General features: G+C 37.6%; 2 protein-coding genes across 2 annotated transcripts in view; one reads left to right on the top strand and one right to left on the bottom strand.

Annotated features, from left to right (window-relative positions):
- LOC121380349 (chitin synthase-like) overlaps positions 1-7,862 on the bottom strand; it is a 13,006-nt gene extending 5,144 nt beyond the window's left edge. Inside the window, exons 1-3 of the mRNA XM_041509133.1 lie at positions 7,739-7,862; positions 3,768-4,259; positions 279-490 (exon numbers count right to left, since the gene is read on the bottom strand). Coding sequence (XP_041365067.1) covers positions 279-490; positions 3,768-4,259; positions 7,739-7,850 — 816 coding nt within the window. The 5' untranslated portion in view covers positions 7,851-7,862. The remainder of the gene's footprint in view (positions 1-278; positions 491-3,767; positions 4,260-7,738) is intronic.
- Positions 7,863-36,196: 28,334 nt separating this feature from the next.
- Positions 36,197-62,690, top strand: LOC121381326 (dnaJ homolog subfamily C member 1-like). Its single transcript, XM_041510587.1, has 10 exons — positions 36,197-36,347; positions 41,784-41,885; positions 42,574-42,620; positions 43,818-43,989; positions 45,549-45,816; positions 46,586-46,725; positions 48,135-48,254; positions 53,651-53,714; positions 57,261-57,625; positions 60,200-62,690. The coding sequence occupies exons 1-10, from the start codon at positions 36,198-36,200 to the stop codon at positions 60,275-60,277; spliced, it is 1,506 nt and encodes a 501-aa protein (XP_041366521.1). The 5' UTR covers position 36,197; the 3' UTR covers positions 60,278-62,690.
- The last annotated feature ends 9,399 nt before the right edge of the window (positions 62,691-72,089 follow it).

The following is a 72,089-nucleotide window of genomic DNA, read 5'->3' as shown; positions in this document are numbered from 1 at the left end:
TAAAAGTTTTGTTTACAGCCGTTTCGCTTGTAGCCAACTTGCGCGTCACAGTCACATGTTATCAGGTTAACTATACGTTACAGTGTAATCGATTTCGATCGTGCTGGTGTTTTCATTGGATGTGTGACATTGGTGACCTGGTCATCACCTAGGAGCAGCCAGTCGTATGTCTTGAAATTGTTTTCAAACGTACATGTGTTAACAAGTGTGTGTTATCAAAAATAACGAATTATGTTCTCCCCAACGGGTGTGTAGGAATAGTATTTTAAATGACTGACCGAGTCACGTGTTCCCCAGCTCTGGTCGATGATGTTGGCGATGCTGTAGATGGGCAGCAGCACGTGCATGGCGGGGAAGATGAAGAGGTAGGCGAAGCCGTACACGATCTCGTGACACTCGCGAGGGTGGGCCAGCGCAGCGTACACCAGACTCAACGTCAACATCAGGATCACATAGTGCTGCTGGAACCGGAAGTGACCACCTACAGATTCTGTAAAAATAAATAATAACGTATTGAAGTGGCGGATCAAGTGGATGGGGGGGGGGGGGGAGAGGCTCATCCCCCCTCTTAAATTTGTGTTGAGTACGTCGTTAATAAAACATTTCCTTTCTTTCCCCTCTTAAAGTTTGCCACAGTTATTTTTTTCTCTTATTTTTTACGTTAGAGAATTCGACTAACAAATAATACAAAGTTTGTTTTGTTTAATGACACCACAAGAGCACATTGATTAATTAATCATCGGCTATTGGATGTCAAACATTTGGTAATTCTGACACGAAGTCATCAAAGGAAACCCACTACATTTTCCCTAATGCAGCAAGGGATCTTTTATATGCACTTTCAAATGGTTGACATCCAACAGCCGATGATTAATTAATCAATGTAATCTAGTGGTGTCATTACACAAAAGAAATTATTTTTTGCATAAGCCTACTGCACATGAAAGCTATCAGCTGAGCAAACCGTTACTTTAGACTTTTTCCTCAGCTGTTAGCTCTGTAGAACTTGCCTATTACATTGTTATCCCTCGTTGGATATCAAAATATAGTAGACAAGTGCTGTAGTATGCGCACACACATAGGCACACATTTGCAAATCCATTTATTTTTATTTTACATTTGTGGATTGTATTAAATGGTATAAATACTACACACAATGGGGAAAAAAACAATAATAGGATTTAGTTTTTAGGTGATCCGACATTTTGTAATTATAAAATCCTAGCTAGAACACTGGACACACAAACACACACACACACACACACACACACACACACACACACACACACACACACACACACACACACACACACATACACACACTCACATACACACACATACACACACACACTGTCACACACACACATATACACACACTCACAGACACACACACATATACACACACTCACACATACATACACACACCACACACACACACACATACACACACTGTCGCACACACATATACACACACTCACACATACACACACACACATACACACACACACACACATACACACACACACATACAATCTCACACAATTTTGGCAATTGTAAATTCTTATTAGAGTTCCCCTACTTTTATATATATATATATATATATATATATATATATATATATATATATATATATATATATATATATATATATATATATATATATATATATATATATATATATATATATATATATATATATTCTGTGCCACAGGTTCAGGTCTCAGCAACAGCAAGAGACAATTTGTGAGGGCAGAAAGGATTTAATTATCCCCTGCGCCAATGCGTTAATATCTATATTTGTAATGGGAAAACCCTACACACATATAATATATAGGAATATATATATATATAACGACATACTCAACATATTTTATTTACGGTTATATGGCGTCGGACATATGGTTAAGGACCACAGAGGAAACCCGCTGTCGCCACTTCATGGGCTATTTTTGATTAGCAGCAAGGGTTCTTTTATATGCACTATTCCACAGACAGGATAGCACATACCACGGCCTTTGATATACCAGCCATGATGCACTGGCTGGAACATACAATATATAGATATTCATACATTAATGCATTAATACATATATACATACATACATACATACATACATACATACATACATACACACGTAAGCGGGATCGACCGCGTAGATTGTAGGCCCCATGCATATGGTTGAGTTAAAGAAACTTCCTTTTTATGGAAGCTTCGATAGCTCAGAGCGTATCGTGGTTAGTCTTGCAATTTGCGGGCGAATCGGTGCCACAGGTTCGAGTCCCAGCAACGGCATGGGACAATTTTTGAGGCCAGAAAGGATTTAATTATCCCCTGCGCCAGTGCGTTAATATCTATGTATGTAATAGTCAACCTCGACATACATACAATATATAGATATTCATACATCAATACATACATACATACATACATACATACATACATACAGTTTCAAAATGTGGAACTGGCTTCTTGTAAAATCATCCAAGAAGACCAAACATTTACATTTAAAACGGGAAAACATTATTGTAAATTTTACAAAATAATATTTTACTCTTTCCACAGGAGAGTTGCTACACATTAATGTGCATAGGCAACAAAGTAAATAACGAATTACGCTTCTTGAATGTCAACAAACATTTCCCTTCTTGTTCACAAAATGATTCTTTTTATCCCACTTCCTCATTTACTTGCTCTCCTTTGAATTCCATCTAAACAATGTCCGATCTGGCAGTTCATCCCATATTTTAACTTCATTCGCTATCCACCTCCACATACCAGTCCTTGTCTCTCGAACCGCGACAGGCGCTTGTTTCTTGTGGCCACCTGTGTCACACACCTGTCATTTCCCATCAGGTTTAACTGTGGGCTTTGTCTGACACTTCGGAAAGTGTTTATTGGTTACTTCTGGTATTGTTAAGAGGCATTTTAAAGTGACAAACGCTAGTTTTTAAACACTACGACGTATGTTTCACTATTAAAGCCGGTTTTTTTGTCATTTAAATTAGAAGTACTTACATTTTATTATTTAAAATATTAATATATTCATTTTCTTACACTTGAAGTGGTTCCGGTCATCCAGGTTTTTGGTGCATTGCATCTGTCCCAAGCCAAGTCATTGGCCATGTCAGAGACCAGGCTTGGGATGGACGTGCCTGAACCTTAAATAGGACGTGCCTGAACCTTAAATAGGACGTGCCTGAACCTTAAATAGGACATGAGCACGTTAATGGGGTACAGGACTAGGTGCATTGCACGTCAGATCAACCACACAATTCTCTCCTGTTTTAGATAGTACTAAACCAAATAACTTCCGGATGGGTCAATGTTCGAGGTTCACCGAACTTTTGATAGAGAAGTGAACACCACAAGTCTTGTGATTGGTGATAAATGTGAGTGTGTTGGTTGTAAAAAAAAATTAAAAGTTTCATCTAGGCAACAAAATGTATGCAATTGTATTTCAACTAGTACCACTGTGTCAAGCAGCCTTGTGCTTGCATGGGGTACCTGTATAAAAGCACTCATAGACACTACCCGTTATCTCAGAAATGAGCAGCTTGACCCCCCCCCCCCCCCCCCCCCCCCCCCCATTATTTTCTGATTCACTTTAAGGATGAGGGGTGGCAGTATTTATATCCATGGCGTTTATGTCGATTGCTGCGCTGCAGGTAAAGGTTTTATCCACATATGTTACTATTGTCGTCCATGAGATTTGATTTGGTAGTATACACCCTATGGGTTGAGTACTAAGACACATCGATATTCTTACCATAAACCATAGCAGCGACAATCTTGTAGGATCCCCAGACGGCCACCGAGAAAAAGATACTTCCCATGAAAATGGTCATCACTGACGTCAGTATCGTCTGCGTCTGTGTGCTGGTGCGCGTGCACGCGATGGCGTAGGCGTACACAATGAGCGCCATGGGCAACGTCGTGTAGGCGTAGGGCACGTCAAATACCAGCTCCATCCCCGCCGTGATCATCACGATAGCGGTGCCGGGGGTGATGACGTTGTTCACGAACATGTTGAGCAGGTAGGCGACGTAGACGAAGGTGAAGCAGTCGTTGTTCTTAACGAGCGAGTAGAGGTTCTGGACGACGAGCAGGGCGTTGGCGATGTCAGACAGAATCCATCGCCGTCGTTGTTTGAAGAACTCCTCGAACGTGTCCGGGCAGTACGTGGTGTTGTCGGCGAACGCGGTGAAGCGGAGACGCCAGCCGTGTATCATCATCAACGTGGCCATCCAGCGGTCCTCTCCTGGGAAATCAAGTGTTGGTTTCATCACTATTCAGTCACACATTTGTAATCACTATTCAGATAAACATAATTGTAATCACTATTCACTATTCGGTCAAATAGTGTAATTACTATTCACTATAGATTGTATTCACTATTCAGTCAAACATTGTAATCAATATTCACTATTCAGTCAAAAATTGTAATCACTAATCACTATTCAGTCAAACATTGTAATCACTATTCACTATTCAGTCAAACAGTGTAATCACTAATCACTATTCAGTCAAACATTGTTATCACTATTCACTATTCAGTCAAACATTGTAATCACGATGCTGAACGTTCCCAATAAAAAAAGTATCCACGTTTCGGTGTTTTGAGATAACTATACTATAATCAAATGTTAGAGTGATGACTATTCACTATTCAATCAAAAATTGTAATCACAATTCATTATTCAGTCAAACATTGTAATCACTATTCACTATTCAGTCAAACATTGTAATCACTATTCACTATTCAGTCAAACATTGTAATCACTATTCACTATTCAATCAAACACTGTAATCAAACACTGCAATCACTATTCACTATTCAATCAAACATTGTAATCACTATTCACTATTCAGTCACACATTGTAATCACTATTCACTATTCAGTCACACATTGTAATCACTATTTACTATTCAGTCACACATTGTAAAATCACTATTCACTATTCAGTCACATATTGTAATCACGATGCCGAACGTTCCGAACAAAAAGACTCGAAGTATCGATATTTTGAGATAAACATACTAGTTTCAAGACTATAAAAATCGAGATATCAAATTTAGACTGTATATGATTTAATAAATAAGCTTCGAAAGTTTTAAAACACTTATCTTAGTTATAAGGCATTGCAAAATGTTTTGAACTATTAAAATGATGCATTCATTACAACTTATGAATTATAAAGTTTGAGAGTAATAAGTGTCTGGTCCATTTCATAGTAGGTAAATGAGTTCCCTTGGACGGTTTGGGGGAGGGCGGGGGCAGAAAACGTATGTACCTCGAGAACTAGGTGACTTAATTTTAAAGTATGCATTTAAACAATTACTTTATAGAAGTTTTTATAATTATTTCGTTGTCTGTGGTGGGAAGAAGCCTCATCGGTGAACCTATTGGGCTATTTGTCACTTCAGCCAGTGCACCACGATTGGTATATCAAGGTCGTGGTATGTGCTATCCTGTCTGTAGGATATAAAAGATCCCTTGCTACTAATTAAAAAATATAGCGGGTTTCCTCTCAAAGATTATATATCAGAAATACCAAATGTCTGATATCCAACAGCCGATTATTAATAAATCAATGTGCTCTAGTGTGGTCGTTAAACAAAACAAACATTAACTTTAACACTTTCGCTGTCTGTTTTTTTAGATTATTATATGACCGTGCCGTGTATTAAATTTATTTTTACAATTATTATTATTATTATTATGATTATTATTATTATTATTATTATTATTATTACTATTATTAATAAGTTATTATTAGCATCATCACAATTATTATTATTATTATTATTATTATTATTATTATTATTATTGCTGTGATTAAATTAACAGTTTAAGCACATTGTAATTATTTATACCATGTTATTTTTTCATTCGAAAAGAACACAGCACACCTTTTGAGATACTTCACATAAGATGTGTTATAAAAAGAATATGCTACGATGTACGTAGCTCTAACATAGAGCCAGCCTTCCAATAAGACAGCACATATCCTATTACTCACTACGACAGACCAGCGTTTTTACACGCCCACTAAGAACCAGAAGCTGCACCAAGGCATGCACGGCCACGACTTCGCCGACGGCTTCAAACAAACACCGCTCAACACGTTTATCTACGTGATGTCACGCTGCCATTTACACTCTTTAAAAGGTTGAAATAACTATTGGTTGTTTTTTGTCACCGCAAAAGTCGAACTTTTAATTTTTGCATTGTAAATGTATGAGCCCATTGCGCTATTTCTCTTTCCAGTTACCAGTGCACAAAGGCCATGGTATGTGCTATCCTGTCTGTGTGGATGATGTATATAAAAGATGCCTTGCTACAAATGGGAAAATGTAGCGTGTTTCCTCTCTGAGACTATATGTCAAAATTATCAAATGTTTGACATCCAATAGCCGATGATTAATAAATAAATGTGCTCTAGTGATGTCGTTAAACAACACAAAGTTTAACTTTGTAAACGTATGCATTGATTTGCTGATGTTATTATTTCCCATTATAACCACACGTGTTGACTCATTGGTTACATTAGAGGTCATGGTATGTGTTACGTTGTCCGTAGAAAGACCATATAAGATACCGTGTTGCTAATCAAAAGGAACGAAGGAAGGAAATGTCTTATTTAACGACGCACTCAACACATTTTATTTACGGTTATATGGCGTCGGACATATGGTTAAGGACCATACAGATATTGAGAGAGGAAACCCGCTGTCGCCACTTCATGGGCTATTCTTTTTTATTAGCAGCAAGGGATCTTTTATATGCACCATCCCACAGACAGGATAGTACATACCACGGCCTTTGTTACACCAGTTGTGGAGCACTGGCCGGAACGAGAAATAGCCCAATGGGTCCACCGACGGGAATCCATCCTAGACCGACCGCGCATCAAGCGAGCGCTATACCACTGGGCTACGTCCCGCCCCACCTAATCCAAAGGAGTTGCGCTGCAGATGTCTGGTTATGTAGTATATTAAATCAAGTTTCGTAACTGCCATATAAATTACAATATCAGTAGCCGATTATTAATTACAGTCGAAGCTGTGTTAAGCAGCCACCAATCGGAGTATCAAAAAGTGGCTCGTTAAGTCAGGTGGCTGATTAAAACAGCTCAGTGTATGCTACATTAGACGATTTGGAAAACAAATGGCCCCTTAACACAGGTGGCTACTTAATACAGGTGGCCGCTAGAGCAGGTCTGACTGTACTACAATACTACAAACATCAACAGGATTTACAGGGCTTTTAGGTTATGGAAACCCCACCCACATGGTTAGTGGTATTCGATGTTGGGCTAGTATATAACTATTATTGCCATGCCCGATGAATAGGGAATTATTTTTTGGTCAAATGTTGCAGTTAAGTGTATTTTGTAAATATGAATATCCTTCCCTCTACCCCCCCCCCCCCCCCCCGCCCCCTCCAATGTTAGTGTTTTTAAGCTATATCTCTCTCTTTAGGTGGCATATCCCATACTTGCTATCATTTACTACAATTGTATCAACTTAAAGTAAAGTAGGACTAGTGAATTTTTAATCGTGGCTAGTAATGTTTTTTTAATCATTGATCCCATGACTAATGGATTTTATAAAAATTCTAAAAGCCCTGGATTTAATAGTTGTTAAATTTTGCTAGTAAGTGATTTCACTAAGTAAATTTTAAAATTAAGGTTTGAGAAGCAATATTATTAGACATAAGAAATAGCTGTTCATACCCGTATCTTTGACGTATACTGTGAATGGCGTCCATGTTGGACTGGCATATTTATCCATGACCTGTTTTAGGGCGCTTGCGCGGTACAGGCTGAAACATCCGGGTGCACACATGACCGAACCAATCACATTCTGGGCATTCTTGATCATCCAAAAATCTGAAAATATGTAGTGTTGGATTTGTTTACATTAAGTTAAATATTAAATACGTTCCACGTTATATTTCCACTGATGAAGCAGGCCAGAATCCTCTTTCATGTTTTCTCAACAGTGTAGTTCATGTTATAGTAATGTGTGAATGAGTTTATTGTTTTAAAACTATTTAAAACATTGCCATATATATATATATGTGTGTGTGTGTGTATATGTGTATGTGTATGTGTATGTATATGTATATGTATGTATGTGTATGTGTATGTGTATGTATATGTATATATATGTATATATATATATATATATATTATATATATATATATATATTATATATATATATATATATATATATATATATATATATATATATATATATATATATATATATATATATATATATATATATATATATATATATATATATATATATATATATATATGTGATGTCGTTAATCAGCGAACGAAATGCCAATTATCTATTAAAGTAATCAGCGAACAAAAATAGTAATGCCAATTATTTATTAAAGTAACACTGAAAATAAACTCAGAACGAGTTTTAACGACTCAATGGTTGGGTGTAAGACCACTACACCAACGTTTCTCTCACTAACCACTGACCACTGACCCACTGTCCTGGACAGACAGCCCAGACAGCTGAGGTGTGTGTGTCCAGGACTGCGTGCTTAATAAGTGATTTAAGCTGAAATCATACTGTGAATGAATAATGCTGACTGTATGTTAGTTATTAAAAAATGTAAATACAACTTATATATTTTATGAACAAATAATTCCTATAGGTCGATATGAATCATGCTAGGGTATTTTACTCAAATTGTTAAAATACTATGCCTATATATTATATGCGTTTTATTTAAACAAACAAAAATAAATAACAAAACCAAAGTTATATTAAGCTGCAGAAAGAATTTTCTCGAGTACAATGATCCTTCCCGCGGTGCACTGATTGGTTAGACCAAAGGTCACGTGGACACACGTAACCTACTACTTGGCGATCTTCACAAGGAGAAAGGAAGATATGTTTGACATATGATCTGAATACATATTATTTATATATCTAGAGTCACGGGTAAAACAGTGATTTGACCACTCGCAAACCAAGTCACGTTTGTTACAGTTTCAGTTGCATACTGACAGTGCAGTGGAATCATTAGAAGGAAGGAAGGAAATGTTTTATTTAATGACGCACTCAACACATTTTATTTACGGTTATATGGCGTCAGACATATGGTTAAGGACCACACAGGTATTGAGAGAGTAAACCCGCTGTCGCCACTTCATGGGCTACTCTTTTTCGATTAGCAGCAAGGGATCTGTTATATGAACCATGCCACAGACAGGATAGTACATACCACGGCCTTTGTTATACCAGTTGTGGAGCACTGACTGGAACGAGAAATAGCCCAATGGGTCCACCGACGGGGATCGATCCATTAACCATATGGAAGTTAAACTCTTCTATAATGCAACAAAGACCAAATTAGTCATGTTGCTTAAAATGGCATCCAGCAGACGCACAAGTACATAAACCTTGGTACTAAGACGGAGTTTAAAGTACTTGAAGTAAAAAAAAAAAAAAAAGGATTTTAAAACATTCACTATTTACATCTTTATAATTTTGCACATATACATGAGTGGTCGTTAGATACCATTTATCTCACAACGAGTTGTTTTAAAATGTATCTAACAAGCGAAAAACACATGATTACCAGATTAACTATACGTCACTGTATAATCGATTTCCACCGTGCTGGGTTTTTTTTATTGGGAGTATGGCACTGGTGACCTGGTCATCACCTAGGAGCAGCCAGTCGTATGTCTTGAAATTGTTAACACACGTGCGAGTGTTAAACGGAGTATGCGTTATTATAAATAACACATGGTGTTCTCAGCAACGGGTATGTAATACTGCATATTAAAAATTCACAGCTTGATTACTCCATATATAGGTAACAAAAATCATGAAAATTCCAAAAATCGTTTGTGTACAAATATCATTCTCCATTTAAAAACAAAATCCATCGGGGAGTGGCTATGGCGTGCTAGGGGCTGGGTTTGGGCGTTGGGCCATTTTCCCTACATATCTGCATGGACTGATACTACTGATATTACTGATACTATAGTTTACAATTATTGGCGACCAAACTCACACAAATTAAGATATGTGATATTTAATTTAATACGATTTCAAAATGTTTAGGCCTGAACATCAAGTAGATTACAACCTCCTATAATCATATAATTTTTTATATAATTTTATTTAATTTCACAGAAAAAAACAAAACAGTTTTCTTCTTTTTTCTTACGTTGACACAATGATTATAATATATGAGAAACATGTTTAGAAACTAAAAACAGACCATGGCTATAAGTCTACGATATGTTGTTACGTCTCTGTATGTTTCAGTGGTTGAACTATCCTTAGTGACGTCACGCCATTGTCACTAGTTAACAATTCTACCGCTGAGCTCTATAGTGGCGCTGCATGCGTTAGAAAGATTTCCCTTTAACGTCAGACCGGAAGGCTACTTTCGAAAACAAAGTACCGTAAATCAGAAGATTAACTTTACATTATTGTTCATGTGAAAGGTGTGATATGCTATATGAAAAACAAAGTGTTGGATGTAACTACGATTTAATAGTGGTTTCTTTGGGATATAAGGGAATAAAAAAAAAATAATATACATTAAATATGAAAATACAATCTAACATTAGTGCAATATGTGAAAGAAAACAAAACGAGATCATGTCAGTGTTCAGCCAGCTCTATGTTCCTTCAGCTCTATGTTTCCTGAGCTACTCCTAACCCTAACCCTAACTCTAACCCTGATGGAACATAGAGCTGAAGGAATATAGTGCTCTATGTTCTCTAAGCTAATCCTAATTCTAAACCTAACCCTGAGAGAACACAGAACTGAGGAACCCTAATCTTAACCCCGAGGGAACATATAGCTGAGGGAACATAGAGCTAACCCCAACAAAACATACCTTTAGCATATTCAAAAATTTGATGCCACACTATGGAACTGCAGTGCTTTCCAATGGGATGGGTTCTGCCACACGCACCGCCTAATCGCTTGTCGCTGTTACAGAGATAGAGTAACTCGAGGACCGCGTCAGCCTTGAACTCCATATCAGCATCAGTCGCGAGGATGTAGGTGTGGTCATCATTGTACTCGGCCTCTAAGTCAACCACAGTCGTAGCTTCCAGATCACTTGAACTGCATCTCGACCAAGGATCGCTCTCTCCGTCCAAGCTTTTTTCCGTCTTTTCCTTCGTTTTTCCTTTCCCTTTCCCCTTGCCTTTTCTAGTCGGTGGTTTGTTCACCATTGTCAGCCCATGCACATCCTCGTCTGCCTGGAATCCTCGGTTTACTATCCCACTTGTTTTGCGACTGACGTTGACGTCGTCAGATGCGGAGTCGGTGCTCTCCTTGCAGGAGTCTGTGTCTAGTTTTGCCTGGGAGCTGCAGTGACTGATGGGCGGTGAGGACTCGTCGACAGAGGCAAACCCTTGGTCGTCGCTGTCGTGGGCCATGTGGTAGTTTTTCACAAACTCCGTGAAAGTGGGGAATGAAGACGTCTCCACCTTATCGTGCAAGCCCTTCAGCACGAACTCGCCACGTCTGGCGTGCTTCTCCTCTATATCATTCTTCAATGGTCCTGGCTCTACCGACATCGACACTTTACCGCACATTGTTTTGGCGTCGCTCAAACATTTCCGATACCTCATGACGTAATGAATATACATACACTGACTCCAACGCTTTTTAGGTTTAACTTTAACTGGATCTTTGAGATGAATGAACAAAGGCATACCACCGGGCAGCGTCCAGTGTATCTGAACACCGTAAGGTGTCTCCAGACACCTGGAACTTTCCAGGTTAAGTTTTACCTTCTCCACGAGCAGGCCAATCAACTGCTGAGCAAACGACTGCAGATCCCGACCCCTGACTCCATTATCCATGAATATATGGGCCTCCAGGTCACACATGGTAAACTTGGGAGATATTGATAATCCTTCCAAGCTGTACAGCAGTCTCTCCATTTCGTAGTCAGCTTCTCTGTACATGGTAGTGCAAACATATATACGACTCCTCTGGTTGACGGAATCCTCTCTGTGGGCAAACACACGACCAAATCCTTCATGGTTATACGATAGTAACAAATGCTGGTCAAAGAACACACTGTTCCAGCCATACGAGAGAAATAATGTTTCATATGGGATATACAGAGATCCTGGCTTTTTCACTAGTCTAGGTGTCTTTAATATGTAAAGTACTGTCCACGCTACGGCGACAATGCCAGCTGCCACTAACAGTGGAACAATGTCCCCAAAATCCCTTACTTCGTCAACGAAATATACCTGTTTCGAAAATATACAAACACAAAGCGTTATTGCAGCGAATGTTGAAAATAACGATGGTAACACAATTCCAGCTATCGGCTGACAGAAAGCAAGAGAAAGATAAGAAAATCCATGTGCAAATATGCCCATACATACATTTATAAGAAGAGGAATTATCAACTTCTTTTGCAGGAATCCATCGAAGTTTTCACCAAACTGTTTTAATGTCTGAGTCATGTTGGTATCTTCCTCGCAGCGTAGAAACACTTCCAGGCCAAGAAACAAAATGATGAATACAATCCTCAAAAATCCATAAAAGAACTGGACCCTTTTAGGGGAAGAATTGAATCCCCTGCTGGTTGTGACCATCTGAATCTGTACGGTTGGCATCCACACGATGCCTAGTCCGAGCACCGACACACTCATGCAAACCGCCTGCAGCCAGCTGAGGACGTTCATGTACCACAGAATACTAGAAGCTACTATTGGTGCTAGCGCTACAAGTGTTCCAGCAATGGCTTTCTTTTTCAAACAAAGCCAGGATTTTGATTTTGTTCTTTCTACAAGACGTGGTTTCTAAAAGAAAAGAACGTGTCCATGAAAATAACAAAGCAAGTGTTCGTATGTCACTGAAAAGCAAAACTATAAATACAGATATTATTTCATATACGACAATGATGTGGACATCTGCAGCCCAGTCAGTATGAAAAACTGTCGTTGTAAAAATTAACAAAATATCATTATCACATTCAAGATATTGTTTAGTAATAAAGACTTTTAAAACTATTTGCCCCTTCACCCCCCCCCCCCCCCAAAAAAAAAAAATGAAAAAAAAAATGAAACCAGATTTGAAGCACCAAACCCAGATTAACCGACTTGTTTGTTATTAGTGACGACTCTTTACCTTGAAGTCTTGAACCACAGTCGATACTGACAGCACGAAACTCATGACCGGAAGTATTACGAATACTGGTAGTACTGGCGCTACAACTGAGGTGAAGGTAACAATGCAGGCGCCTTCCACAATGCATGACGTGATGCCCTGCAACAACAATACGTGTAGAAGTTAGTGTTAAAACATTATAATGACGATAAATAAAGTCCTTATAAATTGATTTAGAAGGCTGGTAGGTACAGTGTTCGCAGCCCGGTACCGGCTCCCACCAGAGCAAGTTTTAACGACTCAATGGGTAGGTGTAAGACCACTATAACCTCTTCTCTCTTACTAACCACTAACCACTAACAACTAACCCACTGTCCTGGACAGACATCCCAGATAGTTGAAGTATGTGTCGAGGACAGCGTGCTTGAATCTTAATTGGATATAAGCACGAAAATAAGTTGAAATAAAAATAAAATGAAACTGATTTAGGTAAGAAATGCGATATGTGAAAATAGTTTTTATTGCCAGTTTACTTACGAACACTGCCAATAGTATATGCATTCGGTAGTCTAAAAAAAAATATTAATAGAAATGATTTAGAATCTATTGTCTTTATCGTTAGTTTGTCAAATGTGTTGTAACAGTTAACAGTTGAATTGATGGTTAAATGTTAACAGTAGGTGTTAGTGTGGGGTTTTTTCTAACTTTTCTTTTAATTCCATCATATCGTTATTGAATCGCTGATTTTTGTATTATTCTGATTTTATTTTCGAAGGTGTGGAAGAAGGATTACGGGAGCATTTTATATACAATGCCATGTATAATAATTTTGGAATTATCAATATGCTTGTAATTATGGTAGGAATATAATAACTGGAATTTGTACAGCAGTTTTTGAAAGCTAACAACCTGCTCATTAAATCATATGATAATAAATTAGTTAAACTGCATATATTGCATATACATGCATATCTATGTATTAACAACCAGGACAGGGGTTGGAAGCAGTTGCAAAAACGCTAACCTTAAAAGGTTTAGAAGTTGTAATTTGGCCAGCTAGAGAAGTCCGTATAGTATTGTTCACTCCACCCCACAAACCCACCCCCACCTCCAATATTGTTTTAGGCCAGGTACGGGCGTACGATGTCTGTAATCGTAATTTGCTTACCAACAGAAGATTATTCAAAGCTGGTAACTGCGGCTCCTTGGGGATTGTAAGAAACGATATGTTCCAGATCATTACAAGAAGAGACATGATGTACGGCATCAGGACAAGAAGACCGATTGCAAAATATCTGCAAACAAAATGAGCAAACTGAAAATCAGATCAATCAACAGCACAGAAAGAAAGAAATGTTTTATTTAACGACGCATTCAACACATTTTATTTACGGTTATATGGCGTCAGACATATGGTTAAGGACCACACAGATTTTTGAGAGGAAACCCGCTGTCGCCACTACATGGGCTACTCTTCCGATTAGGAGCAAGGGATCTTTTATTTGCGCTTCCCACAGGCAGGATAGCACAAACCATGGCCTTTGTTGAACCAGTTATGGATCACTGGTCGGTGCAAGTGGTTTACACCTACCCATTGAGCCTTGCGGAGCACTCACTCAGGGTTTGGAGTCGGTATCTGGATTAAAAATCCCATGCCTCGACTGGGATCCGAACCCAGTACCTACCAGCCTGTAGACCCAACAGCACAGATATACACCATGTAGCACAATAAAGAATTAAATCATGAACGATTTTAGCTTGTTCGTATATAGTCAATTTGCCAAAACGTATTTATCATGGAATCAGTATTAGCAACATATATTATCATTAATATTATGTATGTATGCATGTATGGATGTATGCATGTATGCATGTATTTATGTAAGTAAGTATGTATGTATGTATTTATGTATGTATGTGTGTACACGTATGTATATAAATATTTATGTATGTGTGTTTGTATGTGCATGAATATCTGGCGTGTGTGTGTACGTGCTTTGACGTTTGTGTGTGTGTGTGCGTGAGGGCGTGAATATATGTGTGTGCGTGAATATGTGTTTGCGTAAATATGTACGCGCGTGCATGCGTGCGTGTGTTTGCGTGAATGTGTGTGTGTGTGTGTGTGTGTGTGTGTGTGTGTGTGTCTGTGTGTGTGTGTATGTCTGTATCTGTGTCTGTTTTATGCCAATGTATGTTTACCCTTTAAACAGGTTTCTAAATTTATAAAGCAAATATCACTACCTGACCTTTAATTTACAAAATAATTTGAAGCTTGAATACATGATGGACGTGACGTGTAGCGAACTCACCCTGCCTCAAACGATACATCAGGGTGTCTGAGCACCCTCAGGGTCCACACCAGACTGACTTTCTCCATGGTAAGAAAGCCAAACATCACCACGAACAGAATCGCAGAAAATATGTACTGGAAGTAGATAGATTCATGGAAATTAAAAGCATATTGAGCAGATGTTATTGACGAAGGCTTTTAAATGACATTTTATTTAATACCACAAAAGTTCTATTTTTCTTACAAACTGGAAACGAGGAAGGTAAACAGACAAGAGAACCAGACAGATAGAAAGAGTTAAACAGTTAAAGTTTGCTTTGGTTAACGAAAAAACTAGGGCACATTGATTTATTAATCATCAGCTATTGGATATGAAACATTTGGTAATTTTGACATAGTCTTAGAGAGGAAACCGCTACAGTTTTCCATTAGTAGCAAAGGGTTTTTTATATGCACCAGAGATACAGACATATATGCAGCCAGGCAGACCGACAGACAGTTAGACAGACAAACAGGAAGGAGGGCTGGAGGGGAGAGAGAGAGAGAGAGAGAGAGAGAGAGAGAGAGAGAGAGAGAGAGAGAGAGAGAGAGAGAGAGAGAGAGAGAGAGAGAGAGAGAGAGAGAGACAGACAGACAGACAGACAGACAGACAGAGAGACAGTGAGACAGACAGAGAGAGAATGTAACACAGTTGTTATTGACCCTAAACGGTTGATAACCATTTCAAACTTAGTAAACTAGTTGAACAATGCTTTTTCTTAAAATTAATTAATTAACTGAAATACACTAACCTTTGTCTGTTTCCTCATGGTGGTTGTATGGTACAAGAACGCGTCAAAATTTCACTATCCCGAAACTCGTCAAATATCTGAAACCAATATAGACACCTCGTGAAACTAATTATTTGAACTAATATATATATATATATATATATATATATATATATATATATATATATATATATATATATATATATACATATATACATACATACATACATACATACATACATACATACATATACATATACCTATACCTTAAAATATAAAATATTAAATCAGTCTAAGAAAACAACAACTTTGTTTTAAGTATTGTTGTCTGCGCAGTAAATTCACTTTCTAAAATTATTCTTGATTCCTCGGATATTAAAACGTATAATTAATAAAATCACCATACGCACACTCTTTGCTAGTCTTGGAGCAGCTGACATCAATAACAAATAATTTCCATATACAATGAAGCGATATCAGAGGTATGAACAAACTTGTACGTGTAAACTATCAGCTATAATCTCGAGTCTGATTGGAAATGTGGAAATAGCCAACGGAATAAAAGAAACAACGATGTGTGATCTGCTGTGGGTCGGGGCATCAGCGGCTCAGAGCAGTGTTTAGGCGGATATTTCCTCCTTTAAAAAGAGTTGCAGTCAGGGCTTAAGGTGACTTCCTTAAACACAGGTTACGGTAGTACATCCACTCATAGACGTCTGTCAGCCGTGATGATAACTGTAATACACTGGGTTAAGTATCTAGAGAGAGAGAGAGAGAGAGAGAGAGAGAGAGAGAGAGAGAGAGAGAGAGAGAGAGAGAGAGAGAGAGACAGAGACAGAGACAGAGAGATAGACAGAGAGAGAGAGAGACAGAGACAGACAGACAGACAGACAGACATACATACAGAGAGAGACAGACATACATACAGAGAGAGACAGACAGACATACAGAGACAGAAAGACAGACAGAAACAGAAAGAGAGACAGACAGACACATACACACACACGCACACACACACACGCACATACACACACACAGAGTTTTGTTTTATTTTGTTTAACGACACCACTAGAGCACATTGATTTATTAATCATCGGCTACTGAATGTCAAACATTTGGTAATTTTGACATTTAGTCTTAGAGGGGAAACCCGCTACATTTTGTTTATTAGTAGCAAGGGATAATTTTATATGCACCATCCCACAGAGGGGATGGCACATACCAGGGCCTTTGATAAAATAGTCGTGGTGCACTGGCTAGAACGAGAAATAGCCCAATAGGCCCACCGACGGGGATCGATCCTAAACCGACCGCGCATCAGAGAGAGAGAGAGAGAGAGAGAGAGAGAGAGAGAGAGAGAGAGAGAGAGAGAGAGAGAGAGAGAGAGAGAGAGAGAGAGAGAGAGAGAGAGAGAGAGAGAAACAGACAGACAGAGACATATAGACAGAGACAAAGAGAGAACCGGGGAAGAGTTTTTGTATTAAAAGTCCAATATTTAATGAGAAAAACGATGTAAAAGAAAAATAGATGAGGTGTAGCTTTCATAATCTCTCAAATATGTCCGTCCGATATTATTTATTAAGAAGACCATATAGCTTTCTGAAAAGTTAAATTCACTTAAATGTCAATGTAATCATTTTAAGTTTACCTACCATATATTGATATACACACGCATTGTAATCCGCGCCGGCACTACCATGGTTAAGCGTCCTGTTCTAAACACAACCACCTGACATTTTGAATTTTTTTTATAGACCGTCAAGATGAAAGGACAGAAGCAATTGAATTTCTCACTGTATGACCCTTGTTTTTAAGGTATTAGGAAGATATTCCCTGGAATGTGTCATATACCAACCTGATGGGTTTTGAGCAGACGAGATTAGGTTTGTGGCAGACAAGATTGTGTAGTACAGAGAGTTGTAGTTTGGGCGTGTTGGCCCACTGGAAGGCGGAATCGCGTTTTTAAATCCACAAAGACGCATTCGCAGATTAACTCGAGTAAGACAAAATAACATGAAAGAAGGAAGAGTTAAGTCGTTCGGGGACAGGTTTCCACCGAGTCGGCAACAATGCACATTCTATCATTTGGTTGGTTGGTAGCCGCGATTGTTAAGTTCATCAGGTGGTACTTCTCGGTCAACGTACAGCATACATAAAGGAAAGGAATATTTGTTTAACGAACCGGCCTCGGTGGTGTCGTGGTTAGACCATCGGACGTAAGGCTGGTAGGTACAGGGTTCGCAGCCCAGTACCGGCTCCAACCCAGAGCGAGTTTTAACAACTCAGTGGGTAGGTGTAAGAGCACTACACCCTCTTCACTCTCACTAACCACAAACAACTAACAACTAACCCACTGTCCTGGACAGACAGCCTATATAGCTGAGGTGTGTGTCCAGGACAGCGTGCTTGAACCTTAATTGGACGGCTCATTCTATTTTCGTATCCAACATGATTATTTCAAAATGTGTCTGATATGACCGAGCAAACTCTCTGGCCACACAGACTATTTTTTTTTTTTTTTACAGAAACGCAGCTTTTGATGTATCACTCGTGGGGCATTGGTTGGGGTCGATCCTACGACCTTTGCATCTCAGGTGAGCTACACCCCGCCGCGTGCCACGTTTATAAACATTAAATCATATATATGGTTGTGTGACAAAACAAAAATACAAAGCAATAACAGGTAATAAAACCTCGTATTCCTGTACCTGGAAGTTTAAAGGAGACCATTTCGACCCTCTGTCCACTTTCTCTGGTCTAAATTTAGGGACAGTACATTTTAACAGCATCTCCCAGTCTTCATATTCTTGAACCGTCCAGCTTTACTTCCCAATGCTTGTCTGTGCACTGTATACACGTTATTACATCATGAAACTCGTGAATCATTACTTACACGCACTCATGTCCCGATCACTTTTCAATTCTCTTGGGAAGGTGACTCAAAAGTGTCAAGCGTTTGTCTGAAGTGCAGTGGGTCATATGGTGTCCCCGTCATAAACAGTGCTAAGAGACAACGGTATTTAATGCTTTTTCTATGGGAAATTGCATGTAATATGCCCTTTTCTGTTATTCTGTAGGCGTATCTCGTGTGGCGGCAGTGAGTATCAATAATTTTTGAAGGTGGATTCCAAGTCCTTGTGACCTTTAGATAACATTTAGCCCCGGGTACCTTGCGGAAGTTCCGGCTATCTTCATCAGTGAGCCAAGTCCACTATGGCCGTCAGGGACCATACTGAAAATCGGAAACAAAATTAATGTTAAACTTTGTTTAACGACACCACTCGATCACACTGATTTATTAATCATCGACTATTGGATGTCAAACATTTGGTAATTTTGACATATAGTCTTAGAAAGAAAACCCGCTGAATTTTGCCATTAGTAGTAAGATATCTTTTATATGCACCGTCCCACAGACAGTACATACCACGACCTTTGATATACCAGTCGTGGTGCGGTGGATCCATTCAAATGACTGGGATTTTTGTCGTTCCATCCAGTGCACCACAACTGATCAAAGGCCATGGTATGTGCTTTCCTGTCTTTGGGAAAGTGCATTTAAAAGATCCTTTACTGCATTAGGACAACTGTAGCGGGTTTTCTCTAATGACTATTTGTCAGAATTATCAAATGACATCCAATAGCCGATGATTAATTAATCAATGTGATCTAGTGGTGTCGTTAAACGAAACAAGCTTTAGTCAGTATTCGAGAAAAGTAAAATAAAATAATTAAACAGCTACACTCGTCTGCATCGTATCTGAAACGACAGTAAGTTATTTCGAGAAGGAAGGAAATGTTTTATTGAACGACGCACTTAACACATTTTAGTTACGGTTACATGGCGTCAGACATATGGTTAAGGACCATACAGATATCGATAGAGGGAACCCGCTGTCGCCACTTCATGGGCTGCTCTTTTTGATTAGCAGCAAGTGATGTTTTATATGCACCACCCCACAGACAGGATAGTACATACCACGGCCTTTGTTACACCAGTTGTGGAGCACTGGCTGGAACGAGAATATTTCGAGAATACCAACACGTTTTACACATGACTGACAGCTAGCTGGACGGAATAAGGATATCTGTAAGGAGGGACGCGTTACGTATAACTAATATAAATTTTATTTTCTTTAACGACACCACTAGAGCACATCGATTGCTTAATCATCAACTATTGGATTTCAAACAATAGATAATTATGACTCGTAATCATCAGAGAAATAGTGACAGATACAACACTAAGTTTACATTGTATAAACAGGGTTATCCCAGACAAAAGAAGTTTCCATTGAATGTGTTCCGTTGCTATATACCATCCTAAACTATTCTTACATTTAAAATTAGATAACAATTAATTTTATTATATAATAAGGTATCGTATCCAATGTAATAAAAATATGTGATATTCTTCAGATCACATACTTTGACGATTTGATAACTTTGCAAATTAAATGTAAATTAATCAGGTCACGGCACTACGTTTATTGACATATAAGCAAATGTACTACGATTACACTTCAGAATTGATGTATGCATCAACAGTCGTCAGACAAAAACATATCAATTCCAACTTTACACTGAATGTTGTCCAGCATTCTGAAAACAAAACAAAAAACCCGTCATGCACTAGCTTATTTTTATGTAAGAATATCCGACGTCGTTCACATTCAAAACTACACCACATCACATATTCATACGTCTTTTGAATATCGATCGATGGCTGACTGGAATTATAGTTGTATATACAGTTTACAAAAATACGTTGTATTAAGTTTCAGATTATATATTATTACCCTCGTGTATTCGGTATCGTCAGTATCATATATTATTAGAAATAAAAATAATGTATTATGCTCGCCAGAGGCTCCCATACTACTTTCTTTTTCTTTTTCATTTCGGTGTGTGGGTGGGGGGGGGGGGGGGGGGGGGGGAGGGGGGAGGGGGGTAATTGTCACTTATTTCAGTTTGGCTTGACGAACGAAGAAAAAAAAAAGAAAAAAAATATGGAAATAACAACAATTTTCTATTTTTATGTATAATTTCTAAAACGTTGGTCCATATGTTATAAATCAAACAGCAGTTTTATGTACTTGGTGAACAAGTGGTGTCGTGATAATAGCGTACACGCCATGAGTGTCAATTTCACGACACAACTGAAACAAACCGACGGTGATTTGTGTTCGTTCGGTTTTCTCTGCGCCAATAATAATATGAGCTCCAAAGCAGCAGAAAGTTTACACAGTGTTTATTTACACACTTATTATTAAATTTCAGGCCCGTATGAACAATATCTGGAGTGAGAGTCACAATCTCTAGTGGAGGGGGCAGTCTCTGGTGGGGGAGCACAAGCCAGATCCACGTTTAGCCAGCACACGTTTTGCTAACGGTCGCAAACTATTTGACTGGTTCCCGACGTGGCTATTTGATTTACCGTGAAGCGCACAAACCAGTCTAGCGGACGTTTTTCTGTTCGGCCTGCCTGACCGCAGCCCTGCCCTAAGTTCAGCCAGCGAACGTTTCGCTAACGTTCGCGGACTATTTGATTGGTTCCCGACGTGGCCATTTGGTTTAACGTGAGGAGCCTAAACCAGTCTAGTGGACTGTGGCTGAAGGCAGCCAGATTGTTTTCTTTATTTATATAGAGTAGGACACAACACAACTGTACTCGAGTAGGATAGAACAGGCCCCTGTACTATACCCCCATCCCGGTTCCTACTAGCCTTAATTTTATTGTTTATTGCATGCAGTTAGTATACTTTTGAGTTTAAAGCAAAAACACGAACGTTGACCGAGTTGGTAATATTTATTATTATATGGACTATGGATTGACAAATTAAATATTCTTCATCCTTTTATTGGATATTTCAATTGCTACTTTTAAAGTTACATTCTCTGGTTACCATATTATAACATCATATACAAATATGAAATAAAAGCTCAAATGCACTTTTAAAAAATGTGTGTGTGTTCGCTATGAACGGAGACCGTCAAAAGTATACACTCGATTCGTCGCCTGTGCCGCCATAGCTCGCGTTTGCCGATTTTAAATTGTAGGGTTCGTCTCAAAAAATTAAAAGAGAAATCTTGCGCTGTACGAAGAACGTTCGGTTGAGGATACGGTACTAGAGTCTTTCGTTAAAACCAGTTTGATCGTGTCAACGTATTATCGACAGTCATGCCTTCCTATTTCAGAATTAATATTTTATAAAGTGTTAGTAGAACTTTCAAAGTTTAGTTTGTATAACACATTGATCATGTATATATTTTTAAAATAAAATATACTAAAGTAGACGTTTTCACTTCTTAATTTTACGTGTTAAAATCAACAAATTCAAATAAATATTCTTTCGTTTGGAAAGGGTAAAGTTAGTGGGGGGGGGGGGGGGGTAAATAAAACATATCCTACCCTTCCTTCCATCTGCTGTTGGATGTCTAACATTTGGTAATTTTGACATATAATCTTAGAGAGGAATCGGGTGCATGTGCATGTATTGGAGGTCGAAACCCTTACTTGCCCAAGCTTAAAAAAATTGAAATGTATTTTCTGGGGGACCATGGCCCCATATAAACTTCGCTCAACACAGTCTATAACCCCAACCCCGCTGAAATCCCTGCACACGCGCCTTGGAAACCCGCTATATTTTGTTTTTAGCAAGGGATCGCTTATATGTACCATCCCACAGACAGGATATCACATACCATGGTATTTTATATACCCGCCGATGGGGATCGATCCTAGACTGACCGCGCATTTCCAAAAAACACCTTTTTAGGTTTAAGTAATTAATAAAAATAACATATAGTCTTGAAAAATGTTACGTAAATCGGACACGGTACCCTCTTCCTCTACCCCTAGAGCGTTGTATGTATGTAGGGTTTAAAAAACTAGAAAATATAATTTTACAAACTGCACATAATTATTTATAAAACATTTTCCATTTTCTTTATATTACCTCAATTATTGATGGGGGGATCCGTTTTATCCAATGTGTTAATGTTTTAAGAAAATGTTCCACTGCTACTTCATAGTAATTTATACTGATGAGATGCTTATATTATATAAGTTATAGACATGAAACTAAAAAAAAAAGAAGTTCATATTTTTTTACATTCAAGTAAGTATGAACCATACAACACTTATGTATGAATAGCTTAGTGTTGACGCGTAAAGCCTTTCATAGTGTGTAAAGCGATTCTGTGATTCATTCTCGCATGAACCTTCAACATTAGCACGTTCAGTTTTTAAATGGGATGCCGTATTGATTACAAAATGTGTACAGTATTGTCCGCACTCCGCAACCCCCTCCCCCTCCACAAAAAAACAAAAAACAAACAAACAAACAAACAAACAAACAAAAACAAACAAACAAACAAACAAACAAAAAACACATTGTATACATATAGCTTGAGAAGATTTTTTATACATGCATCCGTATCCAACCATTCTAAGTGCGTCGCTGAATAAAACGTTTTACGGAAAGATTATAAAAAAACCAACAATATGTTTACAAATAAATATAATCTTGTTTTAGGAATAAAATTTATTTTTTTAAAAAGATATTTTAAGTCTTACCTTTATGTTATCAAAAGAAATGCAGTGATGTAGTTTTACATTTTTATTTAAGAAATACATGTGGGGGGTGTGTGTGGGGGTGTGTGAGGGGGGGGTGTGTCATGATGTCTTTGGCCATATTCTAGATACGCCTCTATGTTTAAAAACAAACTGTTATAGAGACGCCAACGAAATACGCAGTGACCAGGTAAATGTGAACTTTATTTCTGCTAGATTCACCAAAGACAAATCTCTTTTATCTTGAAAGGAATGGTCATGTTATATCCCGCTTAATGGTTTTATCTTCGGCTTAACCTGACTCATTGCTAGATATTTGGTTTGTGATCTTCTTTGGTGGCTCAGCAACACGAATAACTTCCGGAACGTATCCCGGAAGTATACGAACTTCCAGCTTGCTCGGCTTTGGTAGACATGCACGTTTACCAGACTAAACGTAAAGGCATTGACACTACCCGGTAGTTATTAGGCAGTGGAACATATGTTCGGCCAATACAGGGTTTTTTATTATAATTATTATTATTATTAAATTACACATAACTTGCATTTTGTTTACTTAAATTATTTGCAAATCTACTATGATTCAGGCTATCCATGTGTTTGTATTAATATCAAAATGGATTTCTTTGCAAAAAAAACACCAAAAAAAAACTAACTTATTTCAGGAACTTGGGTCACAGGCTTTAGAAAAAAGAAGATGAATGGAGATATAAAAGTACATTTATAACTTTATTTATTCCCAAAGCTAAATAAACCTAAGACATTTACGATAACGTTCAGGTAGTTAACTAGTATTTGTCAAATGAGGTACTCAATTCAATATTTAACAGTTTATGGTATTGAAATTAACAGTCCCACAGATCCAGCTTGGACGTTTATGAGGTTAATAGTGAAAAGTCTTTTGAGCCCAAAAATGTATTCCAGCGGTCACGAATAAGATCGGCCGCTTTATATTAAAAATATAAAGCTTGCGTTCTCTCTTTCTTTCTTTTTGTTTGTTTATTTTGTTTTGTGCGTGTGCGCGTGTGCGCGTGTGCGCGTGTGCATGCATGCGTGCGTGTATATATGTATGTATGTATGTATGTATGTGTTTATGTGTGTATGTACGTATGTATGAATATCTATATATTGTAGGTATGTCGAGTTTGGCTGTTACATACACAGATATTACGCACTGGCGCAGGGGATAATTAAATCCTTTCTGGCCTCACATATTACCCCATGCCGTTGTTGAGTCTCGAACCTATGACACCGAATCGCTCACAACTTGCAGACTTGCCATGATAAAGGATGCTGGTTAACTCGAACCATATGCATGGGGCATACCAGCTACATGTACGTGCATGAAACGGTGGGCAGACCTGTATGTATTGGTGTATGAATATCTGTATATTGTATGTCGAGGTTGACTGTTACATACGCACTGGCGCAAGCGATAATTAATTCCTTTCTGGCCTCACAAATTGTCCCATACCGTTGCTGGGATTCGAACCTGTGGCATGTATATATGTATGTATGTATGTATGTATGTATGTATGTATGTATATATGCATGTATGTATTGGTGTATCCCCTTTGTAGCGAAAACAACGGGGACCTTTAAATAACAATTTTTATTATAATCGTTAAATACAGATTTTATTTTATAACAAATGTAATTATAAAAAAGAAACCATTTGTTTCTTTAAATGTTTAATTTTCTTCGGCTTATACTTAATTCATTTTATGTGCCCAGAAATAAGACCCGTGTATAAATTTTTGTATGTGAAACGTTTTGCACTGGTCCCCTGCAGTCATAGGTCGAGACATTTTCCCTTGTTGAAAAGAGCTTGAAGACACGAAGTTTGACATTTCACAAATCGCCTTCATTAGATTTTTCTTAATTTCTTTGGTAAGCTAACCACTAGACAAATATCGAAGTGGGCAGCGCTTAACACCTCCTGGCTGGGACAAGAGTCGTCATGATACACTAATCCCGGCGGACCCGTCTCGTTAAACCGCGTGTAAACACAAGAAAAGTCGTCAATAAATCGCGACAACTCAAAGGCACTGCTTTTCCCACGCTGCGCCCAACTCCGTCAATAATTACGATGTAGAACTAATTTGTTTTATTTTAGTGCATATATATAAATGTGGTTGCACAAGCAATGAATGATAGTTATATCATTAATTTTGTGTGTGTTTATTTCGGGGACTAGGGTCATTTGTTAAAAATTACCACTGCTTGTTTGGGGTGACGGTTTGGTTTTTGGTTTCTTTAATATATATATATATATATATATATATATATATATATATATATATATATATATATATATATATATATATATATATATCTCAACCTTTTACGCATAGCGGTAATTGAACAATATGTTTGCATACACAACGAATACTACACGACTTTTGGTTTAATATAATTTGTGTTTAGTCTGTTGATTGCTCGCTTGAGGTGCTTGCGTCGCAGGATCGAACCACCTCGGTGAATCCATTCACCTAACTAGGTTTTTCACGTTCCAACCAGTGCACCACAATTGGCCAAAGGCATGTATTTGCTTTCTTGTCCCTTGCTGCATTAGGGAAAATGTAGCGGATTTCCTCCGATGACTACGTGTCAGAATTACCAAATGTTTGACATCCAATGGCCGATGATTAATTCATCATTGTGATCTAGTGGTGTCATTAAACAAAACAAACTTTAACTTTTAATATAATTTGTAACTCTCATATTACAAATGGCAACATAAATATACAATTTCTAACGTACCATAACATAGAGGATATATATATATATATATATATATATATATATATATATATATATATATATATATATATATATATATATATATTTAAGAATTGACCGTAATTATATTTTGGTTCATGCAAGTATGAACCGAAAAAACGATGTGCACATTGTATGAACCAAAATATAATTGCGGTCAAATCTTATAATTAAATTTATATGCATACTTTAACAATACATAACTGAATTTATTTTGTTTAGCTTTAAATACGCCTGTAGTATTGTTTGTGTAAACTTCATTGATACTTATGTCGCGTAAGAATGCGAACGTTCATTCACTTATCATTTGAATCAGGTGATTTTTTTAGTAAATGACGTCATTTCCTCTAGCTGCTGTGCATTTTTACGGATCGTTTAGTTATATTGGAAGGAATTGTCCTATTCGTGTTTAGTTTATATTTTATGAAAGTGAACAAAGAGAACGTATCTAACATTTATGCTGTTGGTGGAACCGTTTAATTTTCGCCAACAGCTGTAGAATATCGCTTACAAGTAAGTTACAGAAGTGAAGTCTCCTACATGATTTCTTTGGCCACCGACCGAGTCTCATGTCATGATTAGCGAAGAGGTTGGGGTTTTTGGGTGGGTTTTTTTGTTTTAATCAATGCGTATATATCTACATGTCTACTCTGCTATAGCATTTTCCATTAATTTATCGTATACATTTTTTGCAGCTTTCACGTGTGTTTTCTTAAAAATATCTAAATATGATTGCCAGAATAATCCGGCTTGTTGCACAAAAGTAGTGCGAGTCAGTGTGTGTGTGTGTGTGGGGGGGGGGGGGGTAGTAGGCGTGGCTTAAATTTGTTCGGTTCATCGAGATATGAACGAAAAGAAGTAAGCACCTCTGGACCAATCAGATTGCCGTAAAGTGTATAGACGCAAAGAAAATTTAATTTTATATATATATATATATATATATATATATATATATATATATATATATATATATATATATATATATATATATAAAGAACAATACATTTTGTAAAATAAAAACCTTGATTTACTAAAACAATATTAAAAATGTCCGAACTATATCGACTGGTGTCATTTACGAACAGTGACCGAGAGTCTCGCAGGTAAATGTCAACGCCAGGACTGTGCCAGTTGCCGGATTGCTTAACATATCGGTGACCGAATTTTACGACAAACACCTAGGCTGACCACGATCTGACACGTTCATGTTGGTCAATTACTATTGAGCTTATATGAAAGTCTGTATGGATATATTAGTACCATAATACGTCAACAATGGGCGAGTAAAAAAATACCCCATCAAAACATTATTTTAAATCCATATTTAAATCGCCTTTCAAGTGTTGGTGGGGTGGGGGTGGGGGGCAACGCATACTTTGGTGCTTCCAGCTTCAGAGTTGTGGGGGAGGTGGGCAATTCCCCCTGGGTTCCCTGCTTCCGACGCCTATTTATGATCATATTTATTCACATTTTGTCAAATTAAATATTTTTTCTATAGTGTTTTTTGTGAATTATGATGGTAATTAATTGTGTATTCCAGGATTCGTATCTCGACAAATGATTATACTTTCGGAATACACCACTTATATCAATTTGTGTTTTGTGTCGTTTTTTCTATTTCAAGTGACTGGTCGGCATACTTTCTATTAATTTGTTTTGTTCAAGAAATGATATAAATCAAATGTTTAATTAAACTATCGCACATCAAGGTATACTTGATGAATTATCTGTTGACTGTTTATTATACGCGGCTCATTTAACGTTAATATCAAAACCTCCTGAAGGTCTTCAGAACTGTGTACATGAATTAAGAAACATTGTACAAGATGGAAGTTAGAACTAAATGATTCAAAAACTAATGTTTTGATTTTAATTTTTTTTAAAGTTTAAAAGATAAATTTCAATTATATTTCAAATATATCAACAACATATTAGATTCCATACACGCATTTCAATATCTAGTATGTACATTACATTATTCTGCAAACCTGAAATTAGCATCAGAAAATTTAAGTTAATTTCATTAAAAGTATTGTTTTCTTTAAGATCAAAATTAAAGGAATTTAAAGAATTATATGTTAATATATTATTTAAGCTATTTTACTCCAAGATTTACTGATTTTAACTTATGGAAGTGAAATTTAGATATTTGATTATAAACCTGATTTGTTTTTGTCAGTGACCACACTCCTTTCGAAAAGGTACATCTAAAATATTTATTTATACTTACCAGGAGTGCATGGATAATGTAGTGATATTTCTTGTAGATATGAAACTGGCCGTTATCCAGTAGTTACTTTCATTACACAATACATGTTTAGATACTACACGGCTTGAACAACTTCCATCTAATAGAATTAAGAAAAGCTTTTATCTCTGATCAAAATAACTATATGAATGGTTGTAAATCGTGGTATGGCAATATTTTGAAGTTACAAATCTGAATGACAAAGCCGTATTGCGTTATCAAAATCGTACCTCTGCACAAGGCGAAGTCGAAAGGAAGTTATGATTGCTTCCATAATCCACTATTAGGTTCTCGTCTTTAGGAGACTGCCACTCCCCTAGGGGATCCGTAACAGGATGTTCCATCCCCCTGGACCGCCTGTAGGACTGCCACTCCCCTAGGGGATCCGTAACAGGATGTTCCATCCCCCTGGACCGCCTGTAGGACTGCCACTCCCCTAGGGGATCCGTGACAGGATGTTCCATCCCTCCTGGACCGCCTGTAGGACTGCCACTCCCCTAGGGGATCCGTGACAGGATGTTCTATCCCTCCTGGACCGCCTGTAGGACTGCCACTCTCAAGATTAATGTAGATTAGAAAACCACACAAGCATTAATCGTAACAGTAACACAAATATATTTGATGACAAAATTGAACAATACTATTACCTAAAACTAGCACCAGATACACCTACATTTAGCAATATGTAGCAACCAAGAGCTACTAATTTAGACTTGCTACCCACAAAACACAAACGTTTTGCAATTACAAAAAAACTATCAAACTCGCATAATTTAAATATTAAAACTGGAAGATATAAAAATCCCAAAAGATACCGTTCCTTTGTCGAAATACTATTGAGAGAGAAATGCACGTTTTAAAGTTAAAGTTGGTTTTGTTTAACGATCATTAATTAATCAATGTGCTCTACTGGTGTCGTTAAACAAAACAAACAAACCCTGTTTTACAGTGATTCACGAGTACATTCCATTGCAGCTGTATATATCCCATTGAGCTCTATCCTGTGCAAGTTTAGGTTTTCTAAGCTACTTTTGGGAGTGGCAGTCCTCCTTCGGACAGTGCAAGGGGGGGGGGGGGGGGTAAAAATCCTGTTACGTGTCTCCTAGGGGAATGGACGAGCACCTAATAGTGGATCATGGAAGCAATCAAGGCATTACCTTGTGCAGAGATACCATGTTTTTGTTTTTTTGTTTTTATTATTGTCCCAGATCACAAACATAGCAGTGTCAGGGATGGGAGCCCCAAATCACTGCTGTACATATAATAAATATACAACACATATATCCATACACAAACAGATACGTACACACGTACCCGGATGTCCTCCGATACATACATATATGTACATACATAGATTCACACATACATACACATACATATATGCAAAAAGGCATCAATGTAAGTGGATACAAGAGTAGTAAATATACATACATGTAATTGGTTTAATTTGGGATATTATAAAGAGAAGAGAGAGGATAAGAAAGAGGAGAAAGAGGTAGAAGACGAGATACGGTTATACGTGAGGTGTATGTTTCTTTGTCTTGTTTTCCGCTATTTCCAAACAAGCCATAGACAAGAACAAACTTAAGCTAACATCATATATTTCATTTAATCGTTATCATTAAATAAATTAGCCCATGGAGCCCATTGTTTATTAAACATTTCGTATTTACAATTTTTATATAAAATAAATCTTTCTATTTCAAACTTTCGCTTCAACAGATTTTTAACAACTTTGATTTCTAAATTCTGGTTTTTTAAATCTTAGTTCCATAAACATAATATTTTATGTTACCATTTTGATATTGGAATACTGTTTATGCGTTCAGACTTATACTGACAAATGATGCATCCAGTGTGTGATTTCACTTTGAAAGTTACGAGGTTTCTTTTATTTAAGCACATTTATCAAATCGCTATGTACATCTTTGTCTTAGTATATTTAATTTAATACACACTGGAATATTTTGATATACCGGGTAAGCTATTTGTTTAGTATTTACATAAGGCATATACACGTTGTTTTTTTCCAACAACTGTTTTCACTTTATTTCGTATCGTTATTTAATATTTAAATGTTTTAATATAGTTAAAAGTTTGTTTTGTTTAACGACACCACTAGAGCACATTGCTTAATTAATCATCGGCTATTGGATGTCAAACATCTGGTAGTTCTGACATGTAGTCATCAGAGGAAACCCGTTACATTATTCCAAATACAGCAAGGGATATTTTATATGCACTATCCCACAGACAGGATAGCACATACCACGACCTTTGGTATACCAGTCGTGGTGCACTGGCTGGAACGAGAAATAACACAATGGGCCCACCGACGGGGGTCGATCCCAGACTGACCGCACTGTAGCGAGCGCTTTACCACCGGGCTACGTCACCCCAACCCACCTCCCCTGTACATACCACGGTATTTGATGGTGCACTGGTTGTGACGAGAAAAAACTCCAATCAGTTGAATGGATCCACCAAGGTGGTTCGATCCTGCGTTTTAATATAGTGTTTGACATTGAAACAGAAAATGAATCTTTAATTATACTGATGATCGATAAAAAAGGTTGTATCCGATTCTCAATAACAAGTAGTTACAGATGCCTGCCTGGTTGATTAGCTAGTGAGTTGCATGCATATGGTTGACTGATATGTAGGTAGGTAGGCACGTAGGTAGGTAGGTAGGTAGGTAGGTGTTAACGTGCGTATATCCAGAAGGTTCAGACACGTTTACTGTAACTACAAACATAGATTTAAATCAGGAATTGTTCCCGCAGGCGGGTAATAACTTTATTTATTTAATACGTCCCAGAATATTTTATCTGTAAAACAAATAGACCCTTCACACTGAGACCTGTAGGCTAATTATTATGACCAGGAAGCACACGGGTTGTTGCAAGTCAGTGGGTCTAGTACTCCTATGCACTTACACTCGACACATTGTGTGTGTTGTTTCCTGTTTTAACAGGTGTTCCGTGGCAAAAACAGCTGGCGTGTGTGTTAGAGATCCCCTTTAGTCCTGAAACAGGGCCGCCTGTATAGGGGGACGGGAGAGGGGGGATACCGGTACGGGCAGGGTAACATTAGTTCACATGGCTAGACTTATTCATTATGGTATGGGTTCATGAAATCACCTGATGACACGTTCAAACATGCGTGCATTTTACATTGCGACCATTTTCCAAAATGGCTACCATCATATTAATGATAGCCATATATCTGACACTATTTCACACATTGAGGTGATTTTGGTATCAAAAAAATATATTTTAGGGATGAGAAATATGAAAAACATTCTTACAGACTAATTAGATCTCTGAACTACTTTTCAAGATGATTTCACAAACATTGTGGACTTATCTATTCTTGACATGTATTCTTAACATACTGATATCATACTAACCATGCTAAATATAGTTATCCCTGGAACATGCGATTGATTTAATTGATTAAAATTGATTGATTGTGATGTGGTTGATTTAATTAGACAATTTAACAATTCTATCATACAATTTGAAAACAATGCGTTTAATTGAAACAAGTTTTTTTTTTCTCTCTCTCTATCGTAGATCGTCCCACAAACGTAAACGGGTAGAAGACACATGAGGACAGGTCTAGGAAATAGGGTGTGTGCAACAATTCATCGAATCCAGTTCCACAGAGCCGCCTTTGGAATCCGTGCCGTGTTAGTAGATGCATTGTTGTAATGCAGCAAAGAGGTGGCTGACAACTTTCCTCGGCGCTGTCGACGTTCTGGCTGGCTCAAACGCCTAAGTAAAGCAGCGTAGTATTACTGCCTCTTAATTTTGACAGACGAGGCATGTAGTCGATATAGATTAGATAATCAGTTTAGAATGATGCACTTGGTCTTGCGCTGGCATTGGGTTGGACATTGAATTTCGTTGGTTCTGGAGATTGGCCATGTTTCCACTGTTTCCACTGTTTCGTGGACACCAAGTCATAGTTATGAATCCGAGTTTCATCCCTCGTTACTAAATACCGCTTAACCGTTTCGCTGTCCAGATCCACCAGGTCGAGATTCTCCTCTGAACATCCAATCCATTTTTGCTTCATTTCGGAAGTCAACATTCTCGGCACCCAGTGAGCAAAGACTTTCCTCTTGACTGTGGAATATGAAGGACTCTGTATATGGGGCAGCCCAGCGGCTGACGGTAGATGTGAAAGAGAAGATTGTACATCCCGATCTTTGAGATGTGGGTCGCCTTAACGTTTGTTCTGGGGAGGGTGGGGGTCATCAGAAACAGGAAGGTGCTGTAGTTTCAGAGGTTCAGTTCATGCGGATTGTGTGTACCACCCAGCAGGCTAAACCTACAGGTATAGTGGTGCTGGATAAAGACACGAAGGAGAAGTTTTTGTCCTAGCGGATAAAATATGGGAAAGCTTGAGAGTTGTTCTCGAGACCATTTGGTCAATATGGCGGCTCGTGAGTAGTATCCCCGGTCCGGTTGACCCTGGGTAGGAGGGACTTCGAAAGTCAGGTGTACGTGGCGCCCACCAAGGAGGCTATCTTGTTGGGCCTCGATATTTCTAGAGCTTGTGGGGCGCTATTGGATTTGCACAAGATATGTTGACCACAGGAGAGCAAGTCATCCCAATAGTTTTTGGACCGGTCGGACAACCGTCCGAATTGGCAAACGTGACAGTAGCAGAACAGGTTGGTTACCGCAGTACTGGGCAGGTCGGTTTGGGTGCACTGTGAGTTGGCCCATGATTGAGTTCATGGTGAAGTCTGTCATGTGATTGTTAGTGATCATGCCATGCAACACACACATATGATGCTGTGGGGGATCAATTGAAGGTATGCATGGCCAATGTAGGTGGTAAATCAGTGGTGCTATTCAAAGGTCGACGAGTCGAGTTAGTCAGTCAAGCCGTAGAAGTTGAATTGGCAAAGAGAGTTCAGCACAGAGTGGTATGCTGGAAAATGTTAAATGCTTCCGGAGGTTGAGTTGTATGTTAGTGATCGCAGGGTGTGTGTGTGTGGGGGGGTGGGGGGGGGGGGGGGAGAGGGTCGACTTCTTAAAAGACCTGTGTGATAGATCGAGTGGGGCTGGCAACGTACCAGGACTTGCCAAGAACATAACTGAGTTCAGTGAGTTCACCTGTCGCCACAATGGACACAGTTGGCTAGGCCGGTCAATGAGCGGACACGGCGAACACAACTATGTTGCGTTGATGAGGAGGACGGCTCAGAAGGCCGACATATATAACATCTAATTTTGAAAACCATAGGGACACTCAGTGTGTCCAAACACTTATCAATAGTCTATTGCCATCTCACCCCTCCGTCCAGTTCACAGGACGTGAAGGCTTGGGTTACTGGACGGAGGGGTGAGATGGCAATAGACTATTGATAAGTATTTGGACACACTGACTGTCACTATGGTTTTCAAAATTAGATGTTAACTTGTCATATTTCCAAACAGCCATTACAAACGAACATAGGAAGAATATTGCGTCTGTCACAAAATATGGGTTATTCGAGTTTGTAGGGCCTACTTAGTGTGTTTGGATTGTGTAATACCCTAGCAATATATGTTCGAGCCAGGAACCTTGTTTTGCATGAGGTGACCTAGAATGTGGCACTGGAATTTTTATATGAGATTCTCGTAATGGAAGAAGATGAAGTGGGATCACTTGAGTAACTTGTGGTCAAAATTTTAGATTCTTTGAGTATGGGCTTATGTTTAAACCTCAAACATTTATGCTGCTTTAGAGGAAAATGGAGATCTGTTGTACAGTAATTAGCTAGGACAGACAGGATAGAAATGGGCCTGGGTATACAGCTATTGTAAAAGGTAGGCCCAAAACCCTGTGACACCAAAAACACATTCCTAGCTGGCACAGGCACTGAGTTATGATTGAACATAAACGATCTTGAAAACTAGCCAACATTTTGTTTTCGCACCCTTCCGTGACCACCTCCTAAAAAACTAAGCCTTTTTATGGCCCTGTTTGCAGGACTATTTGCTAACAGTATATAGTACTCAGGGCGGACTAAAGGCAAACAGGCACATAGACCAACTTCCTCAAAGTGCACTTCAATTAAACTTCTTAATATTTTATGGTCCCCACCAATATGTCGGCCATTGAGCACTGACTGGAGCGGGTTTGTTCTCATGTGCAGTATCTCGAGTGTCCTCTAGCCTAACCTTCTTTATATGATGATAGAACTAGAAAATACTTTGTGGTAAATTTCGAAATTTTTAACGACCAAACGGTAGCCAACTAAGTGTTCAAACTACACAGTTTCTACAAATAATTGTGTCGTTTGTACTAGCTAGCCACCAACATAAGTCTATAAGTGTATGTCAAGAGTGAACTCGTACGTGTATACGTATCCTCATATAATTATGAACAGGATAGTGCTAGATGGCATTCGAGCTACATAGCTACTCCTCACACTAAAACATTATTAATTAATTAATGCCCTCAACCGCAGTTATTAATAATAAGTGGGTTGTATATTTTCTATTAGCTGGAGAGAGAGAGAGAGAGAGAGAGAGAGAGAGAGAGAGAGAGAGAGAGAGAGAGAGAGAGAGAGAGAGAGAGAGAGAGAGAGAGAGAGAGAGAGAGACAGACAGACAGACAGACAGACAGACAGAGAGAGAGAGAGAGAGAGAGAGAGAGAGAGAGAGAGAGAGAGAGAGAGAGAGAGAGAGAGAGAGAGAGAGAGAGAGAGAGAGAGAGAGTAATATACCAACACGAACGATTCTTCATATACTCTTATTTCATATGAATAAATGATAAGAAAATGTACATTTCCAGTATTTTAATAAGTAATTTTCTGCGTGTAGCCTCAAGGTTGATCAGGATGATCTTCTTAAATTTTCCGACTCGAATTCTATTTCAGCTGAAATATATTTTTATTTTAACAAGGCATTTTAAACATCTATTTATAAATATGTTATTTCCTTTTTCCATGACCGACCTCGGTGGTGTCGTGGTTAAGCCATCAGACATAAGGCTGGTAGGTATCGAGTTCGCAGCCTGGTACCGGTTCTCACCCAGAGCGAGTTTTAACGACTCAATGGGTAGGTGTAAGACTACTACACCCTCTTCTCTCTCACTAACCACTCACCCAGAGCGAGTTTTAACGACTCAATGGGTAGGTGTAAGACTACAACACCCTCTTCTCTCTCACTAACAACTAACCCACTGGACAGACATCCCAGATAGCTGAGTTGTGTGTCCAGGACAGCGTGCTTGAACCTTAATTGGACATAAGCACGAAAATAAGTTGAAATGAAATGAACTTTTCCATCGCTTCGCTTAGTACCAATTAATATCCAGTGTCGCTCCCGTACATTGCTTTATATCTGCGGTGCGCGAAAGAAGTGAAGGAAAGTTGAACCAACCAATCAATCATGGCTGCAACCACTAGTCGGCTACGTGAACTTTTTCTAATACTTTTAACAGCTTCGACAGCGGTGTCTTGGGACACTGAAGAGTTGGAAATATTTGATCTTGTTGAAGAAATTAATAGAAATTTTTATGAAGTGTTAAATGTCGATCAGGTATGTCAGGCCCGAAGGAATGATATATGACAGCTGGAGTCACCAGAAAGGCAGAAGTGTGGGAGGGGGTGGGGGTGCCGTATCGGGGTTTAGAAACAGTGAGACTATTTAGTGAGTGTACCAGTCTGTAGTGGAGGTGGACACAACCCACATTTTAATATAAATTTATATAGAGTTGAACAAAAACTATCGCAGGCATCGTCAGGGTTCTTGATGACTGAGCTCGAGTGAAATACAAATAGGCCCTGCCTATGTGGTAGTATGTCACGTGTCGTATATGTGAAATCACAAACTTGACCCTCGTTGGCAAAGAAAGAAAGAAATGTTTTATTTAACAACACAATCAACACATTTTATTTATGGTTATATGGCATCAGGCATATAGTTATGACCACACAGATATTGAGAGAGGAAACCCGCTGTCGCCACTTCATGCACTACTCTTTTCGATTAGCAGCAAGGGGTCTTTTATATGCACCATCCCATATACAAGATAGTACATACCACAGCCTTTATTACACCAGTTGTGGAGTACTGGCTGGGACGAAAAATAGCCCAATGGGTCCACTGACGGGGATCGATCCTGGACCGACCGCGCATCAAGCGAATGTTTTACCACTGGGCTAGGTCCCACACCCAGTGGAAATGAGCAGTCTTGCTGACACATGAAAATAAAACTACTTTTCTATAAGTTGTCTTGAAAAGGTGCTTGGAAACACCTAAACTCCTAATCACATTGTTAACGACTACAATAATTTACTCTCCTACCTTTATTGACCACTAGATTTCACCCACATTTTGTTCAGACAGAACCCCACTACACTGACACAAATAACACATACTAGATGAAAACTATGTCACCTATATCGACTTCACTGACATTGCATAGAGCAAAAAGCATGTAATTTTGTGCTGGCTGCCATGGAATACTCTCCAAGAGGGGTGAAAGGATATGACTAATCTAACAACATCATAACATAAATGATATAAAAGCAATCGTGATGACGTCATATTAATTATGTCAAGTACTTCGGAGGCTTCTACACCTCTTGAAGAGTTTGGTTAAACCAGGAAAAAGTAAAATGGCAAATCTCCAAACTAATATTTCACTTATATTTCACTTCTAGAAACAAGAACAAAAATATCCAACTCCAGTTAACTTATACCACTGATAAACCACTTATAGGTGAAATATATGTGGAATATCAGTTAACCATTCTTTTCACTTATACTTATAAATACACACTGATACTTCACTTATACCAATATATAGGTAACTTATAGGCCACTTATAAGTGGTGTATAAGTAAAGTATATTCTGCTTATAAGTTTGTATAAGTCATTTCCGTAAGGGCTAGTGTGTGGAATTTGTGTCATTGTAATGGGTTTTTAATGATGGACAAAATGTGGGTAAAATCCGTCGGTAATTAAAGGTAGGAGAATAATTTATCGTAGTTGTTAAATTTAGTCTCGATTATGTCCATAAGCCATACATGTGTACACTTTAACAGATAGAACAAAAGGTCAAATTAGTAAAATTATGGATTAAACATCGCTATGTTTGACTTTGAGTGAATGAGTGAAATCCACTTCACCTTCGATTTTAAACGGAATTTAAAAGATTATATCATGGATATTAATAAAATGTCTATGATCACTGGGAAAACAGCTCACAATCAGAGTTCGTCAAATCCGCTAGCCCGATGCCCGGGGCTAGTGCTTTTTAACACAGGGCTAGTGACAAATGCAAAACAAGTAGCCCGATGGGCTAGTGGCTTTCAAAAAAACACAAAAAAACACCGCTAGCTCACAATGTTTTTCCTCCACTGATGTACGTTTAATAAATGTTATTCTGACATTGGTCATCGCATGTCAGCAAATCAATAAGTATATATTAATATTCAACTTTGACTAGATTTCTACAAAATGCAGTAACAAGAAGTTTCTACATCATCAATTACAACAATACACACGATACAGACTTTGTTTTCTTTTCGTTTCCTGGACAGGAAACAACCTTAATAAAACATGTATTTTGATTGGTTGTACAAGTCACGTGGTAGTTAAATCTTGCACATGTCAACAAGGTAACAAAGGTGTGAATGGCCAGTCCCAATTAATCAACAGGCTAGTATAACTGAAGTACAACCCCAGTCATGTTTAGAATTACTGTGTTTGTCTTATTTATCTATTGTCTTCTAATTTAATGCCTCGCTTTCTTAGGGATGTTGGCAATCAGGAAACATAGCCGGCTTGACCTGTTTAATGTGCATAGCAGTTTGGATAAGGTTTCACATCTGTATAAGATAATATGTTTTTTTGTCTATCAATTAAAGATTTAAATCTTGCCAATATATTTGTTGATATCTGTCTGAACCCCCGATCCCGAGTTAGGCCACTGATCTTATCGGAGGTCGGACTCGGGATGAGCGTGTTTGAAACCCTAGTGGTATATGGGCACGTTAAACTAGTTATCATCTTCATCTGTCTGACATGGGATATCTTGCCCTGTAGGCTATTTGAGCAACTGACATTACCATTCCTGTCTGAGTGCGTTGTTAAATAAAACATTTCTTTCTTTCTATCACCGTTCCTGGTGACAATTAATTACCGAATACACTGAACAAGACCATGCATTATCGTGTTACATTGTATTGTGCATTAAATTATTTTGTTTTGGGTGGTTAAAGAGAGAAGTTTTTAAATTGCTTACACACTCCAGGTGAGAGGGGAGGGGGGGGGGGGGGGGGGGCAAAAGTGAAAACGGGACAATGGTTTAGGATCAAACTTGTCAAAATAGGGTAGGTCATGCAGTTTAAAGGCATACTGTCACAGATTTAAGGACCTTATTTCTCTAAAAATGGATAATAATTTTTTTTTACATTAATTGTTGGAAACCAAATCTACCTATCGCATCACCTTAACTGAACCATAATGGAGTGAAATCCATGTCAACCCTTTCAGCAATTTTAGTTTTTGAATTATGGACCATTGCCATAATTCAGTAATTTTTACAAAATATTAATAAATGGAGTATGGTGGTTATGAAGATGATTGAATAAAGTACATTTAGGGACAAAATCAAATTATTTTTGTTCAGGTAATACTTTGTTAGACCATTAAATTGGTCAATGGTCTGTGACAATATGCCTTTAAAGAAAAACTAAATTAGTAAAAAAAAAATAAACTTCATTCACCTGTATAGGTCGAGATAAAATTTGGGCTAGTGCTTTATTTTAGTGGGCTAGTGAAATTTACAAGCCCACTACCTTGATATCTTAGACATTGATCTACTACTATCCGGGTCAATAAACCTACCTATTGAAGAAAACAATTTAATTTTTAACGCAGTACATAAATATATAGCTAAAAGTAAGAGATTCGAGTTGAACTAACTTATTATTCTGATCTTACTGCCCTATATAAGGTTAGCTCCAACAATAGGATCATTACTATCATATTTTTTCTCGACTATCCCATTTCTATTCTATCTACTCTCTACCTTCTATTACTATATATTAAAAAATATTAATTATGTTAAATATGTTATGCCATTGGACATTGTTATTATGCTTTAGATATATATCAATATTATCATTATGAATATTGTCTGATGTCCATCTTGTTTAGGAGAGCACTTATATAGGCTCTGCCTGTTGAGCAATCCTTTTGATTCTTTTTTGATCACTAAAATATCTCAAAACAAAACTTAAACAAAAAAAATGTATACCCTGTTACAACTATTATTCTTGAAGCAGATATCTAAATTACTACATATATACATGTACATACAGAGAGAGTATGTAAATTTGTTTTTAATTGTGTACCTTATGAAACACTATTTCAAAGACAAACATTAATTTTGCATTAATTACAATCATTAAGATTTACAATTGTCCCAGACAGTGCACCATGATTGGTATACCAAAGGCCGTGGTATGTGCTATCCTGTCTGTGGGATGTGCATATAACAGATACCGTGCTACTAAAGCAGACTAGCTCTAGGGCTAGCTCTGAGTGAGCAAAACAGTTCACCAAATTGTCTATCAAATGTTAAAAATTGCAGAAATCAACATTTATTTATTTTTTAATGTCAATTATTACATGAAATTATTTCGCCAGACTATAATAAAATTCGCTTTTTGCTGAAATTGGTGAGTGTCAGAGCTAGCCCTGATAGTGGATTTCCTCTTTTAGACTATATATGTCAAAATTACCAAATTTTTATGTTTGACATCCAATAAATCAATATGCTCTAGTGGTGTCGTTAAACAAAAGAACTAACTTTTTAAGATTTACAAATAACATGATCTGGGGGGAGAGGGATAATTCACTGAAATGTTTTTTATTTTTTTTATTTTATTATTTTAATGCAGCATGCAAACATAAATGTCAACATCGTCAACATAAATTATGACAAAGTGAAAAATCAGAGATTGGCTCAAAAAGTGTTTTGAGAGTTCATTTTAAATTGACATTCAGAAACATTTCAATTTGTTTACCAATTATGAAGCTTTCCGATTGTGGTTAAAAGAAAGCATTCAAAACACTGCAATCGTCAAAACTCCAAGTATGATATCCCATTTGAAATACCTTCAGTTATCTTTCATTATGCATGATTTGCAAACAGTCAGTATCCTACATACAATGCATGTCTGACTGATACTGTAATGGGTGGGACATAGCCCAGCTAGCGGTAAAGTGTTCGCTTGATGTGTGGTCGGTCTGGGATCAATCCCCGTCGATGGGTCTATTGGGCTATTTCTCGTTCTAGTCAATGCACCACGACTGGTATATCAAAGGCAGTGGTATGTGCTATCCTGTCTGTGGGATGGTGCATATAAAAGATCCCTTGCTACTAATGAAAAAATTTAGTAGGTTTCCTCTGATGACTGAGTCAAAATTACCAAATGTTTGACATTCAGTAGCTGATGATTGGTAAATCAATGTGCTCTAGTGTGAACTAAACTAAAATGAAAATGTAATATAAAATTTACGTCATAATCACAGTCAGATGCTGACAAAATAATAATAATAAGATAGTGTTTTGTAAAATTTAATTGTCATAGCAGAATTTCACTCTCATACATGTATAAGCAAGTATTTTACTCACAATGTTGCATCCTGTATACACTGGCTTAGACATGATTGTAAATTGAGGTGGGGGCCATATTGGGGAAGGGGCAACCCATATGTATGTATGGTTTTATAAAATTTAATACAGTTTAAAAACAAAAGGTCGATTGGGGACCTAAGGCCTCTGTGCACCATTCACACACCCCACCCACCCACCCACCCTGCTTGAGCCACTGCTTGTAACCCTGTTGTAGTAACTGTTTAGGATGAGAATAAACCCAGTCGGAGAATAGAAAAAATATATGTATTTTGTTTTGCATATAAACTCTTGTTCTTGATGTATTATCTCTTTTGTTGCAGAGTGCCACTAGTACCGAAATTAAGAAAGCCTACCGGAAACTGTCTCTACAGCTTCATCCTGATAAGAATAGTGCCCCAGATGCAGAGCAGCAGTTTAGACAGGTTTGGAGCTAGGAGTAACAAACATACATGTGTACACATTTAACCAGGGAACTAGAAAACATAAACAATTAACTGTTTGATACAAATAAATTTAAGATTTTTTGTTTATATTGTTAAAATTAGTGAAATTAGTGTATTTTGGGGTGATGAAATTCTCCTTTTTCTTTTACAAAGGCAAGGAGTTGTACACTTAAACCTTTTTGTCCAAGTTTAAAACTTCTACTAGTAATTGCTAAAAGAACCAATATTATTGATACTTTTTACATGTAATTTTGTATGCAAGGATTACATTTTGTGAAATGACCCAATATTATCTAAAATATATTAAGGTTTTCAAGGATGCTTCAATGATTTAAAATTGCATATTTGGATATAATTGCTTGGAGACCGTCGTATCGGTGTTTCCAGCTTTATTATTATTATTATTAATTAATATTATTATTTGTTTTTATTAACATTTAACTATTTCATTCTCAATGTCTCACATACCAGAGTTTAATGTTAAGCAAGTCCTATTATCTAAATCATGCAGATTGTTGTTCATTTTGTAAGTTAAAAAAGTGACATCAATAGATCCACTGTACATTCGTGAATGATATGTATCATATTTACAACTCTAATTAAGACATGAAGTACATGTAAATGTGTACACATTTATTATTATACATGTGTCTTATATTGTATTCAGATGGTTGCAGTTTATGAAGTATTAAAGGATGAAGAAAGACGGAGCAGGTTTGTTAAACTTGGCCATACAATGTAGATCTGTAACATAGAGTATTATATGTTCCAATTTTAAAAACGCGTGCCCCAATTCTAGTAGTAGTCCCTGTTTGTCAAGAACTGTTGTACATGTAAGTCTGCATACTATCATAAAAAAGTTTTGTTCAATGACACCAGTGGATCACATCGATTAATTAATCATCGGCTATTGGTATGTCAAACATTTGGTAATTCTGACTCATAGTCATCAGAAAAAACCCGCTACATTTTTTCTAATGCAGCAAGGGATCTTTTATATGCACTTTCCCACAGACAGGAAAACACATACCACAGCCTTTGACCAGTTGTGGTGCATTGGTTGGAACGAGCATACTATTATAAAGTAAACTAACAGATAGAATCTTTCATCAGGTATTACCTTACTTCTGTCCTTTGGGGGTGGGACGTAGCCTAGTGGTAAAGCAGTCGGTCTGATGTCAATCCCCATCGATGGGCCCATTAGGATATTTCTTGTTCCAGCTAGTGCATCACAACTGGTATGTCAAAGGCCATGGTATGTGCTATCCTGTCTGTGGTACGGTACATATAAAATATCTCTTGCTACTTGTGCTCTAAACTATGTGGGACAGAAGGACAGAGACGAAACCTATTGTCCCCTCTAGTTGGACTATATGTCAGATAGCCAGATCAAGTTTGACTTTCATGGGAATTTATTCAAGGGGCATAACTATCAAAAATTATATTTATCCAGATTTGCCAGAGTTAAGACCCTTGAACCACTTAGTAGTATACTCAACCGGCCTCGGTGGCATAGTGGTTAAGCCATCGGACATATGGCTGGTAGGTACAAGGTTCGCAGCCCGGTACCGGCTCCCACCCAGAGTGAGTTTTAACGACTCGGTGGGTAGGTGTAAGACCACTACATCTTCTTCTCTCTCACTAACATCTAACCCACTGTCTTGGACAGACAGCCCAAATAGCTGAGATATGTGCCAAGGATAGCGTGCTTGAACCTTAATTGGATAGATGCACAAAAATAAGTTGAAAGAAAGAAAGTACACTCGGAATACATATTTTTATATCTAGTTGATATACTGACCGGAATCCATAAGTGGGATCCTAAATTGTCAGGTGGGATACCAGATTTTGAAATGCTTGTATCCAGCTGTGATTTTGTGAGAAAAGTAACTGCAGTATTTCTTGTTGTAGGTATGACCGTGTTCTGGTGGAAGGCCTGCCCGACTGGCGACAACCAGTCTTCTATTACCGCCGTGTTCGGAAACTGGGCATGCTGGAACTGTCTGGTCTGCTGGCTCTAATCATCACCATAGGCCAGTACCTTGTTGCCTGGTCCGTCTATTTTGAGAGGAAACTGTCTTTGGTACATATCTATATTTAACATTAATGAAATTTTCAGTTTAAAATGTTTAGTATTAGACTTTGTAAAGTTTGAATCATTTGCAATATTAGCTAGCTCACTTGGCCTGAAGGGTCACGTGAGCTTATGGTATGTCGTCTGTCACATTTTCCTCTCCTTCAAAAGTTCCACCAGGCAGATTTCAACCAAACTTGCTCCAAATGATCCTTTAGTGGCTTTACAGACCGATTCGAAATTCTGGCCTCTGATTGACTCAGACATTTCGACTATTTCTCAAATTCAGCTATGCATATTTCAACCAAACTTGGTCCTAATGATCCCCACATGGCCTTGATCAAGTGTTGTTACTTTATAGGCCAATTCGAAATCCAAGGTGACTGCCGTGGTCTCTGGATTGGCTGAAACATTTTCAACTTAGCATGTTCCACTCTTCAGAATTTGACCGAGCACGATCCTGTCCTAACTCTGATCAAGTGTTGTTATTTTTAGAACTGATTAGAAATCCAAGATAGAAACCTTGACCTTTCATTAACCAAGACATTTTTGACTTCTTTGTTTAAGTATAACCAGGTTGATTTCAACAAAACTTGATACAAATGATCCTTTTATGGCTCTTATATTTTTGTTATTTTTCAACCAAACTTGGTACAAATAACCAAACTTGGTACAAATAACCAAACTTGGTACAAATGATCCTCTCGTGACCTTGATCATTACAGGTGTACATCTTCATTTATTCCCTAATTTTGTCACAGGTGAAATTGGAATACACTAAATGTTATGGCATATGCTGTGATAAAAGTGGATTGGCTTGATCATTATTCCAGTGAGGACATTCCAAGTTATCATCAAATATATTGTCTGTTTGCTTCGAAAGGGAACTGATGAATTGGCTATTAACTTCAGTCATAATAACTAATAACGTTAAAATGTATATGAAAACATATTATTAAGTTTTTAACCTACAATGTATACCAACTTGTATATCATTATAGAAAATACAAAAATATTGCTTTAAACCATAAATAAAAATGTTTCTTTAGAAATTGCCATCAAATCGCATATGTACATGTATGTATGTATGTAGGTTAAATCTCCATTTTAATACAGGTACAGATATGAAGACAGCTAATGGAACAGCCAAGGTGAAACATGCAGTTCTGCCAATATAGACACTGTATTGCATTATTGAGTACTAATACTTAGTACTTAGCAATGCAGGTGAAACTGCATGCCTTGGCTATTACAGCATTTTGTCTTCATCCCTGTATTAAAAATTAGAAATTATCTATACAATTTGATAGCAATTTGTTAAAAATATTTGTTGTTTACAAAACTTTTTTTTTTGTAAATTTTTTTTTACTAGAGTAGGTGTCTTTTGAAATTAATAATATGTTTTTGTATATATTTTAACATCATTGAGTTATGTTCCCTTTTGGTGCAAACAGACTAAACATTATTATAAGAGAGGGTTTAGTAAGTGAAAAAGTTGTGTCCAGTCCTTATAACCAGTTAATTGCATCATTATAATCATTAATGATTCAAATTTTAAACATTAACAGGAAGATTTCTTTGAAAGTAAAATGAAGAAAGAACAGAAGAAAAGAAGGAAAAACAAACAAGAAGCAGTTGATCTCGAGGAAGAGATACAGGAAGAACTAAAATCTATACCCAAACCCAGAGTCCTTGACCTTTGGCCATTCCGCTTCCCAGGATTCCTTGTATATCTGGTGAAGTCACTTCCTGGCCTGGTGATGTGGCTGAAAGAAAGTTTTTCAAGGACACCCGACTCAGAAGATGAAGATTCTGATGATGAAGTAACTACCTCAGGTAAAATACAGGTAGATGAACTAGAGCAGGAAAATTCAAGTTCTGTTTTCATTGGAATTCAGGTTGCATGTTTGTTTCTTCATCCCGATAACTGATTGTTTCAATTTGGTTATTGGATTGCATTTGTTAAGCTGTTTGAGGGTTGGGATGTAGTTCAGTGGTAAAGTGCTCGCTTTAGTAGAGGCAAAATAATAGGGTTGCGTGACCAATTTACAGGGACAAGGGTTTGAAGGTATTTTTCACATCTTCAAAGCCATCTGAATGAAATTAGTGGGGGGTGACCCTCTCAAATTAGTGCACTTGGTAACAAGTTTATCATCCAAGTGTACATCAAGGTACTAACCAGCATGCAAACTGAATTGTACATGTATTTTGTAATTTCATGCATAAATCTTTTAAAAAGAGGTAGTTACAGACTAAGGGCCCAGTTTTCTTAAGCACAAGTTACTGAGCACTGTAAATATTTGTAGTGTATTTCAAATCGGGCTTCGTAAATTCAGCCTTAAAGGTGCATACTTGTACATGCATGAGTCTTGTCTGTTATATTCAGAGATGAAAAGTGTATTTTAAAAATTGTTCCTGCTCTTACTCTTTGATGAAAAGCTGACGGCTAGTAACCTTGTACGTGTACTTTTCAAGACTCTTCAGTGTTTTCTGGATTTTGTTTTTATTTCTATATCATTTTGTTACTTGGTGATTGCATACATGAGAATTTGTTCATATTGTTGTAATGACTGGTTGTTTAGTTCTGTAATGTGTTTGATTCCAGAGATTGTACGTAAGCCCAAGAAGAAGCGTGTTGAGATTCCAGTCTATCAAGCGGAGTTGTACGAAGGAGCTATGCCGGTAGTTGGTGCAGAGTGTACCTTGCCGTCACATGATGAGGATTCAGAACACAAGCAAATAAAGGTAAGGAATATAACATTTACTTGAAAGGAATGATATTGGACAAATAGTAATATAGCATTATGAAGTGGAATGTTACTGTGAGGTTTGTCAGAAAGAACAAGCACTGGGACAGTTTTTGCTTGATGCTAAATTCTGGAAGAGCAGAAATCTGTGAGTTAAACTGAAAGAGGCTTTTAGAGAGGAATTTTAAAGGAAGATATATTTGTTTCATGAACAACAGATTGACACATTTTAAACTTTGGCTTTTTGGTGTCTAACAAACAGTTATTGTTCATTTGATTACTGTGATTAACATCAATAGACCTTTTGTTTAATCATTGTAGGTTTCCATAGACAGAACAGTACATAATCATAGCCTTTAATATATTAGCTGTATAGTTTTAGTTGAAATGGATTAGGGTGGCAGGGAACATTTAGTGCAGTATTGCATCACTATACACTACGCTAGTTTTAGAGATCACCACACAATTTTAAAGCATTAAACAGTAGTTGATAATCAGTTTCCAATGGAAGGAAGGAAATGTTTTATTTAACGACCCACTCAACACATTTTATTTACAGTTATATGGTTAAGGACCACACAGATATTGAGGGAGGAAACCCGCTGTCGCCACTTTATGGGCTACTCTTTTCAATTAGCAGCAAGGGATCTTTTATATGCATCATCCCATAGACAGGATAGCACATACCACGGCCTTTGATGTACCAGTCATGGTGCACTGGCTGGACCGAGAAATAGCCCAATGGGCCAACTGATGGGGATCGATCACAAACTGACCGCACATCAAGCGAGGGCTTTACCATTGGGCTATACGTCTCGCCCCAAATTTCCAACTGACTGAATATGTTATGAACCACTATTTTAAAAGCAATGTTCCCTGGGCAGAATTAATTGTTGAGAGTGAATCTATTGTTTTACTGAAATCCCATTGGGTTTTGTTGTTTGGCTCAAGTGACTTTCACGTTTTGCATTCCCCAGGCTTAAATATGCAAATATCACCTTGAAGAAACTAAAGTTTTATCCAGGGCATAAATTAAGAAGTTTATTTTTTATTTTTTTTTGTAATAAAGACAAACTAGCAACAGAAGAAGAAGTTTGTTTTGTTTAACAACACCACTAGATCACATTAAGTTATTAATCATCGACTATTGGATGTCAAACATTTGGTAATTTTAAAACTACCAACAGAGTACATAATAATTAATTACCATTCCATGAGCACCTTAGTCACATGCAAAACATGCTTCAATATCAGAGGAGGGGCCAGTTATTAATTTGACTTTAAATAGTGTTTGTCATTTGAAAACCAATGGCGAGCAATAAATTGCTGTTGTGCACTCCATGTAATGAGTCTTTTAGGTGGGGTCAACAATTTACCAGGTGACTGTGTTTTTGTTTTTAATTCTAGGTTGGCAAGTGGACTGATGAAGAGATGGTGCTGCTGGTGAAAGCTAATAACAAGTTTCCTGGTGGGACTCATCTTAGGTGGGAGAAAATTGCAGACTTTGTTGGCCGGTCTGTGGAGGAGGTAATATTGTCAGCAACAAATAATTATACTCCCAACGATTTGTCCAGGCGTTCTGTGGGTCCGAACATAGGTCACTTCCCAAAAGAAAGTGGCATTGAAAATTCCCAGTTTCTATGTAAAAATTCCCATTATATATAATATATTTCATTATGTCTGTTCTAATACATTAATTTTTGTGGTGTACTGCATCATTCAGTGGCTGGGGCGGAACATAGCTCAGGGGTAAAGCTTTCGCTTGATGCGCGGTCGGTCTAGGATCGATCCCCCTCGGTGGACCCATTGGGCTATTTCTCATTTCAGCCAGTGCTCCACAACTGGTATAACAAAGGTCGTGGTATGTACTATCCTGTCTGTGGGATGATGCATATAAAAGATCCCTTACTGCTAATCGAAAAGAGTAGCCTATGAAGTGGCGACAGCAGGTTTCCTCTCTAAATATTTGTGTGACACCATATAACCATAAATAAAATGTGTTGTTAAATAAAACATTTCCTTCCTTCATCCAGTGGCTTGAAAAAATATCCCATGTATGATTTACTCGCACTAATTTTCCCAATCCCATAAGACATGGGATCCTGGTGCAAAATCCTGGATAAATCCGTGAATGCACAAGCTGGATACAGGGGACGTCTTCCAGGCCTGAAAACTCATCGAATTGTGAGCTCGGTCAAGGCAAGTTGTGAAAAATTAAAATTGGTTGACCAATTTTTTCTATTCTTTAAAATACATGTAATACTTTTTGTCCTAAAAAAGGCGATATAGGTATTACTTTTTGAATAGAGGCGACAGTGTCAAGTTTTGTTTTGAATTTTTGCATTTAGATCAGTTCCTCACAAATTATGAGTCATTTGTCAACTCATTGAAAGTTGATTTACAGTTGCACCTATGGATGTTATCATAGTGCACCAAAACGTTTCATGGAATTCTTGTTTTGTAATTTTCGCATCAGAACATTATATTATTAGATTTATGTTGATTGCACACAAAGTCTAGGAATTTTTTTTTGTTAAATGTGAAAATGTCTTCAAAAAGTAATGTAGCTGATAACAAAGGGATACATGTACATGTAAATACTACTACTTAATGATTGTATCAGTGACTACGATAAAGCTCTTATTATTTAAATACAATATACACATCAGTCACATCCACAATTCCCCAAAATATGATAAAGCAGTGTAAAGATATGAAAATATACGCAAAAAAAAGTATTTTTTGGGCTTTGACCTTGACCTTGAGATAAGACCTTGGAAATAATTGTGGGGGGAAATGGCACCAAAGCTTTTCAGAATGCTACTGTAATAAGCTTTATAATGATGTTTGTTGCCAACTTTCTTCATTAAATTCCCATGGAATTACAACTGACCCTGAACTAAACCATAAGATATTGAGGGTTGTGCTTAGATGAATTGAATGTCATACAAAACATACCATTGGAAATGAATATTTTATCGTAAAGTGTTTTGGCTATAGTGTAGTGGTGGGGGGAAGTACTTGTCAACAGTAATTCATGCACTCCAGAACACAAGTAGGTAATTTATCTGAAGGGAGCACCACTTAAAATCTAAGAAACCTGATGAAAAACATGAGAGGTGTCTGACCTCATCTGGCAGTCACTGGAGTGGGAAGAACTTTGAAAATTGAAAAAAAAAAACCCAGAAAAAGCAAACTGTAAAGAATTAAAAACTTTACTGCGTATATTTGTTCTGTTTGTTTTTATACTTTATGTTTGTTTTGTTTTGTTTAATGACACCATTAGAGCATAATAATCATTGGCTATTGGATATCAAACATTTGGTCATTCTGACACGTAGTCATCAGAGGAATCCTGCTACAGTTTTCCTAATGTAACAAGGGATCTTTTATATGCGTTTTCCCACAGACAGGACAGCACATACCATGGCCTTTGACCAGTTATGCTTTATGTAGACCTCGCTGCTTAAGCAGCTGTCACTGTGGCTCCCCATCAGTCCCTTGAAGCGGAGCGGATAATTTTAACATGCCAATATACCACTAAGGTTTCGAGCATGTCTATCCCGGGTCCTGTCTCTGGATAGCCAGGGGCCTGACTCGGGACAGAAGTTGAAAATGGGCAGAATTTTGAAAATAGTAATTAGTGAAAAAAGTTAATAGAATTAAAAAGAAAAAGAAATAAACATTTACAAGCCCCCAAAAAATTAAAATTGACTGCTCGGCCGAATATTTATATAATTTGGAGCATTTTAGAAGGACAGTCCAAAAATAAATAAGAGAAAGAAGAGAGGATCGGACTATTTAATAATTATTTTTTTTTAAAGTAATTTCGACATAAAAGTTTGAACGGAGGTCTAAACGTTTAAAGTCCGATCTGCATGGTCCAGGCTGGGGGGAGGGGGGGGGGGGTTGAGTTTAAGGTCGGCGGAATTTGGAATATGAATTTAGCAGTTACACATGTAGGTCAAGGGATCTAAAGCTAAAAGGAGCCAAAGGAGCTGCTACATTCGACTCATGTCTGGATAAAATTTAAAATCCAAAAAATAATATTGGTGTGCTTGGCCAAAACGTTGTTAGGGTGATTTGAGCAATTTAGACGGGCTGCCAAAGTAAAGTATGTCGGACTGTTTACAAAAAACTAAACATAAAATTTTGAACCACGGCCAAAAGATTTAAAGTCCAACTAAACCCCAAAAAGGAGGTTCCTGTCCTAGGAGAGGTTTGGCGGAACTCATGGTGAGATGTTGGGGTGATCGGCACGGAGCCTCCGGAAGAAGTGGGGCAGGTCGATGTAGCACTCTCCACGAAGTAAGGCTGGGTAATCTTCTGGAAGTATCAGCCTGATAATCCGATGGACGATTGGATTATCCATGTCTGATTTCAGCAGTCTTTGCCGATACACCCCATTCCACTCGGTTGTCAAGTAGAAGCTGTGACTCTTCTCGACGTACTGGAATTGGTACCGCCTTTGACCAGATGGTGTTGGTCTCCAACTCTTGGTGACATGAGGGCCTGGCAGCTGGGAGTAGTAAACTCCCTCTTAACGCACTCGTGGTACCTTCCAGGCAGCTTGTCGCAGGCGATCTGCTAAGTCGTGGGTTGGGTGTCGGACGGGTCCTGAACCGACACTTTCCTCTTCTTTGTGTCATGCTCTGCACCAGCTGGCGCAACAACACGTGGAGATGCTGGTGGGCTGGCTGGAAGCAACGTCACTTTAGCATGTGTTGAGCTGACAGCTTTGCGACCACCCCCCCCCCCCCACCCCCCCACCCCCCCCCCCCCCCCCCCCCCCCCCCCCCCCTTTGCCACTTCTGGCATCTGCTGCTTCCGAGTAGTGGGGTGGCGAAGCAGAATGGACTGCCGCCGGCAGTTGAGCTGCCATTTTTTGTCTCTCCTCTCCCTCCCCCGAACCACCCCTGCCGGTATCGTCGTCTTTCTTGAAGCAGGAGATACCGCCCCTGGCAGTTGAGCCACCGGGTCTGGTCCCCCCTGAGCCGCCTTGGGATGCCTTCTCCTCCTACTGTTCGCTCTCTTTGGTCTATTGTTCCTGTAATATAGAGTAACAATGGCCGAAATCCCATTGTGTTCAACGCGATACTTGGCTAGAGAGCCAAGCTCGCACAACATAGCCCCTAGGGTGAGGAGGAGAGAAAACTCAACGTTCGTGGAATACAACTGCATCCTTCACTGTCTCGAGTAGGACTGTCAGTCCCTTGAGACTAGTTCAAATAGAGTTATTTTTATTAACTCCCCTTAGATGTGACATGTTTTGTTTTTTGTTTTGTTAACCAGTGTTCGAAATAAGCGCTTGTTTGTTTGTCCCGACAAGCGAAAATCTGCTCGGACAAACAAAATCTACCTTGGAGGTTGTTCAGTACACAAGTGAAAATGTTCAATGGACTTAGTTTCATTTTGTGCAATAAAAAACATCGTCCTTGTACTTGAATAAAACAACCTATTTATTTGGACAAGTAAAAAAATTGTCGGACAAGTAGATTTCTAGATGTATTTGTCCGGTGGACTAATGAAACATTCTGCTTATTTCTATCACTGTTAACTATTGGTGCACAATATGCTATATACATATGCATTGGAAATATCTTAATGGCTCCCTATAGTGTAAGTTAGAGGAGCAATTACAAGTAACTACTCAGCTCATTGTATTTTTTTGTTGCAAGGTCTTTTTATGTCCTTGTACAAACCAAATGTTTTTGAAAGAAGTATCTAGAAAGTCTTCACATTATCATTAAAATTTAGAATAATACTTTTTGCTACACTACTGTTGTAAACAATGTAACAGGCCATATAGTAAGTACTGTGATCCTGTCTGTGGGATGTCTCATAATTAGATGTTCACGATTACAGTCTTTTGAGCCTAAATATGTAATAACCACAGCCTATCAAACATGCATAATTAATATCATTATATATTAAATTTGTTTTGAAAACAATTTTTAAATCGCGACATTTCGTCAAAAACATTGAACTTCCACACTGGTTAAGTGACATATAATTGACTGTCTTTGAGTGGTAGCATTGTGGGCTCCGTGAGTGACTGTTTGACTGTCTTTGAGTGGTAGCATTGTGGGCTCCGTGAGTGACTGTTTGGCTGTCTTTTAGTGGTAGCATTGTGGGCTCCGTGAGTGACTGTTTCTGATACTTGATGGAATTAATGAATGTTTAACAACACCTCAGCACAAAAATACATTGACTATTGGGTGATAAGCTAAGGTAAATGCATCAGTGATGTGATAGTTGAGTCTGGTGTTAATAATAAGGACTAAAGTCCAAACCAAATTGTTAACAACTACGATAAATTACTCTCCTACCTTTAATTACTGTTACATTTCCCCCAAATGTTGTCCAGACACAAGTTGTGAAAAAAACATTACAGTGACACAGATTCCACAAATGCATGAGACGGTAATGATGTCGCATTGACGCATAGGGCAAAATACATGCAGTTTTCTGCTGTCTGCCATTTTGCTTTTTTATAGAATACTCTTCGAGAGGGGTGAAAGCCTCCAAAGTATGTGACATAATTAATATAAAATCAATGTTCTCTAGTGGTATCTTTAGAAAAAATATTAATAATAATAAAAAATTAATATGATGTCATCACGTTTGCTTTTATATCATAACATGTTATGACGTTGTTAGATTAAGTCATATCCTTTCACCCCTCTTGTATAAAAAGTCAAAATAGCAGCAGGCACAAAATAACATGCTTTTTGCCCTAGTTGTGAAGTCGATATAGGTGACGTAGTTATCATCTAATATGTGGAATCTGTGTCATTGTAATGGGTTTTTTTCAAGATTTCTGTCTGGAAAAATGTGGGTAAAATCTAATAAAAAATAAAGGTAGGAGAGCAGTTTATCATAGTTAACATTTTGGTTCAGACTTTAAATGTTTATATCCACAGGTTCAGATGAAATCCAAGACATTAAAGGGTTCTTACAGTATGAATCTCAGTTCATCTATTCAAGGTATGTGCATTCAGTCAAAGGCATAGTTTATTTTAATATTTATTTCTCAATGTTTTATTGTGGCTTTGTTGTATTTGTATTGTATAATAATTGTACTTTACAGTATGCATCGATTTAATTAATGACTAAATGACTGGTGCAAATTGTTGATAATAAATACAGTCTCCTCCATGACAGACAAGCAGTTGCTCACACGCATCATATTCACCCAAAGATGAAAAGTTGTGAGTGTTTTTGCACTCACCTGCATCATATTCACCCAAAGATGAAAAGTTGTGAATGTTTTTGCACTCACCTGCATCATATTCACCCAAAGATGAAAAGTTGTGAGTGTTGCACTCACCTGCATCATATTCACCCAAAGATGAAAAGTTGTGAATGTTGCACTCACCTGCATCATATTCACCCAAAGATGAAAAGTTGTGAGTGTTGCACTCACCTGCATCATATTCACCCAAAGATGAAAAGTTGTGAATGTTTTTGCACTCACCTGCATCATATTCACCCAAAGATGAAAAGTTGTGAGTGTTGCACTCACCTGCATCATATTCACCAAAGATGAAAAGTTGTGAATGTTTTTGCACTCACCTGCATCATATTCACCCAAAGATGAAAAGTTGTGAATGTTTTTGCACTCACCTGCATCATATTCACCCAAAGATGAACAGTTGTGAATGTTGCACTCACCTGCATCATATTCACCCAAAGATGAAAAGTTGTGAGTGTTGCACTCACCTGCATCATATTCACCCAAAGATGAAAAGTTGTGAGTGTTGCACTCGCCTGCATCATATTCACCCAAAGATGAACAGTTGTGAGTGTTGCACTCGCCTGCATCATATTCACCCAAAGATGAAAAGTTGTGAGTGTTGCACTCGCCTGCATCATATTCACCCAAAGATGAAAAGTTGTGAGTGTTGCACTCGCCTGCATCATATTCACCCAAAGATGAAAAGTTGTGAGTGTTGCACTCGCCTGCATCATATTCACCCAAAGATGAAAAGTTGTGAGTGTTGCACTCGCCTGCATCATATTCACCCAAAGATGAACAGTTGTGAGTGTTGCACTCACCTGCATCATATTCACCCAAAGATGAACAGTTGTGAGTGTTGCACTCACCTGCATCATATTCACCCAAAGATGAACAGTTGTGAGTGTTGCACTCGCCTGCATCATATTCACCCAAAGATGAACAATTGTGAGTGTTGCACTCGCCTGCATCATATTCACCCAAAGATGAAAAGTTGTGAGTGTTGCACTCGCCTGCATCATATTCACCCAAAGATGAAAAGTTGTGAGTGTTGCACTCGCCTGCATCATATTCACCCAAAGATGAAAAGTTGTGAGTGTTGCACTCGCCTGCATCATATTCACCCAAAGATGAAAAGTTGTGAGTGTTGCACTCGCCTGCATCATATTCACCCAAAGATGAAAAGTTGTGAATGTTGCACTCACCTGCATCATATTCACCCAAAGATGAAAAGTTGTGAGTGTTGCACTCGCCTGCATCATATTCACCCAAAGATGAAAAGTTGTGAGTGTTGCACTCGCCTGCATCATATTCACCCAAAGATGAAAAGTTGTGAGTGTTGCACTCGCCTGCATCATATTCACCCAAAGATGAAAAGTTGTGAGTGTTGCACTCGCCTGCATCATATTCACCCAAAGATGAAAAGTTGTGAGTGTTGCACTCGCCTGCATCATATTCACCCAAAGATGAAAAGTTGTGAGTGTTGCACTCGCCTGCATCATATTCACCCAAAGATGAAAAGTTGTGAGTGTTGCACTCACCTGCATCATATTCACCCAAAGATGAAAAGTTGTGAATGTTTTTGCACTCACCTGCATCATATTCACCCAAAGATGAACAGTTGTGAGTGTTGCACTCACCTGCATCATATTCACCCAAAGATGAAAAGTTGTGAGTGTTGCACTAACTTTTCATCATTCTGCTTGTTATTTGTTATGATGCTTATTGGGGTTTTTAATGTGTGGAACTGGTCTTATTATAGATTGAAATTTCCTGTTTGGATGTATTGTTAAGAAAGAAATGACTGCACTCATGCTATTTCCATATGAAGAGATTTTGATGTTTAAATGTTTATTATGGCTGCAGTTGTCTTTGTCTTTTGCATTACTTATTAATTTAATAACTGGAAAGTACAGGGTTTGAATTTCATGTCGGCACTACAGCAATTGCCATCCAGTCCCCTATATTTGCTGTAAAGCCCTTTCATTTTCACTTCTACCAACAGCAATATACATTTGTATTGCCGTATCTTTCATACCCTCTTGCCATTGATGCTCCTCAACATTGTCATTGTATTTCTATAACATAATAAATAAATAATAAGTATAAGTATGTAAAAGAAAAATTAAATGAAACCAACAGAATTAAAAATTATTTTAAAAGAGGAAAATATTGACTATGTGTATTTTTAAAATAATGTTTTTCTTGTTGAAAATGCCAAAATATTTTGTATATGGTCTTTAATTTAATTTAAAAATTGTCTAGGTCTGTTACCATTACTGCTAACATCCTGCTGAAAGTGGCCTATGTTTGTTGCAAAACAAATAGTTGTATATGACAGCAGTTATAACTTATGCTAATGTTTGAATAGGCAGGAAACATAAAGTTTATCAATTCTACATTTATTATACTTTACACTGAATACATTTGGTAATCAAAACCAATATTATTTCTTTAAAATGAAAAAAAGCTGCAGAAATTTTATTTGGGCAGGGCTGTAAGTCCATTTAGTGAAATCAAGAGGTTGTGATTTTCCATTTTCCATTTTGATAAATTGTTTTTAATTTTCTTTTATCATTTTACAAAAGTTTCTGATTAATGTTTTGTTATTTTGCTGAAATAACAAACAAGTAGTAAAAAGTGAACATTCTGATTAGCAAGCAAACTCTTTCAACCTGTTCTGTATAGTGAACGCATTTAACACGCATTTAATAGCCAGCAATTTGTATGGCCATGTATATTAAGTCTGCAATAGCTGATACCTGAATACAGCGATTCATTTAGCACAAGGAAAACAATTTCCAGTTGCAGCAAATTTGTGATTTTGATTTTAATTTTGATTTATTTATTTTTATTCTTTTATTTTTATTATTTTTACTTTTCTGTCTCTCTTCATGCCCCATAAAGAATTTCCTGATCTGTGTCCTCAAAATTCCTGTGGTTCCCTCCTGATCCCATGCCAGAGGCGGATCTAGGGGCCCCCCATAAATTTGCGACAGTTATAATATTATTATATATTAATGAAGGGGGTGCGATCCCTTCCAAACCTCCCCCACAGTTCCCTTGGCATTCCGCCTCAGGTCATTGGCCCCCTCCCCCTAAATGGGTTTTCTGTATCTGCCACTGCATGCCTCTCCAAGGCAATAATTGCAGTGCCACTCTGACAATGAAATTCAAACCCTGCAAGTACATGTATATGTATTTAATTTGATTTGCATTATTTTTAACTTAAGTCTGAACTAAAGTTTTATAAACACAGGCCACTTAGTTACATCTATTTCCATTTCTTTTAACAGGTGGAAATCCAAAATTGAAGTTGGGGAAGAAACTGTGTGACATCAGTGATGAAATAATTACAAAGCAAGACAGTGCATACACGGACGGTATTGATGAGGACAGACAGACAAGAAGACGGACAAAACTTCCCAAAACTGCAGAACGAACATTAGTAATAGCTCAAAAACCAGCAGAAGCATCAAAACATGGAACAAACGGAGTATCAAACAAAAGTTCAGGAAATTCTGATTTAAAACCAGCAGAGAGTGAGGATTTGTGGACACAGAATCAACAGATGATCCTGGAATACATGTTAAGACAATATCCTAAGGGAACAGACAAGCGATGGGAAACAATAGCTGAACACATACCAGGAAAATCCACGGTAATGGACATACAGAACCACAAGACTTCATGTATGAGTGAATTCTAAGTTGTTGTCCCTGTTTTACGAAGTAGTCTTAGTGCTAAGGTCACCTTGAGTGTATACATGTAGCTACATGTACTTTATGCATTTAAGAGTTTCTTCGTTATTTCATAGAATTTTATTTTGATTGAATAGTTAAACAGGTGGAATTTTAAAAATATCTTAAGAACCTGATAATTAAATTATAATTTTTTACATTCATGAATGAAGCACTGAACTGCTCTACTCGCTTACACATGTATGAACTGCTTCATGCTAACACACTGCACTGTTCATACAGTATATAAAACATAGTTGTCGGAAACGGGGGACGGTGGGGGGGGGGGGGGGGCACAATATGCTTTTAGAAGTAAAATTTGAATGAATATTTTTAATTCTACACAGACCAATTTTCTGGAAAGTTCAGACAAATGTAGCTTATAATTCATCATATTATTAGGACATTGTTTTAATACAACGGGACTTGATTATAATAGGACACCCCCCCCCACACACACCACCACCACCACCCCCAACCACTACTAAACAGTATCTGACTACCCGTTTTACCCGTAATTGGTGTTATCCCTACAAATATCCCAAACAGAAAAGTAGCAAATACTTCTTTACTCCCAAAATAACAACACACACATATACACACTCCAGATTTTATTTTAATTTCAAATATGAACTCGCATTTAATAAGTGCCTGCCCCCCCCCCCCCCCCCCCCCCCAATTGCTGCCATCTTCCGACACCTATGTAAAGTGTTTACGGGGTTCATACTTCCAACAACCCCTGCAATTAAGAAAATGTCCACGACAAAAAATCTGCAATTAAGAGAGAAAAACCCTGAATATCACATTCAGTTCTTAAGCAACTGTCACTTTCAGTCAAACGAATAAGCTTCTACTGTTACTGGTTCATTATGAATTTAAGATTTGAAAACATGTTAATGCAAAAATTACTGTGGACTCCTATTTTTGAAAGGCATTTGTTTTTGTCATAGTCATTTTCTTAATTGTGGGGATCGTTTAAGGTACTTTAGGTTGTATCTATAGGCTTCTGCATGAAAAAAACCCGGCTAAATAGCAGAAAGGGATCTAATGCTGATATATGTTTTCCCACAGATTTAATGGTACCAGGGTGGAAAATTAGCAGTCTCCCTGTTGCCCGTGGCGACTTTTATTGGCTAAGGGCGACTAAGAATTTTACAAAGGTAGTCCATTGGGCGACCATCGATTTTAGTGTCTGGCGAGTATGGTACTAGTTTGAAATGAAATACACTAATACTGAATCGAATTTAACAAAACATTGTCTGTGTTGGCGCAAAATACATATCTGGCAACAGAAGACCTAGAACGTGTTCTATATTTTGACAGCACCAACATAATGAATAAAGATAAAATTCATATAAAAACATAAAACATATTACTTTATTAGGTTTTAAACCCATACCATCTCAAATAACATTTTATTGGGTGTAAAAGTGCAGTGTAAATTAAAACAAAAATTATTTACAAATTACCATCAAGCTGCATAGGTTAACTCTTTTTTTTGTGTGCGTGATAGAAGTTTTAAGGCAGTTGATGGAACATCCAAGGTAATCAGAATGACACAACCATAATATATGATCAGGGCCGTATCTCTGTACAAAGAGTCGAATGGGCATTTGGCAAAACAGTGGATGGTTCCTTGGATCGCTTATCTAGAACAGCTACTCCCGAGGAAATCAGTTGCTGGGAATTTCACCCCTTTTGTATCACCACAAAGTTTATTCCATCCCTCTTGCATCACCACTCCCAGACTAGTTTACTAAAGCATGTGCAGTTCTACATTTAGACTGTTTCTACTGCATCATATTTTACCCTGTAATGAAAATGAGATTTAATATGTTTAATTTAATGGTACTTTGTAAAGAAACATGTTTAGATATACTGGATTTCTTTTACTTTTTCGCTCTTTTTTTTAAGTTGGTATAGGTTTAAAACTTAACAACATGTTTTTATATCAATTTTTGCTTTATTCAATATGATGTTAAACGTCAATTCATCAGTTTATGGTTATTATTCAACAAAAAACCCACTATGGTTTTAATTTCACCTGTGCAGTTAAATTTCAATGTGATAATTGGAGGGCTAGTTAAATTTGAGAAGGGCCAGTAAGATTTTTCTTCAACTGGCCCTGCTGAACACCATGGTTTTCATGTTAATTTTCAACCCTATGACCAGTACATACATGTCATTGCCCTAGCTATACTAGTCATGGGGGTATGTGTTGGAATGGGATAAACTATATTGGGTTTGCCAAGGGAACAGGTCCTATGACTGGTTGCACGTAGAACGAGAACTCTAGCACTGAGCTACACCTCCCTTGTTGAGACCTAAAACCAGTTTGCCAAGGGAACAGGTCCTATGACTGGTTGCACTTAGGACGAGAACTCTACCTCTGAGCTACACCTCCCTTGTTGAGACCTAAAACCAGTTGTTGCTACATACATTTACATGCTGCACTGTGTAATCAGCACTGATTTTCTTTTCTTTCTGTTTTTCAGGAAGAATGCATGGCTCGATTCAAGTACTTAGTCGATCTTGTCAAGAAAAAGAAGGAAGCAGAAAGAAAAGATTCTTGAATGTTGTCTTGTTCAATTTCAAAATGGCCCTTATGGTCACGTGGTGCTGGCATTTTACACATTTAATTTATTATTGGTTGTGTGACTAAATAACTTACATGTACATTTGTATCTGTATGGTGCTGGCATTGTACTAACAGCGCAGTCTCACAATGTGACTTGCCTGTAGTGTCGTTCGATAATGGTTAGTCATGGGGCATACTGCAATTGGATTCAGTTACCTGTTCTAACCAGTGTTACATGACTGGTATGCAAAAAACTACAATATGTGTCTTGTCATGGCTGTGGAAACACGCACATTATGAAATGTTTGCTGTATTCAGGAGTAGCTTACATGTATATATAATACATGTAGCAACATGTTTTTTTTTTGTGCCGACAAAAGAAATAATCAAAATTTACCATATGTTTGATACCTAACTTAGCATGTAAATGGTGGCAGCAGGTTTACTTTAACTACATGTTGTTTAGACAAAGTGTCAAAATAATGCTAATCACCAAATAGCTGTGGGTTACAACTATACTGAGATGGTGTCAACTAAACCGGTATTCCTTTCATTTCATTTCACCAGTCAAAATGTTAATGTCTCACATCCAAATGTAATTATATTGTATATACAGTGAAACCCATCTAAACTGGACACCCTTGGTACCAAGTAAAATGTCTGGTGTTAAGAGGTGTGTGGTTTAGAGAGGTTAAATCTGTACTGATTTTTAAAAAAGGACCATAAAAAATGTCCTGTTTTGGTGGAATTCTGGTTTAGAGTTGGTCTGGTTTTCAGAGGTTTCACTGTATACTAGTATATATATTGTACATGTTTCAGATTGTTACTGAAAACATTTATTTGTTTTGTTTAACGACATCTCTAGAGCACATTGATTTAGTAATCATTGGCTATTGGATGTGAAACATTTGGTAATTCTAACAGTCATAGAGAAACGAGAAGTAACCCAGTGGGCCCACCAACAGAGACTGATCGTAAATTGACGGTGCAGCGGGTGTGATTTGCCACTGGACTACGTCCCTCCCTTCTGATTGTTACTGAAAGTTACACTGTCAAAGTTCACCCTAAAGGCCTAATCACACTGGAGAGTGTTGATGAGAAGCTGTGCAGTGAAAAAATGAAGTAAAGTTGACAATGGTCACTTCTTGCACCCTTGTTTTGGCTTGGTACACCAAAAATATAACATATCTATATTACGGTAATGTCACTGAAATTCATATTTCATAAATAGTACGCATTTTTTATTATACTATTTCTTCAAACACATCCAGCTGCATTAGTAATGTGCAAACAAACAAAAATTCAATAGCAATTTCGCATTGGAATTTTTACAGCGTTCTGAAAATGGAAACCTCATGTCTCCAATTTATTGTTATTGTAAGGAATTACCATTGGATATGTTATATTTATTGTATACGAAGCCAAACCAAGGGTGTGAACAGTGACTGTCGTCGACCTTAGTGCTTTTCAAAAGATCCAGTCACACTGACCATGGAACAGCCCAGTGGTAAACTGGTAAACTGCTCGCGATAGAACTCAAATCAATTGTTTTTAAATACTGCATTGCAAAATTGGAATATTACAATTTGTTTTGTTTGTTTAAAAATATGATATGTATGTATGTGTATAATCATTATGTATGTGTGTACAAAGATATATATATATATATATATATATATATATATATACACACACACACGGTTGAGACTGGTCTTAACAGCCACCATAAATCCTGTCCAGTGCATTTCGTTTATTTTATATGTATATAATGGCCACCTGTTTAACGCGGTTAGCGGCCACTAGACTGACCAAAATGAACGGCCATAAGATATATACATCTCTGTCACAGTTAAATATAAAGTCAGTGTTTTACCTAAGTTGAAGCAAACCGGGTACATGTTCCAGTGCATCATTAATCGTATTTTCATCTTATATATCTGTGATGTTGCAGGTCATTTGCAAAGTGACTTGTCATTGGTTGAAGAACACTAGCACCGAAGTTGCACATACATCCGACTCAACACTCAAAGGTAGTGTATTCCAAAATGTGTGATTACTGATTGCTATATAAAAGCTGTTTGCGGCAGTCTGCCATGATGTTTGTTCAGCCATTACACATTAATAAACTTGCCCTTTTGTTATTGTATAATGACTTCCTAGCTGCTACCTTTGTGTATTTACAGTGAATCCCCTGTAAGCAGGATATCTATTGAACCAAGTAAAATTGTCCCAGTTTTTAGGGGTTTGCATTGACACAGATGATTTAGTTGTACTCTTGTTGTTTGTTTTCACATGCATTCTATTCATACTCAGCATTAAAATGTATATGTTTGGTGGTAAAGCACGGCCTTTTATGTCTGGTTTCTTGAAGATGTATAGGTATGTTTCAATAAAGAACCTTTCTCTTACGATACTTTGTTTACTTATATACTTATGAAACGTTTAATGATTTAAACTTTATGTTCTAGTGATAGTTAAATATGCCAATCATTTGCAAGTGTAGCCAAAGCATATTACAATGTAGTATACTAATAATTGCCATGTCATGGTGAGACATGTTGGTATCACACGATTACATAGTTTATGAACTAAATTATTTTGGTTGACAAATTGCAATGATAAAGTTACTTAGTATATGTCGATTGTATTGAGAAAGAAAATGGGAATGTTAAAAGTATAAACATCAGTCACTTGTAATTTACGTGCATATATCTATTTATCACAGCAAGGTTGGCATTGTGAACTACATAGAACTTTATACATAAATACACAAATGTATGGGGGTAGAGAAATGATTGGTTTACCCATAAAACTTAGCAGCTGGTTTCAAAATGATAGTTTTAGATGATGCTAAACAAATAATAAAGTGAATGTTTCTTTGTTTTTGCAACCATTTTGGAATATTATATTTATGCAATGATAAAATTTGTCTGAATTGGAAAGTGAATGCTAGAATTGAAAACTGTACTTGAAGTATAAATTATTGTTTGGGGAAAATATATAGAATGTAAGATATGACCACTTCATACTTTTGGTGGCCATTTTCATAGCCATGTTGGGTTAGAATGATAATGTAAGATCTCAGTTAGCATGGGGCCGTTATAAATTAATTCATTGGCCCAGAAAATTCAACCAATAACATAACACTCATTTCCTAGTTGATGTAAAATGCGATAAACTATGATTTCCTTGTTCTAGCTACAGTGGTGGCCATCTTGGATCAAAATGATGTTACAATGTCATAGTAAGTTGGGTATATTTTAAAATGATTTCCTGGTGAATTTTTACAAGTGCATTTCAGTTTATATCATTGAAAGTAGCTATATAACGACATAGATTAATACAGTTCTAAACATTTATTAAATTTTTAGCAAAATACTAAAACTCATTTTCTAACCCTAAGCTACTTTGCAGAAAAGTCCATTATGTTGTTTTGAGATCTAGATACATACGCCTATCAAAAAAGCTTTGTGAAGTTTGGTGCCCTCGGATGGTACCAATTGGTCCAATTAGTTCATGGACTAGCTGTACATGTCATGTTGGAACTGTAAGCACATTTGTGTTCTGCATTTTGATTCATTATCACATGAGCATGTTGTCAGTGTTAGCCAGTGACATACCACCAGGGACAGTAGTTGGTATGAGAGATTAAAAGTCACTTCCCGTGACCTACCATTTATAGTTGGATCTAATGCCAGTGGGTCTGCTGATGGGCATGGACAACATTTCCGTAGAACATTTCATTAGAGGTACCATTCAGTAGCCGATGCTTTCTTGATTAATTAATTAATATGCTGGTGGTGTTCAACAAAGCAAAGGCAACCTTTAGTGCACATACCATGCTCTGACCAACATTTGACGACCACATTTTATGATGGGCTTCTATTACAGACTGACAATAGCATACTATGGTAAACAACCTAGCTGGATTTGTGACATCTGCCAGAGGTATGCCAATATCGCCCAATACGGTTACTTCCGACACTTGGGCAAGAATCCCACTTCTACCTCCAAAGTACTTCACTAAAGGTGATCGATTCTACGGCCGTTGTATCTCAGGCCACGACTGGCATATCAAAGGCTGTGGTATGTGATATCCCGTCTGTAGGATGGTGTATATAAAAGACCCAATGTAGCGGGTTTCCTCTCTAAGACTACGTCAAAATTACCAAATGTTTCACATCTAATGGCCGATTATTAATAAGTCAATGTGCTCAAGTGGTGTTGTTAACCAAACACTTTTTCGTATCTCAGGGAAGCGCTCTACGGTGGAACTACCTCTAGATCCTTGTCTGAAATACAATAGGTCACATGATTGATCACCCCACCCCACCCCTCCATGCCCACGTTCCATCTGGTTCTCTGATAATATTTATCTGAGGGAAGGTAGACACGAAGACCCAGTGCTACTAATCAGAAAGTACTTTTACATCAGCCTTGTTTCCACTGGCATACTGAATAGGCAGCCTAGTTCTTGAATTGCGTGTTAGAAATTAATTTGGTGATGAAAAAATATCTCTGGAAACCATTGCCAAAGATTTGGAAAATGTGTGTGTCAAGAAGTTGGTTACCAAGTGTCCCAAAGCATTAATATCAAAGTACATACTTCCTATAGTTCGGGTCGAGACGTAGTCCAGTGGTACAGCGCTCGCTTGATGCCCGTCAGTTTGGGATCGATCCCCGTCAGTGGGACCATTGGGCTATATCTCGTTCCAGCCAGTGTACCACGACTGGTACATCAAAGGCCGTGGTATGTACTATCCTGTCTATCGAATGGTGCATATAAAAGATCACTTGCTGCCAATCGATATGAGTAGCGCATGAAGTGGCAACAGTGGGTTTCTTGACTCAATATCTGCGTGGCCCTTACCCATATGTCCGACGCCATATAACGTAAATAAAATGTGTCGAGTACGTCGTTAAATAAAACAATCCCTTCCTTCCTTATAGTTTGGTCTGTATTAGTTGTCAAACTTGATCAGTTATCGTACACGGAAAGAAAGGAATATATGTTTCACGACACCTCGGCATAATTATGTCTGGTATATTTATATGATATGATAGCAAGTTTTGGAGAATGAGAACAGAAATATGCTGCCGCTACAAAGAAAGAAAGAAATGTTTTATTTAACGACGCACTCAACACATTTTATTTACGGTTATATGGCATCAGAAATATGGTTAAGGACCACACAGATTTTGAGAGGAAACCCGCTGTCGCCACTACATGGGCTACTCTTTCCGATTAGCAGCAAGGGATCTTTTATTTGCGCTTCCCACAGGCAGGATAGCACAAACCATGGCCTTTGTTGAACCAGTTATGGATCACTGGTCTGTGCAAGTGGTTTACACCTACCCATTGAGCCTTGCGGACCACTCACTCAGGGTTTGGAGTCGGTATCTGGATTAAAAATCCCATGCCTCGACTGGGATCCGAACCCAGTACCTACCAGCCTGATGGCGATCTGGTAACAATCTGTTTTGTTCGATTTTTTGGCTGACTTTATGTCGATTTGGCATGTCCTAATGATGATAACGGTATACTTTTTTTTCCTATATCCAACTGAGGTTAAATCAAGCAATTCAACTGCCCAAGGGATGTTTCCTGGAGACACGACAGCACATAGCACGGTTTTCGGTATACCATGACCAGCAGACATGTACTTAGGACTGATTGAAGATCACATGTAGTCTAAACAATGAATGAACGATTACAATGAGTTAGGAGTGATATGTAGTATGAAGAGGACTAGACACATTGATATATTAATATTCGACTTTTGGATGTTAAACATTTGGTAATATTTAGTCTTGGAGAGGAAACCCGCTACTTTTTTTTTCATTAGTAGCAAGGGCTGTTTTACATGCACCATCCCATAGACAGGATAGCAATACCATGGTATTTGATATACCAGTCGTCGTGCACTAGCTGGAACGTGAAATTAGCCTGTCGACGGGGATCGATCATAGACCGACCGCGCATCAAGTGCACGCTTTTCTACTGGGCTATATCCCGTTCTCGAATGCAAGGAGTTAGGAGTGACGTAGGATGAAGAAAACAGAAATTTGTTTTGGTTAACGACACCACTGGAGCATACTGGTTATTGGATGTCAAACTTTTGGTAATTTTGACATTTTTCCTTTAGTAGTAAAGTATCTTTTATATGCACTTTCCCACAGACATGACATCACATACCACGACCTTTGATATACGATGCACTGGTCGGTGGGCCTATTGGGCTATTTCTTGTTCCAGCCAGTGCGCCACGACTGGTATATGAAAGACCGTGGTATACAATCTATAGGTACCGGCGTCGTGGTTAGGCCATCGGTCTACAGGCTGGTAGGTACTGGATTCGGATCTTAGTCGAGGCATGGGATTAATCCAGATACCGACTCCAAACCATGAGTGAGTGCTCCGCAATGCTCAATGGGTAGGTGTAAACCACTTGCACCGACCAGTGATCCATAACTGGTTCAACAAAGGCCATGGTTTGTGCTATCCTGCCTGTGGGAAGCGCAAATAAAAGATCCCTTGCTGCTAATCGGAAAGAGTAGCTCATGAAGTGGCGACAGTGGGTTTCCTCTCAAAATCAGTGTGGTCCTTAACCATATGTCTGACGCCATATAACCGTAACTAAAATGTGTTGAATGTGTCGTTAAATAAAACATTTCTGTTTTTTTACAATCTATACACAGTAGAACGAAAAACTCGTGGTGTCTCACACATAATTGATGTATGAACTCGAAGCAGATAGCAATTGAAGATATACTAGTCATAACAAGTATTAAGGGTCAGTATCAAATTTTACTTTACTTCGAAACACTTTTTTAAGTCAGTGGCGGTGATAGGTAATGAAAAGTAGGTTACAGACTTTAATAATATATTAGTGAGGCGCATGCGACAACGTCATGGCTAGACCACTGTTTGGCTACTACAGCTGCACACAATGCAATAACTAATATGAATATACTACATGACATTGCGCCATGGGATCATCTGCCATTACAATTCACCATCAATGTGAACGGTTTGACCAAAAATCACATACTGCCAAGAACGTCTGTAAACTGGTCAAAAGTTACTGCTAATGATATAAAAACGTATAGAGCTGAGTCAGATATTTCCTTGTCTCAAATCTTTTTTCCTAATGATGCAATTTCTTGTAAAACTGCAAACTGCAATATATCTGGTCATCTACATGGTATTGATAGTTTATATAATGAAATTGTTAATGCATTAAAATTGGTATCTCAACATTTGATTAAAGGTAATAGTGACAATCACGAAAATGTGCCTGGGTGGAATAACTACGTAAAAGATCCACATCTCATTGCTCGAGAGGCCTACTTGTTATGGCGAGACAATGGTAAACCTAGAACAGGACTTATATGTGAAAATATGAACAAAACACGTAGGCAGTTTAAATACGCTCTTAGATGTGTCAAAATGAGAACGATAGAATGAAGGCAGATGCTATAGCACAAAATTTGACCGACATGAACTTTCGTGAATTTTGGAAAAATATTTCTACAGAAAATAATAAACGAACTCTATTGGCAACAACTGTGGATGGTGTGACCGGGGAAGAGAATATTGCAGGTTTGTTTAAAGAACATTATAAAGAACTTCTAAATTCTGTGACGGGTCAGCATCATCGAGCATATGTTGAAGAGTATATTGCTAATGATTCAAGTTATGTTGCTGAAATGAACGTAAATCCCAATGAGATAATGGAGTTTGTTTTTAAACTTAGCAGTGGGAAATCAGCAGGGAATGACGGCCTCTCAGCGGAACACCTCCAATATGCGTCCAAGAGATAATTCGTTCTATTATCAGTTTGTTTCAGTGCCATGCTTGTACACGGGCATGTATCTAGTAGTAAGACAGATGTTATTCTTGTTCCTATTGTGAAAAACAAAACCGGAGACATAACAGATAAAGGCAATTACCGTCCAATTGCATTAGCAACTGTGATATCAAAAGTTATGGAACATGTACTGTTATCACGAACAGACCTGAGTACATCGGACTATCAGTTTGGTTTTAAAAGTGGGACATCCACCGATATGTGTTTATTTGCTTTTAAGGAAGTTATTAACTTTTACATTTCACAAGGTAGTCCTGTGTATGTTTGCTTTTTGGATGCGAAAAAAAAGCCTTAGACCGAGTAAATCACAGGACATTATATATGACACTTTTGAAAAAAGGCGTGCCTACTTTTGTAGTTCGCTTTCTCAAAGCATGGTATTTAACCCAATTGTTTAGTGTAAAATGGTGTGCATATATTTCCTGTAAGTTTAATGTAACAAATGGCGTCCGTCAAGGTGGGGTAATGTCACCCTTATTATTTAATATATATATTGATGACCTTAACCTACAGTTGTCAAAATGTGCAGTTGGGTGTAATGTTGGTGGGGTGTTTCTAAATAACTTCAGTTTTGCTGATGATATGTCACTTCTTTGCCCATCTATTTCTGCATTAAGAAAAATGTTAACGATTTGCGAGAAATTTGCAGAAGATTATGATATTATATATAATACAATGAAAACTGTTTGTATGTGTATTAAGCCAGAAACTCTGAAGTTGATCAATGTGCCTTCGATATATTTGTGTGGTGATGTACTGAAATTTGTTGACAACTATAAATATCTAGGTCATATTATATGCAAAAACATGAAAGACGATAAAGACATTAAACGACAGTATAGAGCCCTTTGTGTACGTGCAAACATGTTGTTGCGGCGATTTGCAAAATGTTCAGAATCTGTTAAAACACAATTATTTGTGAGTTATTGTAATAATTTGTACGCAGGTGCATTATGGGTGAAATTTACGCAGGATACCATGAAGGATCTTAACATATGTTATAATAATGCATACCGATGGATGATCGGACAACGACGACCATACAGTGCCATCAAGATGTTTGTCAGTCATCGAGTAAAAAGCTTTGGCGCTTTACTTCACTCAACAGCATATTCGCTGAAGAGCAGAATCGAAACAACTTCAAACGACCTACTTGCCCACCTGCGGTGTACAACTGTGTACGTCAAATCTGTATGTGTAAATCGCTGGCACAAGCTGCTGTATATTATGTAATCAGTTTTGTATGTGATGTTTATATATGTTCTATGGATCTCTGATCTGAAATAAAAATCTATTATTATTATAATAAAGCGTTTCAGATTGCAGGTACATGCGCCTTTTACTCGCAGCTTGTTTGGTTCCCGGTAGAAAGCGTATGGCAAATGTATTAAAAAAATCCAAGATTGTTTGAATTTTTAAAACGTTAGTCTGAAAACTGCATGGTGCACGTAAAACTCTTCTCTTTTTTTTCATGTTAACACTCTTTATGTTTGATTAGGGTTGAGACGGTATACATTTCTTTGCAATCTGGCTTCGGATAACCATGCCACCAAAACGTAAACTGAGCATTCTGGACTCTGGTCGAGCCCTGCAATGTCTGAATGATAGCATATCCATGAGACAAGTAGCGAGATGCCTGCAAGTGAGCCATTCCGTCATTCATTAACTGCAAGAGCGTTTCCATACCACGCGAGATGCCTGCAAGTGAGCCATTCCGTCATTCATTAACTGCAAGAGCGTTTCCATACCACGCGAGATGCCTGCAAGTGAGCCATTCCGTCATTCATTAACTGCAAGAGCGTTTCCATACCACGCGAGATGCCTGCAAGTGAGCCATTCCGTCATTCATTAACTGCAAGAGCGTTTCCATACCACTGGCACAGCGAATTGGCTACCCCTCTCAGATGCAGTGTCCATGTGGCCCCTAACTTCTTGCAATTACTATAGTCTATAGTTAATTTGAAGAACAATCAATACTATCCCTTGACTTGTTCTTATTAAAGCAGTAAAAGAAATAATAATATTAATAATTGCAAGAGAAATATCATATTACGCTAATATCTTTTCACAAATCACTGTTATTTTGCCTTCTTGCATGTTCTTGTTCTCAAATATCAACATAATTAGTTCTCTGGATTCCCAGGGACAATGCAGAAGTAAACGTGTGAATAGTTGTATATTTTGGTACCATCGCTAATTAAGGGCGGATCTAGGTTTGAAAAACAGGGTGGAAGGTCGTGCCAGGACATTCCTCTCTGTGCTTACGATGGTCTATTCCTGAGCATTGAATTCGACTTCTTTAAATAATAATAATTATTATAAGAAGAAGAAAACGATTAAGAAGAAGAACAAAAAAAAAAAAACCCTTCCAAAACAGTCTCCGTTATTATTGCTTTAACAAAGACTAGCTCGAGTTCCCTCTAGCCCATCCATGTTCATATGTTGTCTACCTGACGAAATAGTAACAGGTGGAGCTAGATGCCACTCGAGCTAAACCAAGGTGAATTATAATGGAAAAATCTACTACACATCTATTTTAGTTTCTTAATATCATTTTGGAGCTGTTTGGGGGTGTATACTATATCTATCTATATATATATATATACACACACACATACACACACACGTATATACAAACAGTCAAACTATTTTTTTCGGGCATATATATATATATATATATATATATATATATATATATATATATATACTCTTCAAAAAAAGTAGGGGAACTCTAATAAGAATTTACAATTGCCAAAATTCTAAGGTATATTAGCTGTGAGGAATGGTTATATGATAATAGTGAATTAATTGGGCAAACATTACAACCGGTAGTTCAGTATTACAGTAGGTCTTATGACCATTAAAAATCTTGAACGACGATTGGGGTCAGAAGTGAAATTTGAAAGCTGACGTTTTTTTATCAGTAAATGGCAAATTCAAACAATAAAAATGACTAAAAACAAAACAATAACAACTGTATGATCAACAAAATTAAAAAGATTGAGAGAAATAATGTTCCACAGTGATTAAAGGCATATTGTCACAGACCACTGACCTATTTAATGGTCTAACAAAGTATTACCTGAACAAAAATTATTTGATTTGTCCCTAAATGTACTTCATTCAACCATCTTCATAACCACCATACTCCATTTATTAATGATATTTTGTAAAAATAATTGAATTATGGCAATGGTCAATTTGTACTTCTATATGCCAGTACTGAAGGACTGTTGAAGGATTCAGTTACCATCGTCCAGCCAAATGAATCTTTACTTTTAAATTTAAGTTTTGCATTTACCATAGTTTGACACCCAATAGCCGATGTATTTTTCGTGCTGTGATGTTAAACATCTAATTAATCTAATCTATCTTTACTTTAAAAAGACACCTGCATATATTTTAGCAACATTTTTGGAACAAAATGGCTATGTTTGGTCCATGTCGCCTGTGACATAGGCCAGACATGCCCTCCATATGACTACAATTAGTCGGGGACTCCAGCTGTGGCTACTGTCCAGTTTCTGAGAGAGCTTCAGTCCATTGTGAACCTCCCAAGATATTACCGCAGGTATTACATGGTCACTTTTTCCGATGAAGACCAACAATATAATGGTTAATTTGTCTTCACCGTCTGTCAGTGGTTACTTTCTTTGTACACTCTAGAATATCGCAAATAGTAGGATTATAATAGTGTTTAATATTCGTCAAAACATCTATACCATGTTTCACCCTTGCCCAACTGTTTATCGTCTTTTTAACCAATGACAGAAGACCAAAATTATTTTGATGTTAGCATAATGCACGGTCTAAATGTTCACTAACGTTTGGTGTATATTAGCTAATTTAATTAATTAGTGAAGAAAAATAATTATTATTAGCTCATCAAATACACATCATTACTTGTACGTATGTGTTAAAATCGTTTTAGTGAAT

The sequence above is a fragment of the Gigantopelta aegis genome, chromosome 9, assembly GCF_016097555.1.
Source record: "Gigantopelta aegis isolate Gae_Host chromosome 9, Gae_host_genome, whole genome shotgun sequence".
NCBI lineage: Eukaryota > Metazoa > Mollusca > Gastropoda > Neomphalida > Peltospiridae > Gigantopelta > Gigantopelta aegis.
This window is presented reverse-complemented; position numbering and strand designations above follow the sequence as displayed.

What these genes read in the sequence shown, in the direction of transcription:
- LOC121381326 (XM_041510587.1), top strand. Translation starts at nt 36,198, where the DNA reads ATGGCTGCAACCACTAGTCGGCTACGTGAACTTTTTCTAATACTTTTA. An exon ending in GATGAAGAAAGACGGAGCAG is followed by an intron (nt 42,621 to 43,817) that starts GTTTGTTAAACT and finishes TTCTTGTTGTAG; the next exon opens with GTATGACCGTGTTCTGGTGG. An exon ending in ACATACCAGGAAAATCCACG is followed by an intron (nt 57,626 to 60,199) that starts GTAATGGACATA and finishes TCTGTTTTTCAG; the next exon opens with GAAGAATGCATGGCTCGATT.